A 72,089-nucleotide genomic window follows, 5' to 3' on the forward strand; every position below is an offset into this window, starting at 1 on the left:
TCATTCTTATTGGCCTTATGATACGGGCACATCACATTGATTGATATACGTTGTCCCTATGCTATGAATGTAAAGCAGGAGCAATATGGTCATTCAAGACAGCCATCCATTGTTATTCCCTGGCTTGTCCTACACAAACTAATGTGATGTGACAGTGTTTGCGGCACACTGGCAGCTTAATGTGGCACAGCCAGCCAGCTTCATAATCAATAAACTCAGGGCACTAACTCACTAATCGTCTAATGATCTTAAAACAAAACACACAAGCCATTTTTAACACTTTTTTTTTTTTACATTTATGTTGACAATACTACTATACACAAGAAAAGTTGCTACTGAAATTTTCCGTAGGACACAAAATAAACAAATATGATACAGATCACCTCGGCTGCTGCCCTGAGGTTTAAAAAGTTAAAATGAATGCAGTAATAGGAGAAAAATTGGATTTCTTAGTTCCCAATTTAACATAAAATCTACTGTTTCCTGATTTATAACTGAGATTACTACCAGAATCAGTGAAACAGGAGTTTTTAAAATTACAATTGTGTTACAACTAATAGACTAAACTCGTTAATGTTCAACTTCAATTCAAAACAACACCAAGGCGGTTTTCTATTTGCCACTTTCCCACAATCACACTGAACCTAGGAATTTCTAATGAATCTCATTGTACACAAACAGATAATAAGTTACTATTACATATGAGCATTTTTCTCTTTGCTCAAAAAGTGTAAATATTGTCCAAGAGTTGATACAGGCATGTAAACCAGTGGGGAATTCTTGTGTGGTCAAAGCACCAAGATGTACAGAAACACTCAAATCTAGCATGATCGCAGGTTAATGGGACTGATGACTGTGTTTTAGTGGGAGGTGCTCTCTTATTTCTTTTGGAGGTTTGTGGTTCTGCTCTTCTCTCTGGCCATCAACGATCGCCTCTTCCTGCTGGACAAGGCTCCCACAGGGCGGATCTTCATCTCGGTGAAGTCGAGGGACGTGAGGTGGCCCTTCCACGGTTCCCAGTTCACTCCCTGACAGCAGCACAGCAGATTGAGCGAGAGAGAGATTAAAATATAGAAGGAGAGACCAGACAAAAGGGGAAAGCAAAGCATGGTTAGGAGGAGAAGTTGGAGTTACAAGGGAGAGGGGGAAATAAGGGAGACAAGAAAAGGGTGAGAGACAGCGAGGAGAGAGATGGAGTCACAGAAGAGGCAGGCGGCATGACAAGACAAGCAGAATGACAAACACTAATAAATACCAGCCTCTGGCTTCATTTCATGTGAGTACAAACTTGTTTTGACTGTTATTGCATTTCGCCAACAAACATTGCAGGAGACATCTGCAGCGGCAATATTATGGGCGAAATCTCGACAAGAGCAGAGATCTCCCCTGGCATTTCCTTCAGTATCAGTCTCCCTTAGACATAATAACTGTTGTTGTTACCCTATCAACCTGGTAAAAAACACTTACGGTTTATAGCTGGTGTGAGAAATGTGTTTTCTTATCACTGCTGATGGATTCAGGCCATTTCTGCTTCACCTCAACAATCCAAAACAAAACAACTACAAGTGGGCTGGGGTGAAGTTGTCTTTGATTGCTGACTAGGGAACAGCCTCCGGTCAGCGCCCTTTTTTTTGTCTTTTTGTGAGTATGTTCAGAAATAACAATGATGATTCTTTTGAACATGATGGTTAGTTGTATTTGTTGTGTATTGTTTTAGCAGTGTCAAATTGTAACAGGAGAAGCAGTTAGCAGATGTTTACACAATGCAAAATAAATAGAAAAGAAAACAGCAAAACTCTTCCTAACTTTGTAACTAACCCTGAGTGTTGAAACCTTCAACAGCTGATCAAGAACGAAAATGTTATTTGCCACAGTGACATTTTGAGCTGAAGGGGATTCACAATAAACACTGTTTTGGGATCTGTTTGCATTATTATTCAAGATCAATATTATTCAAAGATCAATATTGTTTAGACAAAAAATCCACAGTATAGCTTAACTTAATGACGCAGATTTAAATGCTAGAACTTCACACAGAGTTGGAAAATAAAGCCATTTACTGGGAAGGATGGTGTGAGAGCATGATGTTTGTCAGTGCCACCTGTTGGTGTGAAGGCACACTACAACCAGAAGAGTTAACTTCAACACCTCGTCCTTGATGTTAAACCATCAAGACATTTCATGTTTGGTCAGAGTACAACAGTATGATTTAATACACTTAGGTGCATGTATGCCGATGTACGTTATGAAAATCTAGACAGAGAATTTAAATGGTAAATGGATAGCAGTTATACTGTAAGTGTAAGGTGCTGACCTTACCATTGTGAGCAACTGAGGTGTACTGTGGTGTCTTGCTCAAAGACACTTGTGGACAGGAGAAGCCAGGGATTGAACCATCAACCCTGCGAGTACTGGATGAACCTCTCTACTAGCTGACCCCCTTTTTCAAAAAAAATCTTATTGTTCTTTTTAACCCACATTAGCAGATTTAGAATAATGACAAAAAAACACATTTTGCATGCATGATCCAGTGCAGAGCTACCTCCCTCCTCACTCACCAAACTGTGCCTGGTGTCTCCCCATTTTCCATTGAGGTTGGCCAGGTGACAGTTTTTGTACCACCAGGCGCCACGGTGGGTCAGGGCACAGTTACCCAGTGCAATGTCGTTATCTGAGTCAACAGTAGTCCAGGGCCGGCCTTGGTGGTAGGTCATTGCATCACCTGGGGATCATCAACAATAATTAACAATAATAATTAGTAGAGTTTAAATGTTAAAAAAGGCTAAAGAACAGGCAGTATGCAGGTAACTTTCCTCTAGCCACAATATATTCACACACTTTTGCTGCTCACTCTTTTTTTTCTCCATGTGTTCCCTGATGGACGGAATTTAATAAAATGCCAAAAATAGAGAGATGCAGTATATGTTGTTTCAGCACACTGTGGTATGTGTAGACGCAGCGTCCCACTTGCTGTGCGTCTGTATCTGTCTGGCTTTAAAGCCCACTAAAACCCTGACTTCTTCAAATCCAGCCTTCCCTATATAACTACTGTCTACTGTATAACTGACAGAATATAAGTTTCTGAAACAAATATCCCACCTACTGTTGGTGTGTATTTGCTTTCTCAGCATCCCACAGAATGATGGGTGGGGTGCCTCCTGCTTGAAAACCCTGTATTCCCATCCCTGTTTGTCTCACTGCCATCCTTGCCCTCAATTCTTCTATAATGTGTATATATTTGTATAGTAGTGTCAGAGAGAAAATGTAAGCTCTGAAAGCTGCTCATGTTGTCTTCTCAGTGTCGGTTTATCGTATTGCTGGTAGTTTTGAAAAATATTTTAGGAGCAAAAGACCCACCTGCTGTCCCACTGTATTTGCCAATAGTGAGTTTGAACTTCTGCTTGACCGGTGCAATCTTAAAGTTGTCGTATACAGCATAGGCTCTCTCTGAGCCCAGGCCCAAGTCAAACCTCAGCTCAGTAGGAGTAGGAGTGTTGGTGAGCTCATATATCTTATCCAGACCTGAGGGAACAGAAGAAAGAAATATCCTTTACTGTTCATATGTACATGCTTCAATGTCGGCAGAAAACAGATCAATGGAGTGCTCACCAATCCAGAACTCGTCTGTCATGTTGCCAAATCCTGCTATGTACTGTTTCCAGCGTTTCATAAAGTCCAGCTTGCCAGTGGTACGTCGCTGGAGCACCTGAAGGCAGCGAGCACAGGATTTTCACTGACAGCTGTTACACAAATGTTTCAAACAATTTGCTTTGGGTTGTCGGTTACCATTTCCACCACTAAAATTTCAGTAGCAATAACTGTTAACTACTAGTGAATTGGTACTGCATTTCCTTAAAGTTGGGAGACTCAAAAGCAGATTATTTTAAAAAGCAAAATGAGCAGAGAGAGGAGGAGGCTGGTGGGGAGGGAAAGCCAACGAGAGGTTCCTACTCAGACGCACCCAGTGATGATGAAAGTGCAGGCAGGGAGAGATCGACTGAGCCAGTGAAGAAGAAAAAGTACTACTTTCAACCACAATGGCTAATGCAGTACCCATGGTTGCAGTACAACTGCAAAGCTATGCTGTGTGTGTATTGTAGGCAATGTGGCCCATCCATTGGAAGCAACTCTAAACTTGTTACCGGGTCAACACAATTTAAGCGTGAAACTTTGAAGTTCCACAACAACAGTAAGAAACACAAAACCTGCAGGGGCCGATGCATGACCCGAAACACTGAGCCCTTCCCGACTACTTTTCAGCAGTTAGATAAGAGTAATCGCTCAACGGAGGAGAATGAAATAGTCATCAAGTTCAACACTGCCTATAACATAGCGAAAGAGGAACTCCTGTTTACAAAATTCAAATCCCAGATCACACTGAGGAAGAAGAACAGGTTGAATGCGAATCTAACCTATGCCAACGACATGGCCTGTGCCCAGTTTATAGGAGTGATATCAGACAACCTCCAGGAAATTGCCTCCGCCAACCTACCTATCATTTATGATAGATGGTATTAATACCTGAAACCTTATTCAAAAGATATTTTATCCATGTGCACTCTATGCAGTTTATCAATAATTCGTACCAGCCAGCCGCCTCCATCAGTGTCCATGTCGCAGTAAACCTCTATTGGTTTGGAGCGGTCATTGTTAATATAGATGGTGTAGACACCACTCCTCTTATTGCCATTCTTCATGATCTGAACGCAGTCCATGGGGAAGGGGTTCAGGAGACCAACTGGGGAAGGGGATGTGACGACATTATTAATGTTTATTTAATACTCATGATATGACATGAACATGTAACATGACATAACCTGATAAATGTCAGACAAACTAACATAATAATATTAGAAATAGAAAAGAACATCATACACAATGGACCTGCAGAAGATAGCAGTGATTCAGTAGACAGTACAGTGTACAGACCTGTTTTGAAGATAGTCTCTACCACCTTGCTCCTCTTGTTCCCCCTGTAGGCAATGACGGTGACAATGTATGTCTTCCCCATCTCCAAACTGGATACAGCAAAACTGCTCTCGCTGGCTCCAAGCTGCTTTTCAACCGTCTGACCACAATAAATAACAACTGCAGTAAATCTTACTGAACACTCAGTAAATTATAAAGTAACGTAGTTCTCCCACATAATGTATGGTCTGTAATGTTGCCCTTGATCACATTCACTGTGTGAGTAATGATACTGTCTTGAACTTCAATTAGAGACAGCTATTAAATGGGCTCCTCATTCTTAGAAGATCTTAAAAGAATATCAAGTGAAAGATCACCTCATCCATGTGCTTAAAATTACTTCTGGTATTTTCATTTTATTTTTGACCAGAAGAGGGCAGTGTTCTACAGAGGTTAAATTGAACATGCACGTTTACTGCAGCCTCAGCTTATTTCAAACAGTGAAGAAACTGTTTTCCAAGTAGTATTTGCATGCTTGTAAAGACGAACACAGGACTTAAAGTTCAGCATTGTATAGTTCAATATTCCGATTTGGTGACAGCATACTCAAAGTAACTGCAGCTCTGTTTTTACCCAATGCAGAATAAAATAGTTTTTATAGTTTTTATATGATGGTGTGTTCATTGTAATTTAATGTAGCAGTTGTACAAAAATAAATGCTAATATACCCTGATACAGAACAGTTTATCTCTGTATTTACAAATTGTGAAACAAAGAGTTTAATACCTCAGTTGTGGCATTATCATACTGCAGTGTAAGAAAACTTGTGCTGCCTGGACAAAGTCTTTTTTCTGAACACAGATTTTTGGGGGCATCACTAATGTAAATGTACAATATATACAAGGTGTGCACACTCACACCTTGTATATATTCTTAGTATGTTAAGTCTAAATAAATATTACCAAAACTCTGAAGTTAACCTTTTTCCTGTTTGGGTGAGAAAATATGTGTGTCAAACCTCATGGCTAAGTACCTCCAGGTTGCCATCCTGATCTCTGTAGGTGAGGATGTACCCCTCAATGTCAGCAAGAGGAGGAATCCAGGTCAAAACGGTAGAGTCCACCGTCACATCTGCTGCCTTCAGGTCCTTAGGGGCATCAATGTCTGTGGATTGGAGTGTAAATCAGACAGAATTACAGCACAATAACATGGTGTCTACTGTATGTCCATTAATACATCTTATCAGCTCAGGCCTGGATTGGGTGAGCAGAGGATTTTGGTGCTGCTTTCACTTGAGTTTGTTCTCTAAAACTGGGGAAAATAATCACTTGTGAGTGACTCCAAAGAAGAATAGAGTCTCTTTAATTATACAGATATTTGAATGTTTTTGATAAATCATCCTTTTAATCTTCTCTGTATTATTTTTCACAAACCTTTCTCATACTCACAAGTGAATTAAGTGTTTCTCAGACACAGGCACATAACTTTGCGGTGCAGTATTCATGCCCTTTTATTCCATTTATCTACCTCAATGATAAGTGCAACATTAATGTATCTGACACTGTAGCTTTTCAGCCTCTCTGCACCTGAAGCGCAACACCAGAGATGACTACTATCCGCCTGCAGAGTTACAATCTGCCTCTGCAGATAAACTGGCAGTTATTCCTCTGCCTTATTTAAATGCTTTGGTGGTTTGACCCAAAACAGATGCTGAAATAATTTGTCTGACATGAAGACGCCTGCTGTAACAGTGGGAACCTTAACCTCCCATGGCTCAATAAATTAGAGGAAGTTTATGTCACCATGGCGTACAATATCAGCCCAAGCAATCTATTATTTATTCAAGTCAAGAGTCATACTTTCAGTCCTCTTCTGGTAAAAACACCACCTTCTGTTTATATTCATCCAATTGTCAGTTTTACTATCACTGAAAAAATTAAACCGCTTTTCTGGTAATTAAATTGTAATGGGAGAAAATAGTGTGAACAGTGACGAATTTAGTAGTACCGTTGGTATCATTAGTCTGTGAAATGCAGTGATGTTGGTTCAAGATAGTTTTATCTGACACATTAACGGTGCTTGTTACTTCGTCCAATAAAGTCACAAATGTTATAACACGTGCTTTTATGCGTCCCAGATGATATTTTTTGACACAAAGGCTTTCCTATCTGAACCCAGCACCGTGTTGGTCTGCAGCCTCTGATGGTTCCTAATGAGTTACGACAAGACAAGTTTATAATCCAAAACTCTGCCATTTGCTGCCTAATTGAAAAAGATCCAGCTTTCACTTAGAGCTCCCAGGTGATTTTACAGATCATCTGGCTCACACAAAGCTACCCCTGTTGTAACCCATTCACCGTGTGCTGCCGCTGCTATTTTTACCCCACACTAAGTTGCGAGACATACTCTGTGACCTGGCTTGGCCTGTGGGAAACATTTCCTGCCAGAGCAGGAGTTTAGAAAAAACAAGTTTTGACTTTGTAAGAAATTTACAGTTGAATAACTCAAAGGTGATATGGTGTATGAATAGATGGATTGTTGTTTTGTGTGTGCATAAATCAAAAGCATCATTATTATTAGATGAATAAATAAAGCAATTTCCAAGTTCACTTGGTTTGCAGGTGTCTACAAAATGTGGTAGATTATTATACTCAGATTGAATTACTGTTTTTACTCTATCAGCAGTTTTAAAGGTTATACTGATATATTCAAAAAGTGCACAAGTTACTGTATGTTTACCAAAGAGTCCAATAGGTCTCACACATGATGCAAGTACCACAGGTAACTCCCTGTCCCAACAAAACAACCCAGATGTATTCCCTGACCTCTGATACTTAACCCTTAAACCCTGTGAATACCAGTGTATCCAGTATTGTCACATAAAACAACATTAAAGAAGTAAAATACATCAATAATTGCAGGAATTCACAACCCAATTCAATGTTTTTCTACATAAATTAAAATCATGACATTTCTTATCAACTCTGTGGGGATGAAATTACTGTAGTTATTGTCCTCTACATCTGAAAGGCAGCGACTTTCATGCATCTGTACGTAATACTGTTACTGCTTCTGTAGAACCAATATTCCCTAAAACTAGGGCCACATGTAGCAGATCTTGACTTACCGCAAATTCTTATCAGCATTCTCAGACATTCTCAGACTAACCTGTTTGAGTTTGTGTATGCAAACAGGAACTTTTCATGCTTTGTGCTAAGATCACAACATTTTTTAAAACGGTGCCACAGCTGTGGTGCTTATGGGCCCTGCACAGCTTTTTGATGCCTTGTAAGAAAGATATTTAAAAAACAATCCAGAATCTGTCTGCACAACTTTTGTGTTCCTTTTGTTTGGTGTACCCAAATAAGTGTTCCTCCTCCAATTTCCAGCACTGCTTCAGACAATATAGTATATCTTAAAAAAAAAAAAAAATCCTGATTTCTGGATATCATCCAATTTTGTTTTTTAAAATGAATGGTTGATTTTAGCATTAACAAACTCATTCTCATAGTTGGCTCATATAAACATCAGATTAAGGCTTCCCTTAACTGGAGAAACCTAGTTTGGGATAGCATCCATCGACGTTTCCATATGTAAATGGCTGCTTTGCTTGCATGTACAAATATATTTGAAAAGAGAAATCTGACAAAATTACATTTTTTAGGTGTTAAACGATGAATTGCCATTTCAAGAGAAAGGGGAGCTTTATTATTACCAGAAAGAAAATCCAGAAAGAAAATCCTGCCTGTTCGTAGCGTATTAACCTGTCTCAGCTTGTGTTGAAATCTTCCTGGTGGCTTTGCTCCCCTTGATGGCCCAGATGTTGACAGTGTAGAGGACACCAGGCCTCAGGCCAGTCAGCCTGTAAGAGTTGCTGTCAGACCCGACTGGGATTTCCTCACTAGAGCCCTCAGAGGAGCTGTAGGTTAGGATGTAGCCATCACTGTCTGCCTGGACTGGATCCCATGACACACTGAAGCTGGACTCTGTTTCATCTCGGGCTAAGAGGTTAGCAGGAGCATCCAGTTCTAGAAGAAGATGTTAGTGGAAGTGGTTAATATATTACTGATGCAAACTATACGAACTACTGGTGCAAACTACAAGATGTAGTGTTTGATTTCTGACCCAAAGGTGAACAAATGAAATCTTTTGGCATGCATATGCTAAAAATATTAGTAATATCATAGTAATTATGAGGAGAAGAATGACGTTTGTATATCGTATCATAAAAATGAGATACCCTCTATATTGCATATATGAGATAAGATATATGTTAAAATCTTCCCAGTAGCTTTGTCCCACCGCACTGCCCAAATGCAGATGATATAAAGGACACAAGGACCCAGGCAGTAAGCTTGTAAGAGACAGCATGGGATCCAAGAGGTGTCTCTGTACGTGAGCTCTCATCAGAACTGTAGGTAAACTAGTGTCCACTGATTTTTGACAGCAGTTGTGTGTCTCAAGACACACTGATGATGGGCCAAGAGATTAGTTCTGCATATGGAGTCACGGTTAGAGCCCACTCCTGCAGCCAGGCCTGTGGCTGGGTGAACCTTGTAGCTCAGCCAGAAATGGTGGAAGTTCTGAGCCTATACCTCTTAGAAGAGTGGTTGTCATTGTGACACCCCAAGAACCTGGTGGTGTACAGTAGGAGTGAAGAAGGCTGTCAAACTGAGGCCTTCCACTGTCCTCTTCTGGTAAAAGGTGTCTTGTCCTATTCAGATAAGCAGGCAGCTGCTCCAAGGATCCAGGTAAATTGAGTTTTTACACATGAGTGTAGGAGAAAGACGAAACATTAGGGGAATTAGGTGTAGCAATGCAGACATTATATCAGATCATGCTAGTGAAGAGACAGTTGTGCCAAAGCTGTGAATTTCCAGAGTCAATCTTCAATCCATCCTTCATCTGTGGTCACAAACGTTGAGTAACACCGTACATGTAACTGAAATGATCATATTTTTGGATACAAGACATGAGGTTCCCCAACATGTTGGCTGACCTCAGTCTGCATGACAGACTGAAGTGTCTACTGTTATGAGAGGAAGTATGAATGGAGCAGCTGCTCTTCCAGAGTAGCAGGTAGAGGTGTTTTGGTCACTTGGAAAGAATGGGCCTGAGCCCTGAGTGCCTCCTTATGATCCAGGCATGACTGACTGAGGGGAGACTGCAGGACATGCTGGAGGGATTGCACCTCTGAGCTGGCATGGGACTGCTCAGGAAGAGCTGGAGTAAGTTATTGGGGTTAGGATAAAAGGATGTATGGGCTGCTTTGCTCGCCGTGACCCGCATAAGAAGTTGGCAAGTAGATGGATGAACTGATGATGAATACATACTCCTTTAAACAAACAAGCGGATTCTGATTAGTCTGTCATGTGAGAAACACATTTTTCTTTTGGGGTTTACAAGGGAGTTGTCTTGTCAAAATATGATGTATTAAACATAAACATGGACCGACAAAAGAATATGTGAGGTGATTATTTCAGTCAAGGCATGGCTTTAATTGGATTTAACAGAAGATGGTAGATTTGAGACCTGTCTCAGCTTGTGTTGAGATCTTCTTGCTGGCTTTGTTTCCTTTGATGGCCCAGATGTAGACAGTGTAGAGGACCCCAGGCCTCAAACTAGTCAGCATGTAAGAGGTGCTCTCACGCCCTACTGGAATCTCCCCACTAGAGCCCTCTGAAGAGCTGTAGGTTAGGATGTAGCCATCTATTTCGGACCGGGCTGGATCCCATGAGACGCTGAAGCTGGACTCTGTTTCATCTCGAGCTGACAGATTAGCAGGAGCATCCAGTTCTAGAGGGACATGTTAGTAGAGGATATTAATACACTACTGATGCAAATGCAAATGAGCTGTACCAGCTGTCTTCTTTCACCTTTGGCCAAGTACTTAGTAGGAGCATCTAGTCCTACATATAGAGTTGTGATTTTTGTAATAGACTAATTACACAATGGCTGAAAGTTACATCTAACAACCAGATGTTGGTCTGGTTACCATTTAGGAAAATATAAAGGTTTTGAAACTTACCTTTCTTTGAAATTGTCTTGTCAAAATGTTTTAAGGTGCCTAAACATACCAGTGCGTGTAAATGAGCATTAAACCCTAAATTTGGCATTAGTTGTTGAGATAATTTGAACAGAAAGTCTTAGATTTGTGACCTGTCTCAGCTTGTGTTGAGATCTTCCTACTGGCTTTGCTCTCCTTGATGGCCCAGATGTAGACAGTGTAGAGGACACCAGGCCTCAGGCCGGTCAGCATATATGAAGAACTGTCAGACCTAACTGGGATTTCCTCACTTGATCCCTCAGAGGAGCTGTAGGTTAGGGCGTAACCATCAATTTCTGCCTGGGTGTGATCCCATGACACCCTGAAGCTGGATTCTGTTTCATCTTGGGCCAAGGCGTTAATAGGAGCGTCCAGCTCTGCATGGGGAGTTATGGTTAGTACAGACTACTAAAGGACATCACTACATTCAGTGCAAACACAACAACAACTACACACAGTTGATCCAAATCAGTATAATGTAGTTACACATTGGTCACTGTGTAAGAGGTTAGAAACGTCAAACTTGGATCAAAGTGTTTGGAGGGGTTTGATGTTTTTTTATGGTCCTTTAATCAAAACTAGTCGGTTTCTCATCAAGAGGATGAAAACTGTTTAGAAACAATGAATAACTGTTGTTTAGCAAATGTTTAAATTATTTAATTATTACCTAAAAGAACCCTATGTGACATTTTATTCTGTTGAGGTTTTGAATCCAAGTTTGACATCATATTACATTGTTATGTAAGCAGGGGTACTATGCGGATACTATGTTAATTAAAGAACATGCAAACTACTATTGCAAACAAGATGATGGTGACAGAACACTGTTACAGTTAAAAAAAATCTGAACCACTGATGTTCTGTGATACAATATCACTGGTTCGGCTTCTAGATGTATTCTATATGTATCTTGTGTCTTTGCTGCTCTATTTCACTCTGAATATTTGTAATCTCCAAAAACAGGTAAGGAAGTGTCCACTGAAAAAAGCACAACCCTTTGATTTTATCACTGAATGTATACACAAAATGTATACATTAAATCATTTCACACATCTGTGAAATTATTTGCTCTTTCTCCACTGTCGTTCATCCTGACAAAATAATAATAATAATAATAATAATAATAATAATAATAATAATAATAATTGTTGCTCTTCACCATATCGCTCAGGTTATAGTTAATTGAGATCACAATTGATAACAACTCCAGCTAGCAAAGTGAGTTGATATTTGCATATGTGCACTCCCATTGGTTTATGTATGAGTGAGGTTATTGGAGCTAATGTCTGCTTCTCTCATCAAAAGGCACCAGTACAAATATGAAAACTGAACCTGAATGAAAATAAATTGAAAACGTGTATAAAAATAGAAAAAATTTGAAAAACACCTATATTCAGGTGGTTATTTGGGTTTAGCTTAGTCATTTCCTGTTTTATTTTGTATACTCGCCTCTCCTCATGTGTCTTGCAGTTTTACTTCCTGTCTTTGTGTGGTGTTCCCTCCACTTTTAAATATCTGCCCCACCCTGATTAGTTTCCCCTCTGCCTTGTCATCTCCCCTCACCTGAGTGTATATAATCTGTGTGCTTCCCTTGTTTCTTTGTCAGTTTGTCTTTGTTTTATGTCAAGCATCCCGGCCATTGTTTCCCATAGTGTTTCTTGGATTTATTCTGGACTCGGATTATTGTTTGCTCCCTTTGACTTGTTTGCTTTTGTTGGACTGCTTCCCTGGTTTTGACCACTGCCTGTCTGATATCTGTGCAAGCTTTTTTGTTCATCATTAAATCATTGAACTGCCTGCCTGCATTGTCTGCATTTGGGTCCAATCCTTTGCTTTCCCCTGCTACCCTGCTTGACAATACATAACAATGACTTCCTTTACTGTTGACTATGTAAATGTCCTAACAGTCTTTGGTCCCCGTGTTCAACTGAATATTTAAAGCAATTTGGATTTATGCCAATCAGAACTCAAAAGCGTTCTTCTGCTGCCTTTCTTCAGAGACATAAATGAAACAGACAGCAACAGCTGCTAAACTTCACAACAGCAAAGATTAAGAGACAGGAGAACACAGGAGAAACAAAATAGCTGCCTTTGTTGACAAAGTAAAATTGTCTCTTCTCAAACTTCTTTCAGACATTCAGCCCCAGGCTAAACTAAACTGCCTATAAATGAGGTGTCCAGCCTAATTATGTTAAAATTCAAGAGTTCAAGTTTCCCTCTTGTCAGTTAAGAGGGGTTAGAGTGCTAAGGGTAAAATGCGTACTGTGATGTTTTTTAATTCTTGTCACCACAAAAAAGACAAGTAAAATTGTGCAGAAAACTGACACACAGAAGATCAGAAGGAATTGATTGGTGCGTTGTACATGAGGGCTATTTGAGGTAAGAGTGTCTTGCACAAAGGAGCTTAAGAAAAAGAGACACTTAAAACACACTGCCTGGAAAAACTTGAAATATCTGAGAATCACAGGTCATTAAAAAAGTGTACAGAGGATAAAAACGTTTGTTTTTACATCTCACTTCAACTGTGTTCAAACAAAAGTGTTAGTAGTTTATCTCTTATGTCTTACTTTTGTGGAGTTCTTTGTTGACTTCATATCATACACCAGACCCTTTAAACTTATTTGTCCAGCATTTTACATAAAGTTCATCTGTCAAACTCTTTGGACGCACACAAAAGATCAAATATATCGACCACTCCTGTAATGAACTAGGGCCTCATTCAAAGTTTACCTGTTTCAGCTTCTGTTGAACTCTTCCTGCTGACTTTATCTCCCTTGAAAGCCCAGATGTAGACAGTGTGGAGAACTCCAGGCCTTAAGCCAATCAGCCTGTATGAGGTGCTGTCACGGCCTACTGGGATCTCGGCACTGGAGCCCTCAGCAGTGGTGTAGCTCAACATGTACCCCTCTATTTCTGCCTGGACTTGATCCCATGAAACTGTTGCAGTGTCCTCTGTTACTTCAGTCGTGGCCAGGTTGGTAGGAGCATCAATTTCTGAAGAAGAAGAGGTAAAAAAGATAAGATATGAGAAGCAAGCAAACAAATGAAAAATGTTGAGTTCTTGTTCTTCACTGATCTTTCCAGTACATCCACTTTGGCTGTAAAAACTCAGTTGAGCAAGAAGCATAATCTAACTGCACCCAGGGTACAAAAAGCAGGAGACATATCCCTGAAATATGGAATAGACTGCACATAAACAACACAAGCATGAACAAAAAAAAAAGAAGCAAAATATTTTTTTAATTAATATTAGACGGGGGCAATTAGGTAGTTAATTAGAAAAGCCGTACAACTGGCAACTGTACCTGTCAGTAGGAATGCTGGCAGGTGCAGTATAGGAGTAAGCAGCACAGGCTGTGAGGAACTAGTGGGAAGAATGAAGAGTTGGCAGCTTTCTTTAGACCCAACAAATCCTCATATCTAAATGACGAAGGTTGTGCAACAGTGCCTTCCATAATATGTCAGTATGTTTGGTTAAGTTTATGCAACCCTAACTACCTGGTTAAGTGTGTGAAAAGATCATGGTAATAGTTAAAAAGGGACAAATGTTGACTGTTGGCAGGAGACGAAATGTGAACTGCTATCTCTAGTGTCAGACACTTACCTCTCCCCTAAGAAGTTTTGCTGTACTTACACATTACTTCCTAATCTTGTTACAGATTTGGAGGGGTTTCAGTCAAACCCCCATAATAAAACAAAGTCCGCCAAATTCAACAATTAAATACATTGTTGGTCCATGCCCTTCAGACAGAAACATAGAAGCATTTTCTGATCTGAAGCCCCTATCGGCAGGGTGACATCATTTGTTTGTGTCTTCCAAAACTGTTACAAATCACTGTTGAAAAATAAATCAGTTTTTTGATGTGACATCGCTATGGTTAAGGTTTGGTTAGGTTTTGGCACAAAAACGACTTGGTTAGGTTTAGGGAAAGATCATGGTTTGGGCTAAATATGTACTAGGTGGGGTATACGATTCTAATCCAATACATGTCTTTTTGTCAAATTCAGCAAATAGCTCCTCACAGTCTAGCTAGCTGTCCGTTCTGTGCGTGTGCTGAAAAAAATTCTGGTGTTTGTACACAGCCCTGGCTCTTTAAATTGAAATAAACAAAGTGGCCCGGACCGGGCTACACAACACAATTCCAGCCATGATTTGTGTGTCAGGTAACGTTAAATGACTTGCCCGCACAAATTCAGCTTACTTTCTAGTTTGCTGTTGTTGTGATGTTTTGCTAGAGTAGCAGGAGAGTTGAGAGTATCGCTGTCTGGAGCCGGTTTGCCTCGTCCTCTCTGGCTGTTAGCTTTGCAGCGGCAACTGTAGCTACAGTTTGCTAATCCACAACCTAGCTAATGTTGCATTACTTGCTGTGTCGTTGTTTGCTCTATATCATGGTATTTGTCATGATATTGGATTTCTCCAGAATCGTATACCCCACCTTTAAGGTAAGCGAACCACTTGGTTTGGGATAAATGACAACTTTGTTAAGGTTAGGGGAACTTCGTCCTCATGGTTACAATAAGAAAAAAGTGGTTAAGGTTTGGGGATGATTGTGGTAATTTAAAAAAAACAAACAATATTGACTGTTGGTTGACAAACAGCGGCCTCTTGTTAAAGTCTGACGTTTTGTTGACCCATCCCTCCTCCCTCTGCGGACTTTGCTCTATAATAACATCACCTGCCTTCCTCCTTTGCTCCCGTCATAATTACTAAGACTGCTAGAGGGATTTGTCACTTGAACGTAAACATATGTTGGGCACTTGCTGAAAGGACTGATGCTGTTGTTTTACTTGGGAGGAGAGTCTCAACAGGAGGGTCTGAGTTTGGACTCACGCTTACAACAGCACTGTTGAGTGTGAAAAAAGCAAGTGAGGTGAGTAAAAAGCAGAACCAGCAACGGCAACACGTAGCAGGTAAGAGTAAGCTGTAGTCTGCAGCAGTGTTTGGCAAAAAGAAACTATAGAGCACTTTGAAGAAATGTCGCTGATTGTTGTTTTCAATCAGATCACAGAGAGTATATGTGGCATGCAGAAATATTCCAAAATATATGTACGCAAGCTTGTTATCCATATTTTGTTTTGTATGGACACTGAAGATGACAAATGAACCAAAGGAGAAATTGTACTCAAGCATTGTGAAGCTCTTCAAAAGAACATCACGAGCACGTACTAACCCAACCCATGGTCTTGTCCTGTTCACTGAGCTCCACAGGATAAGCTGCAGTGGGAAGAGGACACAGGAGCACAGCAGAACACAGAGGTCTCTATTTGTAAAATCAGTGGGCTTGAGGAATCACAGGAGACATATGGGAGACACAGGCTGAGCAGCTGGTGGGGCATGTGTATGGATGGGTGTTAGTCTCTGTAGAGGGAATCTTGATGCAAGTGAAGAGAGAGGGCAACAAAGAGAGGGAGGGAGACAGAAAATAAAAGAGTCACAGAGGCATAGTAAGAGAAACACAGAGGAAGTGAAGGGAAATGTAAAAGCAATCATCATTTAGGATTATCCTCTGGGACAGCGGCTCACTCGAGGTCATTGCGCAGTCTGCCATCATGAAAACTGATTGATGATGCATCCAGGAGAAGAAAGGAACTATGCAACTGTCTAACTCTATATCCCCTCTTTGTCTCTCCTCTCTTTTCCTGTTGTCACTTTTCCGTCCTTGTGGCTGCACTGCTTGACAGTCTGTCATAAGCTAAACCACAGAAAGAATTTATAATAGTTCCATTTTATTAGAGTTGAGTGTTTCCTCCGAGGCCTAAAAATGAGAGGTCATTCAGTACTCTAAGTACCTTAAGCACTACTGAGCACTACTAAGGGAGCCCAGAAAGTGTCTATCTACTCACCGTGTAGAAAAACGCCTTCATATACACATACACATTTACAAGATTGTACACATTCACACTGACACAGCACGTAGTAGATATCCATCTAAATGTTTGGTCCAGTGTCTTGAATACTATACTGGAGACTGTAAAAAGCGACATTAACTCTCAATACAACAAAATCAATAGCAGTTTGTATCACACGTGTACCAAATAATCTAACATCATCGTGTTTGTGACAAGATATATTATGGTCTGTTCATAACACACTGCATTTGTTTGCTAGTCTTAACCTTTGTTTTGTTGCTGAATGTTCACACAGACTGTGTACTTTTTACGATTGCACCTAATAATTTCACTATTTCACACCAGAACTGTGTGAGTATGACCAGGAAGCCATCAGGCCACAAGGCAGATTGTGTTTGCATCTTGTAATTTGGCAGCAACAGGGAAGAGGTTGTCACACATACTAGTAGTAATTTCATTTCAGTGGCACTAGCAGTGGCTTTAAAATTAGATTTATAAATTGTACATGTAATAGCCCAATAGCCAATTTGTTAAGTTTGCCAAGGCAAAACTCGCCCACTGCACTGTGCCATGTCCACATACGTTTAAGAGAAACAGTCTAATCACCATACAGTATAGCCTGCAACATCTATAGTGTTATTGTTTTCCTCTACATCCAGAAATACTGCATCCACCAGTGCTTTCTGTCTGTATGTCCCCAGTGAAGACAACACTGGACTGAAACAGGCCTGAAAACAGCAGAACATTTGTACCTCTTGAGAACACTTATAAATCTTAACCTTTTAATATAAACACTGCTTTGCTAGAGTCAGTCTGAAGAGGATGAACTCTGCTTTTTCTTAAATCATATATTACACTACATAACCCAAAGTGATCGGGCTACAGATGTCTTCTTAATTCAATAAAAGTAAATTCAATGAATGGGTTTCAAATTGATTTACAACAGCCAGACAGCCCAGATGAACTAGGAACGTTAAAAGCATTTGACAGTTTGAAGGAAAGTCTGCTACTGCTTTTTATCCCTCACTTCAAATTAACTTGGTATTTGGTTTGTAACCATCTGAATAAAGCTTGTATTCAATTATGCCTTGTTCTCCTTCAAAGCAAAGTTTTTTTGGTGTTATTTTGTTACCCTCTGTAGTTCCTTTTGCTCTTAGTTATAGCTACTGTCTTGGCTGTCTGATATATTCTATATGTTATTAGATCTTTTTTCCAAGAACTACTATTTTCTGATGTCGCCTTGCATTTGCTCAGAAGTTACAATGTATGATGGATGGAGTTTCTCCAGACGTTCTACCCTACTAGCTGCATAGCGACATTGGCTAACGGGCTGTAGAACATGAGCTGTGGCTTCGGCCATTTGGAAAACAGCTTATCCATTATGGGTGGCATGTTCAGCAGAGGCATCGACCACAAGGCGTACAGTAAGAGGCCGTCTTTCATCATTTACAGCCTCACTGTACAGTGGAAGCCATGTCTGCTGATGGAGATGATGTAAAATATGTGTCAATAGGTGCCACTGTTTTAGAGACTACGGTATGTCAGGCATGACATATGCTTTGTTGTGAAGTCCTCTGAGTACCAGTTTTTTTTTTCATGTTTGTCCAACAATCTATTTGTACTGTAAGCAGCTCATGATTCTTTATGACAGAACTGACTTTTTTATCAAAATTTCAGTTTTGATAAACACACCATTAGACCAACTGAGTTCTTTTTGTTTTTTCAAATTAAGCCTGTACTAATGCTGTCAAATCACCAGAAAGTATCAATATATTATTAATTAGATCTAATTATTAGATGTTATTCACACACAAAGAAAAGCCTGGCCTCAGTACAGCCTCACGCCAACTGTAAACTGTAACTGATGCAAAAAGCAAACTTTTGAGGATATGGTGCTGTGTTACAGCATAACTTAAGGCGCAAATGGCAGATCCTCCTCTAAACGCCACAACATTTGGAAAGCTCACACAGTATCTTTCCTGTACCTTAGGCTTGCTACAGACACATGCATGTACATTTATGTTCACCCGCATGTGAACAGGCCAATAGAGCTGTCTCGTACCACACCAATATAATGACCAGAAAGGAGGGGTTATCTTTATAAAATGTCCCTTCTCACAATTTCACATGTCATTTTTCTGGCATCTACTGTACAGAGCTGGCTCAGAAAACACTGATGGACAGCGTTTGCACAGACAGGGTACTCCCACTGGAGCACATGAGGTGCTATAGTGTGTCCAGATAACATAAAGACTAAACATTCAACTCCTCTACCAAAGCCAAGTCCATCTGCTTTTAGTTATAGGGGCCTTGGTGGTGACTTTATTGAATTTGAATCAGCAGCAGCAGCCGTGGTATGTTGTGTTTATACGACTTATAATCTTTTGGCAGGTTAGTGACTGTGAAACATCTGCTTCAAGTAGAGATTCCTTTGGTTCTGGTGTTTTCCTAAATGTTAACTGTCATCAAACTGATGGCAGTTAAAGGACGCAATACAGCCACCACAGCATCGCTGAGATAGGATGATTTATAAAGCCACACTGGATGCACATATGGAAGCCCAGCCATAAATATTAAATATAGTGCCATTCAATAACTACATACAGCATACAGTTCACTCCAGTCTTCACATTTAACAAGTTACAAGGCCATAGTGAATACCAACTTCATGTTCAGCACCATTCACAATGATGTCAATAAAGACATTTCGGTTTTGGCGCTACCTTTGTCGTCTTGAAGAAACAACATCCATAAATTCCCACAATGGTTCATTAATAAATGTGTCTATTTAGCTTTTATTTTAGTGGTGGGCAGGCAGGGCTCGAGACTCCCGTCGAGGGTCCCGTCGTCCTGGGGACGATAGAAAATGTGTTTGGGATGAACAGAGATCTTCCCCGAGACGCCTCCGGGATTTTTGTATGTGTGTATGTATGTATGTGTAACTATCGCTTAGCAAATGACAAACTGAACGAGTGCTGACTACAGCAGAGCGCATCTTCTCATGCTGTTACTATAGTTACCACTATATCACTGGCTGAATACTCAGCGCGAGACCCACAAAAAATATGAGGGTTCAGAAATGTTCCCGCGGCACCGGTCCATCTAACCCCTCAGTCACAAAGGGCTTGCTGCCAGGACCTCGCATATATGTTGCGCTGGTTACAGATCGAGCACATCATTTGATTCAAACAGTCTAGCCCGCTGCTTGCTACTAGCTAGCTAACTTTAGCCAGGCGCTACCCTGGCTGTGTGTGAGTATATATTTTCCCCTGATAATGCTACATTGTGAACAACAATCCGTGTTGAAATCGGCGGGAGGAGAGCTAGTTAGCTGTTAGCAGCCGGAGGACAGCAGAGTCCTGCGGTGTGTTTACAGCTAACGGAGCTAAACACTGGGTCCGCTCCATCTCAGTGCACCGGTGCACCACTTAACGGCGAGGGCCGGGAAAACTGTTTAAAGGGAGTGTAATCTGTCAGCCAGCTGCAGCAATCATGAAATTGTCAGCTGACAAAACAAACAACAATGTTGAACCTACAGGGCAACAGCTCTGGTAGCTTTCCTAGTTGACAAATATTTGCCAGCATGGCCAGTAATGTACACAATATGATTTTATGTAACCCTGAATGACATTCATCAGTTCTCTGTCTCATCAGTCTCTCTTGACTTGTACAGGTAACCAACATAGACATACAGCTAAACAGAGAAACAAATCTAGACAAAGGTGAACACAGATAGACACAGCTGTTGTGCAACAAGTAAGCGTAAACATTAAAATAAACTACAGCTGGACAAACAAACATACAGTATCTATATAGAAATATTATCAAATAACCTTTTTGTAACCTGTTTCTTTGAATGGAGAAAAATTTATTAATTCATTTATTTCCTCAACATTTAATGGTGTTTTTATTATGTCACTAACAACTAACAACTATGATACTAACAAAGTAAAGAAACAACATTTTGATTTTGGGACGGTTTACATTCACTTCGGGACGTTAAAACTGTTTTTCGGACGGTGGTGAAAAAAGTTAGTCTGAAGCCCTGGTGGCAAGTCAGGAAAGACTGAAAGAGAGTGAGGGACCACAACAAAATATGATAAAAAAACAAGCTAACAGTGAACTTTGAAAGAAATTGAGAAAGAGAAAAGTGGAAAAAGTGGAAGACGAATGGTAAAAATGAGGAGGAAATATAGAATAGTCTTTCTATAATGGAGCTTATATAATGGAAGGAGTCAGCTATATCCTCTATGGATCAAAGCTCAGTTTTATACCATTATTACCATTACCAACAGTAGCTACACAGTAATGCATTATGCACTGCTACATAATGTCACTGAAATTGCCTCTTTGTGAGTCATTTTTTTAATTCCCTGCTATTCTCTTGATTTCCCTATAAATATTTAGATTTCTCATTGTATCATTATTGTCTCTGTGTTCTCCTATTATTCCTGCTCATTTCCTGCTGTAATCATAGCACTTACTGACTTCTTTTTCTTTATTGTTGTTGCTGTTTTTTTGTGTATTTTCTACATTTCCTTCTTATGTCCCTTTTACGTCTCCCTGCGCATAACCACGCCGGCCCCAATGCAAACAGCATGTTCGTGTGATAATAGGCGAGTGCGCTCTGTTGCGCCATGCCAGTCATCATGAAACCAGCACATCCTTGCTGGCAGGTAGAGCTGAGGTCTATCCTCCTCAATCACCTCTAAGCCTTTTCATGAAACACCTAAAATGAAGGATTGTAGCTACTGGAGTGGAGACAAGCCACTGTCTGGTATAGATTAGCACATTAACACACACACACACACACACACACACACACACAGACACACACACACACGTAATTACCTCACAAGTAGGTGGCACACGCACACAGAAAGAAAGATTAGCACTGACAGGGTCCCTTGAGTGCCTGACTGGCTGCAAAAGAAGAGAGGTGAGTCTTGAAAGTACCTAGCTAACACTGATGACTAAAAAACATTAAATTGGCTGCCTCAGGGTCTAAAAAATGAAGAACCATCAACCCTTTGAACTGAGTAAGCTCTGAGGGTGGATGAAAGAAAAGGTGAAGGAGGAAAGAAAGTAATGGAAATGAGAGACAGAAAAGTAGAAAAAAACAAAGCACAAATGAGCAGAGTAATGGGAGTAACTGAATACCTGTTGTGCCATTGTGGATCATTTGTCAGTCACTTAAATAATAACTTTAAGGCAACTGAATGTCATGACCAGCTGTTAAAGTGAAACTGTAAAATTAATTCCTGCTCACGTCCTAAAACCAGTCCAGAACACGGTTAGACCAAATGTGTTGAACTCAATGCCACACCGCTAAAATCCAACATTACCAGATGGACTCTGTAAATCATGGACCTTCTCACCTCAACCATCAGGGAGCATCTTGTAGTTGTTACACCGTTCATATCATGTTTCCCCTTGGTGACCATTTTCACCACAGCCATTAAGACCTATCAAGATTATTAGGCTGTAAATTCCAGTCCTCCATCATTAACCCAAAATTGTGCTTCTAGCTGGCTGTATTCGTTATGCTATTATTATTGGCTTTGTGTGAAAGGTAATACCAGGTTGTATCATACAGCATGTCAGTATTGTACGTGACAGATTATGTGTTTTCCCTATTAGGATCTGACCACTGGTGAATTATAGGTGCCTTGACAAGAGCTAAGAGCTGTCTTTGATGCTGCACCCAATTCAAAACTAAGTGGAATATGGATATCCTCCTCCTGTTTCTTTAATGTGCTTCACTTCCACAAGTGGCTGATCTATCATTTAAGTGTCATCCAATTCAGACAGTCAGTATCAGCACAAACACAAGTCGCTGCAATTTCCGTCCAGCGGTAGTCCCTTTGAGGAAAATTGAGCCCATTTTGTGCTTGCTGATAATATATAGAATTTGCTAAAGCACTGGTCATGTGTTGACACTGACCTGTGGCACCAGTCACAGAGGAAGATTTTCCCTCAGTGGTTCCTTTGATGACCTGCACTGAGATCTGGTACTCTGTTCCAGGAAACAGACCTGCAGAAAGACAAATTTTTTAAAACTCTAAAATGGGAAATGGGATGCAATGAACTGCAGTGAATATAATATTCAATATCATTAGTTCCCTACTTGGAGGTCGAGACCCACCAAGAGGTCTAAAGAGGAAGTATTTCGGTTACACCATTATACAACATGTTTATTTTTTCTGATATTTCTTTTTTGTGAGATACTGGATACTTTCATCTTGTCAGGTGTAAAAATTCCATCAAACGTCAATTGCATTGGATGATCTAGTATTGAAAGGTAAATTATTGCAGAATTTTCAAATGCCCTTCATTTTAAGCCAAGCTCTGGTAACATCCAGTACCAGACACTGGTTAGCCAACCAGAGAGACTTTAAGATAAAGGCACACCATTCAGAAGTATACTCAGGGGCTTTGGGGGTTTCTACATGTATTTATGTCAACTGTGCAAACTTGTTCTGTCTGTTACAACACTTACCCACAATAGTATGTTTTGTGCGTGCCTCTTGGCTCCTCTGTATGTTCAGCTCCTCCTCCTGTCCTGCCGGGTCAGTGTGTGTGAGCCTGAAGTGATCCACCTCAGCTGGTGGGTTCTTCCAATCCACCTGGATAGAGACTTCTGTCTGGCCAAGAACTCGGATATCATCAATAGCTGAGACATCTGGGAAGGATACAAGTGGTGCACAACAAGTTGGAACTGGGACTACAGACATGACTCTTAAATTGGAAATCCTGCATTATAGCCCCTGTAATCACAAGCATCTGCCCTTCTCTGCTCCCCTGTCCTTGAGCTAGAAGATTAATCACTTGCATCCTGACAGGTGACCTTTCTGGGGAGGGGCCCATACAGGAATTTCCCTTTTGGCCATCAAGAAAATATCATAATCAAACATGATAATAGAATATTAGTATTTTGCTCTAAAAAAAAAAACGAATTATATGTACTATCACATACTGTAGATAATATCTTCAGTGAAATGTCAGGAAAACTGAACACTGAAGTTTCTGCATTTATTTAAAGCGAGGCTATGTAACTTTCGAAAGAAAAAATACCGCATTCTTCCTCTCACAAATGAAAAGTTTAATTCATAAGCAATAAAAAGCACCCTTGCTCATTCCAGTACACTCAGGGGTTTTGTTTATACATCCTTACTTGGTCTGGTATGACCACTAACTTGCTGTGTCTGATGTAAGCTAATGTTGGTAAACTTTACATAGATACATGCTGTATTACGTTAGAGAGTCAATTTGCTGACTTGATCAGTCTTCTTTTCCTGTGCTGCAGTCACACTAAATTTACCAATATTACACAACTGTTCAGCAAAAGTCACATAATAGCGCTTGAAAACCCATACCAGCGCAGAACGACTCTCAATTATTATCATGTTAGGGTACGAAGACGTTGTGAATGATATAAAATATTAATGTAATCATTGAGTGATTGCTAGTCTTACATGATTTAAAATTACTCCATCTCATTTAATAAAATTCTGAAATAAAATTATAATGTAACTGCATAGACAGTGTAAAAATGTGCTAGTTTAATTGTTTTTCTGTCATGTTTTGGCCAAAAATATGCACATATTTTAAGCACAAGTTAAGTGTTATAACACATAACCACTGGCTTAACCTATCGCTATGACACTGTGACTCAGTGGTACTATACATCCAGACAGGGGTATTTGCCAAAGATTAGAAGCACTAAAGTACTTTTTCACACATATGCCATTTCATAAATATATTAGATTATATTAGATAGGTACCATTTAGAATATTAGCATAGTGGGAGGGATGTCAGGATTTGCAGCATATGGTGAAAAAAGACCATCAAACCAAACAAACGATACCAAATGGAAAGGGTTAGCATTTTTTATGGCAGCAATTGTGTTTTTCTATGGGAAAAAGAACAACATTCACTTAAACCCTCTTTTGAAGTGGATCATCATTTGAAGTTGAAAACTATATAACCAGTGAAATGTCTCATGCTGTGTACTCCTCAGACAACCATAAGCCAGATGATGGCATGTTTTCTCTTGCCCATATGGGAATGCCATGCTCTGTGAGGTTTTCCTTTGCTAACCAGGCTAACCACGCATTACAGTCAAATTCAATCTCTCCCTCTGTCTGTCTCACTCACACCCACCAATCATGTCTAGTAATCTCTTTCTCTTCACATCTGTCTCTACCACATCTGTGAGCAAGTCCGAATTCCACTTAACACTTTCGTGGAGCCATTTCCTTGTAATTTAATGGTTAACAAACCAATGCTTAATGAAACACTTAGTAATGACAGGCTTCAGCTTGTTCATTGCGTTTTAGCATAGCATTTGCGTAAAAGACATACACCGTAGATTTAAATACAGGAAAAAAACTCTCCTCATCTTACACAAGTAACTGCAAGTGTCTTAGCATAAGTGGAACAGACTGTTCATTCATGATTAAACATGTGAACGCCCATGTCAAGAAGTGATATCGAAAAGTGTTATTGTTCAAATATGCAAAGTCAATATTCGAAATGTAGTGGGGACCCGTCACCTCAAGCTTGTCTATCCTCTTGCCGTGTACTTGCCTCTTTCCTGAAATCTAGATTCTTAATCTGCAACACCTCATTTCAGAGCTTGACATATTAGTGTTTTCATGCCTCAGCACACATGTACTTACTTTTGACCTCAACTTTGACCATTTAATCCACAGAAAATCTAACTAAATTCCCCAGCTCTGCGGGCCATACCTGGCCTCCCTGTCACATGAGTCTTTAATAGGTCACATCTGCCTTTTCTCTAAACCACTGACACATTTAAAGGCAACATGCTGCACCCAGCCCCATTCCACTTCACCAGTAATGGATCTTATTTTGCGTCATGCTCATTTAGGGAAGCACACATTTTAAGGCCTCATTGTTGTTTTTCAGTGCTGATCACAGTGGTCTGCACTCACCTGTGGTAGCTTTGATCTTGTCTGCTTTACTTTGGATTTCTTTGATGACGGCATACACCTGGACAATGTAGTTGACCCCAGGATTCAGACCTGTGATGAGGTAGGAGTTCTCGGTGTTGGGGACCCGAACCTAGGATACAGTGGGTTGAAACAAAGGTGTTTTAAAAATATGAAAAATATAATATTCTATGCTACATCCTTTATTTGATATACCTTGTGATATGACCAAAAAGAAACAAAAACCTACTTGCTCCAGGACACTCTCATCATCTTCGGGATGATATGTCAAAATGTAATACTCTGCCCCTCGAACTGACTCCCACTCGACCAGGAGAGAGATGTCGGTTGCCTGGACCAACCGCAGACCCTGAGGGCCCAGGACTGAGAGAGAAAAAGAGATGTAGACAGACAGAGAAAGACACAGAGAGACAAAATATAGTAGAGCAGTAATAGAGGTTATAGCACATTTTAATACAATGCTTTGTTACTTTAATTGACTGTTTCCCTCTGTCATTTTCTGTCTGTCAGTCTTTATGTCTTCCACCTTCACTTAATACAATTACTTAAAGGCCCTGAAAACCTATTTTCTCAGTAAAACTTTACTTAAAGTCCCCCTATTTATCATATGTAAACATGTAATAAATGGTTTATAACAGACAATAATGCAGTTGTAAGCAGATATAAGAACATTTTAAGTGTTTATGTATTTCTCAACAATTCTAACTTCTCCTATGAAGACACATTTTATGTTATCATAACTGTGTTTTTCTTATATTGTCATTGATTATTTGTTCGTACACCAGCCTCCACTTATGGGTGTCCACAGAGGACACCTGCTTGCCTGATCTGCTTGCAACTACATTAAAGTCTGTTATAAACCATTTATTACACCTTTATATACTGTCTAAACATGATAAATAAGGGGGGCTTAAATGAAAGTGGTGCCATTTTGTGTTCTTCTCACTGGTTTGAAGTAGGATGGTCTCATCGTAGAAAAGGTTTCAGTCTTAGTCATCTGGACGCTGTTTTCAGAATCAAGACGTTTCGGTTCCCACCCGGAAGTCATTCTCAATTGATGGATGGGAGCCGAAACGTCTTGATTCTGAAAACAGCGTCCAGATGACTACGACTGAAACCTTTTCTATGATGGAAAACTCCTGGACGAATGAGGGACTACACCGTCTAGGATGGTCTCAGTTGGAAAAGATGATTTAGCATCTCCGTGCACCAATCAGGATTTAACCACATTTGAGTTCATATGTGATGACCGGTATTTGATTATGTTGCCAGCACGGTCAATCAAATCTGATTAAACCTCACCCATGCAGTCTTGATGAGGCAGATTAGCTGTCATTAAACTCTTAAATAAATAATACCTGACAGTGTTTCCCCCAAACTTTGTTGCACCTTTTAATAATGAATATTAAAGTTATAGAAAAATATTTATGATTTGAAACCACAATTTCAGGGGCTTAAATGAAAAGCTATATGAATATTTACTACATTACTGCTGAACATTTTCCCATATGATTTGATAGATTTCTTAACAAGTCACTGGCACTCATTTCATCTCAATTCAGTTGAAATCACTTTGTACAGACTTGCTTGAGTTACTGTAGGTAATACAACTTAATAAACAATCTTTTAGTTTCTGGTCAAAGTTGCATTAATATTGTTATTTGGTAAGGCAGTGCAGACTTTTCAAATCAATCTATGCTCACACCTAAATAACCACAAAATGAGAATTAATTTTACGCAGTAAAAGTTATGTTATCTATTGAAATAACATATATGAAAATCAGGTTGCAAAACTCTTCTCCCATTTGTTCTTTGCTGCATTCCCTTCATAACGGTGGTGCAATAAAACAAAAATAGACACGGTGTTCATTGTGATTGAATACTTAACTCAAGCAAATTTCAAGTCTTTGAAGTTTATAGTGTACCAAATTGACAGACAGAAAACAATGGCTGCCTGGAAGATGAGAAAAACATATAACACTACTGTGTTAAAGTTGTATCGTTTAATAAACTTTTCTCATTTTTATTGCCCTTTCTTCTCTTCTACCTGTCTGTCCCTCTTACACCGTGTGACAGGTTCATGAACCAGGCAAAAGCAATGCATTATTTTGAACAATGAGGTTTCTTCCCAAACTTGAAAAAAAAAAAAAAGCTTTTCAGTGGTAATACAAGCCCAAAGAGCTTCAATGGAGACGATGGAAAAAATACGGCAGGGGGCGAATAAGAAGGTATATAACTTTGGGAGAGTACAATAACAAAACAGCAGCCAAAAGACAGAAGACAGCAAGTCAGCAGTGTTAGGGAGTGAGGCTTTCCACAAACAAGAAGAACGTTCTGTGGGTACGATGGAGGGACATAAATGGTAGATGGTGGTGCATTTAGAGAAGTACAGCACAGTACATACAGACGTAAGCATATTTCAAGGGGAAAAAGTGAAACGGGTGGTGAAGGAGTCCGCCATAACTTTGGCAGGGAAGGAATTTACATCAGGTTCAGATGCTGTTCCACAAGGCAAAGTCAGGAAGCTTAATGTTTTTTTTCTCAAATAGTAGCAATCCTTTTCCATCCAGTAGCAGTTAATAATCCCCTGTTGCTACTCTAGGCACGACTATCAACAATCTTTGCCTTCGAATAGTATTTCAGAAAAGCTGGGGTGAATACATTAATATTAAGAATGGAAACAGTGGATACTAGTAGTGATTTTTGTCTTCTCTGATTGAAAATGAGCAAAATACAATTTGAAGAAGAAAAATATGACTGAAACAACATGTTTGGACTTCTTAAGAAGACTATAAATCTGCAGCGAGTGAGCACTAAGGAAGTGTCAGTGTTAATATTGTTCAGGAGAAATGAAATGGGAATTCAATCAACTTCTTTTTCGTTGTTCCTCTGTGTCCTATTATCTTTTATAGGTTTCCCATCCGTATTTAAATATTTTAAAATTAGACATGTGAATCAAGTCTCCGAGCCAATTCACTTACACACAGAGACCAAATACGGTTTTGAATCGAGGACAAAATTCAAAGGTTACATTATGTTGAATGTAATCTCTTTAAATGTGTCTATAAATAAAAGGAAACATTTTTGAGACAGTCAAAGAAGCTATGAAAAGAACTGCAAATCCATAGCATCTGCATTGTGTTGACATAGATCTAAAGAATTTACTGTGTTCACTTTTAATAATCTCACCCGCAGTACATCGAGATTACCTTATTACGTATGGTTGCTAAACGTTACTTTTTTTTACTATAATCTGATAGATAGACAAGAGTTCAGGCTACAAAAATATTTTCATTATTAAGGCACCACTGATCATCTAAACCACATGGCATCTGCCTTTGATAGTGGAGATTAAAAAAAGACCCATGCAGCAGATTGACATCCATCATCCAGGTGCTGAAATGGCAAGTAGCCACATAAAACAAAGAATGTCTGGACTGTTTTGCTTTTGTGCTCTTCTTCTCCCGGTGCTTATTACCACTATTATTACTAACACCTAAAATCAACACAATGTATTTTATTTCCTTACCTCCCACTTTCCCTTCCTCCCAGACTTTTCCTCTGACACAGTGCCACTGTTGGTGTTGGACTCCATTCAACAGCACCTACACATGAAGCTGCAGATCTGTCTCTAGCTATTCGCTGCCTTTGCAGCGCAAAACACAGGTTGAAGAAACTAAATCGCTATCAAGGGTTTGACATAGCTGACCTGCTACTGTGAAGTCTGAACCATTTACGCTCTTATTCTAGTTTCTAAAACTGTGGTTCAGGACCTGAAATTGAATGTGGAGCTTATTTTTGGGGATCCACTCGTAGCAAATGTTAAAATTCCCTGCTTTAAAGTATGTGCTGTGTACTCTGGGTTAAATGTTGGGGAAGAAATGCCATAGAAAAGTATAGACAGATGTTTCCATATATAGAATATTATTTTAAAGCTTCTTCTGCAGTCCAAGAGACAGACACTTTGAAAAAGCAAAATTGTGTGCCTTTCACCTGCAGCCAAATCTTCAAGACCTTTTTAGAAATGACTGTCACAGTGTGAACTCAGTGAATTAAACTGTCCATGCCTGGCTGCTGCTTCTCACCTTTCTGCTTGCCTGGCCTTAAATTGCCATAAAATGCAATTTTGAACTCTGCTCCTGAAGCAGTACAGTAATAGAGGTTTGGTGAGCAGTGCATTTATCAGGAAAGGTGATGATTCTACGAGGTCAAAGCTAGATGGAGCCCCAAAAGACTGATGGATGTTCTTAATATTCCTGTGGTATTACAGTTGTGACCTGATGTCATAAGTTCTCTAGAGGTCATAGTTGTCAGTGGTCATGGGTCAGCTGCTATATCTGAAATAACTGTTGGAGAGATGCTTTGAATTCCACAGAAGTAGGTCACTATGGCCATCTTGATAACTGCCATAACTTTAGGTTTAGTCAGAGACACTTACATCACTGAACTGACCATTTATTGCAAATAGTTAAATTTGGCAGAAAAGACTGCTCTTTGAGGGAGCTCTCAGTTGGTCATAATCATTATATCTTAGAAAAGTCAACAGTATCAAAAGGCTCAAAACTTAAGAATGAGTGTGTTGAGGAGGTGGAGAAAGCAGCAACAGCAAGTGTTATTAGTACAGTAGCCGGTTTTATTCTGGATTCAGTTTCTACTCAGCAAAATGAAACGGATCCACAAAACGAATATTTTTATCTCTCCTTGGTCTTTTTTGTTTGCAAAGAGCAATGTGCAAAACATTTAGGCTAGATAGTGCAGCAGACCTCATTTTTAACTAACGTAACTTTCACAGTTTAAAATGACAAAAATCACCAGTGGCAGATTATCTCAGCTGTTGCTACTGTAATTGCCATTAATTCCTAGTGGCTTAACTCTGTTGACTGTGCTCTACAAACCGGTGTCTGAACTCAATCAAAGGTTGTTTATGAGCGAAAATAAACACCATTCTGTAACATCACCACTATGACCGTGAGTGGATTGTGTGTTTTTGTAGTCCAACAACACAAAACGAGGTGGTGACTCTTCACTAAAGAAATGATCTAGCTGATCGAGTCACATCAATTTCAGAAGAGTCTCCTAGTTTAACTTGCCTCTAAATCATATCAACATTTTAAGCTTATCATCTTAAGTTTTTTTAATTGGTCTGCACCTCCAGTATTTGGAGCTAATAGCTCATTAAAAATAAGGTGTAAAGATAAGTAGGCTACAGCTGTTTTTCAATGTGTGAAAAATGTTATCAACATTTCATATCTTTCGCTGTTCACCTCCTTATCAGGTTACATGTACAGGTTGTGAAAATTAATTGGACTACTACTCAAAGCTGTAGTGTTTCTGCAGATCTTAGAACTGTAGTTATTCACAACTTTAGTTACTTGCAAATGGTAAAAGGTAAACCTAATTGGCCCTGCAGCATTAATTAAACAGATGATAGCAGCTAAGCTGGTACAAGCACAAATGGATTGCTGTAAGACCCAAGAATACATTCAGGTAGATTATAAAAGTTTTTACTAAATAATATAGGAAGGAAATTTATATGAAGGTGAGCTGGGCTTTTGGGGCAAGTGTTGTATTTTTAATGGTTCCAGAGCTCCTAGTAGCGTCTGTGTTTTCCATGAGATAGTAGTTAATATTCACAGCTTAATGCCAGCAGAGCCATAGAGGTGACAAAGTAAAAAGGTGAAATGTAAATGTTAATTCTCATGAGAAACACAGATCAAACTAAATACAAGCCTGGGCCATAAATAGTTTTTATGCTGCACCTCAGATAAATAATTTACCCATAAAACGATCATGGTGGAATATGCTTACTCAGACACCATTCATCTCTACAGGACACATCGGAAATGTTGCTGGTAGTTAGGATATGAACTGCCCAAAGGAAGAAAACATGTATGAATGATATGTCTACAGGGGTCAAATAGACTGGAAAATATGCTGGTAATTTTTCTTTATGAATTTCTCATCAAAATTGTCAAACTGTCTGACCATCAAAGGTAACAACAATGTAGATTTAGTCCACTTTAAGGCCCTGTTACACCAACTTAAGAAATGACAGATTTCATGGTGAAATCAATTCATTTCAATAGAGAGGCGAAGTCCCTGCCCTTCCGCTGGACCACCATGAGACCTTATTTCGGAAAAAATATCTACGGTAATCGATAGCGAGAGACAAATAATTTTTTGATAATAATGTTTACAACAGCAAATATATATATATAATTATATAATCTCAATAATAAGAGGTGAGGTTTAGAAAGAATAAAGAATTCAGACATCATTCAGTATCAGTCCTTCCTCCTGTCCTCTGTCCTCCTCCCTCTGCTGCTGCTGCAGGTGAGTTACCGCTGGTAGAGAGGAGGAGAGGCTGGTTTGTCTCAGAAGAATTTGTAAAATTTTAAGAATCATGGCAAACTAAGATAAACAGTCAGACTACATACAGACAGTTTTCATTTTAGTTGTTTGTAACAGTTCGCTATTAGCCGAGCTAGCTCGCTGTGCTTGTGTAAAACATGTGAGAGACTGCAGACAGAACAGATTAAAATGTTGCTTTACATGTTCACGTTTATGCTTGTTGAACAGATGTATTGATAACATATTGCTTTTTACTCACAGAGGTTTTATTGCACTTACTTACAGTAACGAGAGTAGTTGTTGTCAACTCGAGTAATCTCCACCGCAGCCTCTTTGATCTGCTGACCGCTGTGCTTCTTGTGTGTGGAGGAGCTCAGCCTGACACAGACAGCAGAGAGGCTGCAGCGAGCGTGATAATACTACGGTCTTTAATGATTTAGCCCCAGGGCCCGTTTAATACTAGGCTTTGGAACCCATCCCTACTCGCGAGTGCCCAATCTGTATGTGCAACTCATAACAGAGATGAGAAGGAACTGAGATGCTTCACTCCTTAGCTACTTCCACCATTAACTCTGGAAAAATACATGTGTTTAATTATTTTTTATCGGGCAAGTGAGTTGCTAGCTTTACTTGCCCCGGGCAATCGGGCAATCCTTATTGTTGAGCCGTGTCAAGAAAGTTGCAGTTTGTCGTAAAACTGTTGAAGTATAAGACTGCGAAAATACATAATTAGAAAGACCATTCCATAGAGGACTACACACCTGAAAGTCGCGCAAGTGGGGTCATGAATTTTTCTCTCCACAAGCTACCCAAAGCCGCTGAAGCTATGATGCCTATGTGTTTCGTACATGGATGTATAAAGTAATGGATTTAGTAACACGAGCTACGGGTCTTGCTTGTTCTTCCGCTTCCCACCTGATAAAAGGACCAGGAGTCGCTGGATAAAACCCATCAGGTAAGCTAGCATTACAAGGGATATCATATTGTGCGAGCAAGAGATGTAGTTCACCAAGCAGTTTCACACAAAACTAAATGGTGCTACGACAAACCTACGACAAAGTGCGACTTTCTTGACATGCAAAATTATCTTTTAAATTGACAAACATCATATGTGTAATTCATGGCACAACTCAAACGGGATAAAAAAATTATTTGTCTCTCACTATTGACTGCCATACATATTTTTTCGTGATGTGTCGGTCGCGAATGAGTTGGCTATGAACTGGCTCATTTAAGTGAATGATGGGCCTGCCTGAGAGCTGATTTCGCACCCCCCTCAGCGGCAAAAGAAATGACACGACAACAAACAAATAACACTTTTGAACAGAGCAGAAATATTTTTTGTTTCATATTATATCATAGAAATTAAACTGAAATATACTGTATGTGTCTGTATAGAGTTGTGTAATTATTTATTAAGCATACTATTTCATTAGTAGAGTTATTTTTGTTATACAACTGGAGATAGTTATTCTTGACATATCCTACTTTTTAACCATCAAAATGACTGAATATTTTAATGTATTGCAGATGAAGAATCTTGCATATTTATTTCTTGCAACAAATAAGAACGTAATTTAGGCAGTGACCAGCAGAAGTGGTACTAAATGAAGAGCCTTTTGGGAGCCGAAAGAGCCAGCTCTCCGAAAGGAATAGGGCCATAAGATCCGGCTCCCTTCAAACTGCTGTAATTCTCATCATTAATATGTTTTCTGATATAAGGTACCATGGGGGACACCGGAAGGGGAGGGACTTCGCCTCTCTATGCAGTTTGCTTTGGTGAACTTTGACCAGGGATGACTCTGACACATTATTGTCCCGTTAGCTTGTTGTTCCCCTTTAATAACTCTTAATTGAATGAAATGATTACAATCTTGATAACAAAATGCCTGAGGGGAGTTAATGGCACAATAATGTTACAGATACAATATAAGATAACTGCTAGCTAACAGATGTTCCCGTCTTGCTAGCGTATTAGCCGTTAACATTAGCTCACCAGTTATAGTACTGTAAGGTTAACTTAGCTCAGGGACAGCTTATGTTAGATGTTTCGGAGATAAAGTCAGAGAGGCCAGATTGAGGCGGTTTGGACATGTTCAGAGGAGAGACTGTGAATATATTGGTAGAAGGATGCTGAGGTTGGAGCTGCCAGGCAGGAGGTCTAGAGGAAGACCAAAGAGGAGATTTATGGATGTAGTGAGAGAGGACATGAAGTTAATTGGTGTGAGTGAAGAGGATGCAGAGGACAGGGTTAGATGGAGGCACATGATTCGCTGTGGCGACCCCTGAAAGGGAACAGCCGAAAGGAAAAGAAGAAGAAGAAGAAAGTTAACTTAGTTCACTAAGACTCTAGCACCACCTATTTCATGAGTTACTATACATACAATGAAAAAAATCCATAGAGTTCGTGTTGTTAAGCATTTGAAGAGTTTACCTAATGAACAGTCTTCCCCATAAAAGCCTTCCTCACAGATGCACTGGCCATCCACACACTGGCCATTACCAATGCAGTCATTGGGACACTTCTGGACGCTGCAAACCTCACCGGTGAAGTGAGGGAAACACACACATTTTCCGTCCACGCAGTGTCCCTTGTCGTTGCAGTTGTCTGGACACATCAGCTGGCTGCAGTCGTCTCCTGTGTAGCCCTGATGGCACACACACTTCCCATCCACACATCGGCCATTATCATTGCACTCGTTAGGGCAGGAGGACACTGAGCAATCTAGGCCTTCCCATCCAGGGTTGCAGAGGCAGCTGCAGGTGTCGTGTTGGTAGGTACCATGGCCACTACAGCTCGTGTCCACTCCTTGAGAAAGATAACGGTGAAAATGTGTAATTAGGTGGTGGGTAGGTAAATTATTTTTAGGTATTGGATAGAATTGTAGATCTCTTCACTTACTCTTACTTACTCACTGATTATATTCCTTCTACATATGCATACTAAATAATAAATGACTCATAGAAAAGAAACATACAGTTTTCAGGATGTAAGATTGTTTGCAGCTTCCTCCCTACTGCAAACTCCTCTTTTCACTTGTTTACCCTGTTTACCTTATCAATTGTTGGTCAAGAGTTGACTTCCCAGCTCAGCCTCCCAACTATATTAGGTTGTGACACAGCTTACCTGCAGCACCACCTTTTCCACAACATCCCTGAGTACACTGGGTCTTTAGGTAGTTGACTTCTTCCTCCAGGCCGTTGACTCTGTACAAGAGTGACTTGAAGCTTTCAGACTCCTCACAGTCACACTTTGGTGTCTGCAGCCTGATATTGTGTTTGAAGATGATGTCGTTCCCTCCACTTGTAGTGGTCTCTGTCTGTAGACCTACAAAATATGACAAAAATTCAACTTTTTCATTTCTACATGTACTGTAATCAGTCACAATGCTCACACACAATGATACAGAAAATTAGTATAATATTAGTATATATCTAAATAAGCATTACATGCTGTTTAAAAAATGAAGAGGCCAAAAAGATACCAAAACAAGGGTGAGCCATAACTTTTACAGTAATGTCAGCATCCAGTATGTGAGGTAAAATATGTAATACTGTAAATATGTCAATACCAAACTACATTCCTTTATTATAATAACCTTCACAGTGACATACATTCAATTAAATTATATATTTCTGTTTTGAAAAATCTTGTTTTTATCATCTTTCAAAAACAGTTAATTTATCAGCTTCTCTTCTGGTTATATACATAATTTCACTCAGCTTTCTGCATACACATACTCATAATCAACTCATATTCCTTCTCTTGTCTGTAATTATTCTCAGTTGTGGTCTTTCTCACTCTAATTTTTATTTTTTTTTATGACCTGTTTCATCCTGGGTAGGTAGACGCTCAAGTTTACAACTGGAGCTCCCCGGGATGTCGATTTTATAGACATGGCTGAAGGTGACTCCCTGCTCTGGGGCTGAGGGGTCTGGGTGGTTGTCGGCAGAGCTGAAGGGTAACATGGTGCAGAGTAGGGCCAACAGGCGCAGGGCCCTCCCCAGGAGTCTGATGGTCATGGCTAGAGGACATAGAAGATAAGAGCAGATAATTGCTAATTTTTCTGAACCTTCACACTATTTCTTTTTCTGAAACAGACATCCAGTTCACACAGGATACCCAAAATGTTGACTGCTGCTTTTAAGCTGATTTGTGGAGCCATCAGAAAGCATGAGGCTGTTTTCAAGTGTAACTATAGAATGCAATAAATTATATATGTCTAAAGAACACCATTTATGGAACCCCTTTGTAATATCTTTTTTTTTAAATTTGGACAGCGTTTGTGAGCATGTGGAGCACTGACTGGGAGATAAAAACTGTGATAATTGAATGTAATGTTTCCATGAAATGGTAAAAACGAAAGAAGGGTAATTTGTGGTTTTAACAGCAGTTATTGTTCAAGGATAGAAAACAAAAACACAAAAGTAGTAGCTATTATATTATTATACCCATTGCAGTGCCAGTGTGCTATGGTACATCATGTACTTGTTAATTTGCTCTTCGAGACTTAGATGAGAAGCTTGATACCTCTGCCATGTTTGTACGGATAAAAAAAAAAATAGATACAACATGTTAATGTTTGAGCTTTAAAGGTTCTGATTGGTGTATATTTTTTACTTTTGGGAGAGCCAGGTATGGTGTTTCCCCCCCGTTTCCAGTCTTTATGCTAAGATAGGCTAATAGCCTCCTGACTCCAGCTCTGTGCTTAATGCATAGACATGAGAGTGGTGCCAATCTTGTTGTCCAACTCTCAGGAAGATTTCCTCTCTAAAGAAACAGCTTATTTACAGAAAAAAACAAAAACTAAATTGTGGTTGAAGGTAAGCTAAGGCAAGGCAAAAAAAAAAACCCATTCACCTCATAAGCATATTTTCCAAAAGAGTATTCACTTAAATAAAGTTGTTTTTACCTTACACAATAGAAACATCAATAAGAACAAAACTAAACTCCTCACTGCTGACTGTTGGGCACCTTCAATTCACTTCCAAGATTCTCACACAGAGTGGCATGAGAAAATGCTTCATGTGGAGAGGAAATATATATTCCATCTGTTTTTTAGTGTGAGTTTCTACATTTTGTAGAGATTGTATCTTTGGCATGAACTATGTGTAACAGACTACCAAAACTGTAGATGTTTGTCGTCATGGCTGAATGGACTTGAGTCTCCAGATTGAAAGAGGGTCACGTTGTACTTTCCATTGTCAGTGTTTTATAGAGAACTGAAGACAGAAATATTATCTTGGGAATGCATAAGTTACGTTACATTCAGTGGGGCACGCTGCTGTATATTTAATCTCAGGAGCCATTATGTCACTGTGGTGTGTGTGCGTGAGTTAGGCTCTCATTCCACAGTATGGCAGCAGAAAGTGAGCAGTCATCACTTTGCCAGAGATCCTTTTGCTCCAAACCATAAATTGTGCTAAGTCAGGCGTTTCAGAGCTTCAGAGAGCGCAGAAAGTTATCCTCAGTGATGATGTCATTGTGTCTAATGACAGTGATGTCATGTGAACTTAAAACCTTGCAACGGTTTTCCCAGGGAACCAAATTACATGCTTCAAAACTGTGGGCCTGTTTTAACCTTCAGTAGGTCTTTTTTTGGACTTTGGTCTGAATTTAACATTCTGGTGTAAAAGTTTGAATTGCGGCAGAAAGAACTGCACTGAGCTTGTGTGGTCTATGGAAACACAAAACCTCTAGAGTAACTTAAAGCTCAGTAATGAAGTGTTGGGGGCACTGTTGTGATGTTTAACAACTGGAAAACTGCATAGCAATATATACAGTAGCATACATGCTTAAATAAATAAAATAAATATGTTGGATTTGTTTGAAATCATACAGAATTATTCAATGGAATATGCATGCACTGCAAAATTGTTATAATACTGCGCATACTCTAGGTAACCATAGAATAGAAGGGAGAAGGGAGAAGAGACAGGAACATGTTATTCCAGTCTTTATTAGTAGGACATTGTGATGAAAGAAAAAATCCCTTCCTCGTTGATTCTTATTTTGAGCAAAGAATGTTTCAGTGAGAACTATAAAAGTTGAATATAATATTTGTATTTGTGTAATTTTTTGAATGTATTCTGATGTTTGCTAACTGGGTGCAACTTTGAGGAGGACCTAACCAATTGGAAACCCTTGTAATCAAAACATTTGCTTGTTGAGCATCAAAGACTGAAACAGATGGAAAAGTAGAACATGTGCAGAGAGCAAAACAGATCCCAAAACTCCCACTGGACACTGTTTTAGCATTGGCCAGAACATTAAAATGTCAACAAGTGAACCTAAAACCTGCCAATCCTCCAGCCACCATAATGATACTATTATCAGATTAACAGAGATTCTGAGCAGGAATCCTAAGTAAGTGAGAATACCTGACCTTTTGAGCGGTATGAATGATTTTACATTTTTTCAAGGTGGAAAGCTACTACTATTGGACACAATTTGTTTTCAGTAAAATAAACTTTGGCTTATGAATCTTCACTCTGATAATTTACACAGGATGTAACTCAAGTAGTTCTGTGATTCAAAATTCTCCAGTCCTTCTTTAGGGAGACAAATAGACGTGTAATTACCATGACCTGTTTCTAACTAGTCCAAGTTCAATACGGCTGACCTGGTTTGGTTATTTTAGCTGTGTATTTGATTGCTGCTGGTCAAAAGCTTGAGGTCGGAGACTGGTGCCTGTGCAAGAAATCAAAGCTATGACATCACTGGGAAATTGCTTTTTTGACCCTATGTGGTCGCCAAAACTTTAGTGGGTGTTTTGTCAAAGGCCAAGACTTTGGAGGGCAAACCAGAGATGAGGTAAAAGAGACATTAAGAGAAGGAGATGCAGAGAGACAAGTGGAAAGTAAGGGAAATAGAAATAAAAAAACTGAAGAGTGAAAGAGATGAAGTGAGTGAGAGAGAGTGAATAGGTGATGAGGAGGGAATGATGGAGAGAGTGTGTTTGAATCAGTGACAGTCTAGCAGTTAGCCACATTATAGACAGTTTACTATAGTCATGTGGAATGGCACTGAGCATTGGCGCGCAGAGATGCTTAACAAGCATGTTTATAGCTCCCTGTCAAGGTTTTATTTGATGCTCGCCATTTTCAGGCCCTTTTCTTATTTCTCTTGGAGGAGATAGCACTGTGACCTTCCAAGCATAGCAGAGGGCCGCTACTGACTGCTAAGAATGTACCGGTGTGGGAAGGAGAGACAGATGGAGGGATTAATGGAGAGAGGAAATGGGGAATAGAAAGGGAAGTAGGGCAGTCACATTTGTGAATTAATGGCGGTGAGGTGGATGGATTGATGGAGAGATGGATGGATGAACAGATGCTTGAATGTATGAGTGGATGGATGGATGATGGATGAAAAATGGATGGAAAATGGATGTATGCGTAGATAGATGGTTGGAAGGATGATAAATAAATCAATGAATGGGTGGATGGATGGAGAGTTAATTGAATCAGTAGGTCAATGAATAAATGGAGAAATATATAGATGCATAAATAGATGAATGGATTAATGAATGAAGAGATTGACTGATGAATGTGTAGATAGATGGATGAATGTATATCTGAATGGATGGATGGATGGGTTAATGGATATATGAATAAATACATAGATGGATATATGGATTAATTGGTTAATTGATTAATGGCTGATGGATGGATTAATTTATAGATAGACTGATGGGTGGATGGATGGATTAAGGGATGTTGAATGAATGGATTGATGGATGGATTAATTGGTTAATGCCTGATGTATTAAAGGAAGGATGGATTGATAGAAGGATGAATGGATATATGGATTAATGGGTTAATGGCTGAGGGATGGATGGATGGATGGATTAGAAGAAGGATGGATTGATGGATTAATTGGTTAATGGCTGATGGATGGATTAATTTATAGATAGATGAATAGACTGATGGGTGGATGGATGGATCGAGGGATGTTGACTGAATGGATAAATGGATGGATTAGAGGAATTATGGATGGATGGATGGATTAAGGGATGATGGATGGAGGAATTTATAGATAGATAGATAGATAGATAGATAGATAGATAGATAGATAGATAGATAGATAGATAGATAGATAGATAGAGGTATATGCTCCAGTATAGTATGTACAGTCTACTTGGAGATGTACAGTGGGGCAAAAAAGTATTTAGTCAGCCACCAATTGTGCAAGTTCTCCCACTTAAAAAGATGAGAGAGGCCTGTAATTTTCATTATAGGTACACTTCAACTATGAGAGTCAGAATGGGGGGAAAAAATCCAGGAAATCACATTGTAAGATTTTTAATGAATTAATTGGTCAATTCCTTGGTAAAATAAGTATTTGGTCACCTACAAACAAGCAAGATTTCTGGCTCTCACAGACTTGTAACTTCTTCTTTAAGAGGCTCCTCTGTCCTCCACTCGTTACCTGTATTAATGGCACCTGTTTGAACTCGTTATCAGTATAAAAGACACCTGTCCACAACCTTCACACTCAAAACTCCACTATGGCCAAGACCAAAGAGCTGTCAAAGGACACCAGAAACAAAATGGTAGACCTGCACCAGGCTGGGAAGACTGAATCTGAAATAGGTAAGCAGCTTGGTGTGAAGAAATCAACTGTGGGAGCAAGTATTAGAAAATGGAAAACATACAAGACCACTAATAATCTCCCTTGATCTGGGGCTCCACACAAGATCTCACCCCGTGGGGTCAAAATGATCACAAGAACGGTGAGCAAAAATCCCAGAACCACACTTGAACCACCAACTTGTTGTGTTTGGAGGAGAAAGAATGCTGTATTGCATCTAAAGAACACCATACCTACTGTGAAGCATGGGGGTGGAAACATCATGCTTTGGGGCTGTTTTTCTGCAAAGGGACCAGGGCGACTGATCCATGTAAAGGAAAGAATGAATGGGGCCATGTATCGTGAGATTTTGAGTGAAAACCTCCTTCCATCAGCAAGGGCAGTGAAGATGAAACGTGGCTTGGGTCTTTCAGCATGACAATGATCCCAAACACACCGCCCGGGCAACGAAGGAGTGGCTTCGTAAGAAGTACTTTTTTGCCCCACTGTATATTCAAGTAGTTAAAAGATTAATGGAGCAGATGGTGGTTACAGTGAAATGACAGGTAAGATAAGGTAGCACTGAATGAAATACTGGATGTATGCAGCATTAAGTGGCTGTCATGACACAAAGCAGAACAGAAAGTTTTCGCCCGATTTTTTTCCATCCATCCATCCATCCATCCATCTTCTTCCGCTTATCCGGGGCCGGGTCGCGGGGCAGCAGTCTAAGCAGGGACTCCCAGACTTCCTTCGCCCCAGACACTTCCTCCAGCTCCTCCCGGGGATCCGAGGCGTTCCCAGGCCAGCCGAGAGACATAGTCCCTCCAGCGTGTCCTGGGTCTTCCCGGGGCCGCCTCGGTGGGACATGCCCAGAACACCTCCCGAGGGAGGCGTCCAGGAGGCATCCGGATCAGATGCCCTAGCCACCTCAGCTGGCTCCTCTCGACGTGGAGGAGCAGCGGCTCTACTCGAGCTCCCCCCGTGTGACTGAGCTCCTCACCCTATCTCTAAGGGAGCGCCCAGCCACTCGGGCGGAGGAAGCCCATTTCGGCCGCTTGTATCCGCGATCTTGTCCTTTCGGTCACTACCCAAAGCTCATGACCATAGGTGAGGGCAGGAGCGTAGATTGACCGTAAATCGAGAGCTTTGTCTTTCGACTCAGCTCCTTCTTTACCACAACGGTCCGATACAGCGCCCGCATCACTGCAGACGCTGCACCGATCCGCCTGTCAATCTCACGCTCCATCCGTCCCTCACTCGTGAACAAGACCCCGAGATACTTAAACTCCTCCACTTGGGGCAAGGACTCCCCACCCACGCGAAGAGAGCAAACCACCTTTTTCCGGTCAAGAACCATGGCCTCAGATTTGGAAGAGCTGATTCTCATCCCAGCTGCTTCACACTCGGCTGCAAACCGTCCCAGTGCATGCTGCAGGTCCTGGTTTGAAGAAGCCATCAGAACGACATCATCTGCAAACAGCAGAGATGAGATCCTGTGGTTCCCAAACCGGACACCCTCCCGCCCCTGACTGCGCCTAGAAATTCTGTCCATATAAATTATGAACAGAACCGGTGACAAAGGGCAGCCCTGGCGGAGTCCAACATGCACCGGGAACAGGTCTGACTTACTGCCGGCAATGCGAACACAGCTCCTGCTCCGGTTATACAGGGACCGGACAGCCCTTAGCAAAGGGCCCCGGACCCCATACTCCCAGAGCACTCCCCACAAAGCGCCCGGGGCACACGGTCGAATGCCTTCTCCAGATCCACAAAGCACATGTGGACTGGTTGGGCAAACTCCCATGAACCCTCGAGCACCCGATGGAGAGTATAGAGCTGGTCCAGTGTTCCACGACCGGGACGAAAACCACTCTGCTCCTCCTGAATCCGAGGTTCGACTATCGGACGAATTCTCCTCTCCAGTACCCTGGAATAGACCTTACCGGGGAGGCTGAGAAGTGTGATCCCTCTGTGATTGGAACACACCCTCCGGTCCCCCTTCTTATACAGAGGGACCACCACCCCGGTCTGCCAGTCCAGAGGCACTGTCCCCCTCCTTGAACCGCCACCTTAACGTGGTGGAGGGGTTTGAGTACCCGAATGACCCTGGGAGCTATGTTGCCTGGGGCTGTATGCCCCTGGTAGGGTCACCCATGGCAAACAGGTCCAGGGTGACGGGTCAGACCAAGAGCGGTTCAGAAGACCCTTATGGATTATTTAAAATCAAGGCCAGTTACGTCGCCCGGATTGGCGCTACCGGGCCCCACCCTGGAGCCAGGCCTGGGGTGGGTGTCCGACGGCGAGCGCCTGGTGGGCGGGCCTTTCCCCACGGGCCCGGCCGGGCACAGCCCGAAGGAGCGACGTGGGGCCGTCCTCCCGTGGACCCACCACCCGCAGGAGGATCCGTAAGGGGCCGGTGCAGAGAGATCTGGGCGGCAGTCGAAGGCAGGGGCCGCGACCAGATCTCCGGACACAGAAACTGGCTCTAGGGACATGGAATGTCACCGCTGGGGGAAGGAGCCTGAGCTTGTGCGGGAGGTTGAGCGTTACCGGCTAGATATAGTCGGCCTCGCCTCCACGCACAGCCTGGGCTCTGGAACCCGTCTCCTCGAGAGGGGCTGGACGCTCCATTTCTCTGGCGTTGCCGGCGGGGAGAGGCGGCGGGCTGGTGTGGGCCTGCTCATAGCCCCACAGCTCAGCCGCCACGTGTTGGAGTTTACCCCAGCGAGCGAGAGGGTCGCGTCCCTCCGCCTCCGGGTGGGGACAGGTCTCTCACTGTTGTGGCGCCTCACGGGCCAAACAGCAGTGCAGAGTACCAGGCCTTCTTGGAGTCCCTGGGAGGGGTACTAGACAGTGCACCACCCGGGGACTCCGTTGTTCTACTGGGGACTTCAACGCCCACGTGGGCAACGACAGTGACACCTGGAGAGGGGTAATCGGAAGGAGCGGCCCCTGATCTGAACCCGAGCGGTGTTCAGTTGTTGGACTTCTGTGCTAGTTACAGTTTGTCCATAACTAACACCATGTTCAAGCACAAGGGTGTCCATCAGTGCACGTGGCACCAGGACACCTAGGCGGAGGTCGATGATCGACTTTGTTGTCGTATCATCTGACCTCCGCCGCGTGTCTTGGACACTCGGGTGAAGAGAGGGGCGGAGCTGTCAACCGATCACCACCTGGTGGTGAGTTGGATCCGCTGGCGGGGAGGAAGCCGGACAGACTTGGCAGGCCCAAGCGTATCGTGAGGGTCTGCTGGGAACGTCTGGCGGAGCCCTCTGTCAGCAGGGTCTACAACTCACACCTCCGGAGAGCTTCTCCCAGATCCCGGGGAGGTTGGGGACATTGAGTCCGAGTGGACCATGTTTTCCACCTCCATTGTCGATGCGGCGGCTCGTAGCTGTGGTCGCAAGGTTTCTGGTGCCTGTCGCGGCGGCAATCCCGAACACGGTGGTGGGCGCCGGAAGTAAGGGATGCCGTCAGGCTGAAGAAGGAGTCCTATCGGGCCTTGTTGGCTCGTGGGACTCCCGAGGCAGCTGACAGGTACCGGCAGGCTAAGCGTGCTGCAGCCCGTGCGGTCACAGAGGCAAAAACTCAGGACTGGGAGAGGTTCGGAGAGGCCATGGAGGAGGACTATCGGTCGGCCTCAAAGAAATTCTGGCAAACCGTCCGACGGCTCAGGAGGGGGAAGCAGTGCTTCACCAACACCTTGTACGGTGCGGGTGGAGAGCTGTTGACCTCGACTGGGGATGTTGTCGGACGGTGGAAGGAATACTTTGAGGATCTCCTCAATCCTCCCGATTTTTTTTTTTTTTTTTTTTTTTTTTTTTGAGAAGCAGATGTCAATTGTGCAGATGTTGAATTCTGGTTTGGCATCAGAGTCCAGCACATTCATAATCTAAAGGCTGCTGACTGTCATTAGTCATTCCAAGTCAAGCAGGATTAAGCAGGAAAACAGAATGGCTTCAATCCAGTTGATGCTCTCACTCTGCATATGGCCCATCCAGATAGCATTTCAACCTGTCTTTCAAACCCTCAAGTAAAATGTCCATAAACAGTTAAAAATTCCTTCCTGACAATAACTTCTCTATGTCAAAGTAGCACTATGTCAATGGGCCTGTAAAATGTTTGACTACATATGTGTGTTCACTCTTTCGTATGGGAGAAAGAAGTGCATAGGACACCCATGTGTGTAGAGTATGTAACAGCAGGTAACAGCAGCAGTTTAATCACCTAGAGACAATACTGTCGGGATCCAGACATCTTTCACTGAAGGCTTCTTGACAAGCTGTAGGGATGCCTGTGTGTGTTTCTAAAAATCTCTGTATGCTCTCAGAGCTTTGGAAACAGTGGCAGAAGACTTGGTCAGTCTGTGCACATTTGCCCTATCCTCTCTAGAGAGCCATTAAACCTCAGACAAAAGGCTGACTGTTTCGCCAGGTTTCAACTCAAGACAAATCTCACTGGACCAAACCTACAAGCCTGAGGATGAGAAGAAGAGAGGATTTAAAAAGAGGAGCAGCAGGGTTGTGCCTTTATGTGCGGTTGCAAACTTGTGGACGTTTCTTTCCCTTCCTCTTTTCCTTCCTTCGCAGCAGCTTGCAGACAGAACAGGGAAACTAAAATGAATAAAACAAAGCTGAAAGCAATTATCGTCTGAGAGCAGAGCTCATATCTTCATGATTCTGTCTGCCTCCTGCTGCCATACAAACCACAAGTAGACCTCGATAAGGACCTTGCTTCATCAGAACCATAGAGGCTCCATTCCCCTTAGTGGGACTGTCAGATAAAAACCTAACCAACTGAAAAGAAAGAAAAATAACACAACCCGAGCATTAATGAAACAGTTCTAGGCAGAAATACGTTTTTAGAAATAATAAAAACGTATTTTGAGTAGCTTTCATGTGCCCAGGGGTGATTTTCAATCAGTGAAAGTACGTGAAAAAACTGGAGTTGTGAGGTTTCCATGAAAGCAGTCATGTTATGCAATATGAACACTTTATAAGCCACCCACTCAGGGTTGTGTGTATCTTTCTTTCTTTCTCTCTCTCTCTCTTTCTCCCTCTCTCTATCATTTTGCATGGCTGAGGGCCCACATCTGCAGTTCATTTTGCGAGGGCTTCTGTGTATTCCCTGAGCCAGCACAGTAGCATTAAAGGTAAATCTACTGGATCGACAGCCCTGTGAGAATATCTATCACCCCAGCACATAGTTATTATAAATATTTATGTTATTACCATAGAGGAAAATTAGCGCTGGCAGCTTTGTTGACAGACAATATAGGATTTTCTACAATACAATGTGGATATTAACTGGATATGCAAATCGTGAATAATACCTCAGATACATTATTGCAGAAATCAAAGGCTGTGACAGCTGCTGTGAAAATAATTGTTGATTTATGCAATATTGTCGGAACATTTAAAAATATTCAAACTAGATTTAAAATGGATCCAAATTTCCAATTGTTTTCATAGAGTCTCTAACTAAAAAACTTTTAAAAATATCTTTTGTATTTGTAATTTTTTTATTACAATACATGATGCATTCAGCAACATACTACAAAAACAATATTAGTGGTGGAGGAAGTATTTGGATAATTTACTAAGTAAATTATAAAAGTAAAAGTAAAGTAAAAGTAGCAATACCACAAAGTAAACATACTTACAAGTAAAAGTTGTGCGTTCAAAATGTTACTGAAGTAAAAGTACCCATTATGCAGAATGACCCCTGTCAGTGTAATATGATATGATTTTTTTAATGCATTACCAGGTAGTGGTGCTTTAATGTTGTAGTTGCTTGAGGTGGAGATTTAAACTGTTTTATATTGTTGGGTAGTTAAATGCATGCAAAATGGTTTTGGTAACTAGTAGCTATAGCTGTTAAATAAATGCAGTGGAATAAAAAGTACAATATTTCCCTTCTGAAAGGTAGTGGAATAGAAGTATAAAGTAGAAGGTAATAGAAATACTCAAGTAAAGTAAAAGTACCTCAAATTTATACTTAACTACAGTATTTGAGTAAATGTACCTAGTTACTTTATACCACTGAACAATATACAATGTTTTTAATGTTTTTTGTGAATGCAGAAAAACATGCCACACTTAACAACTGTATACTGAGCACCAACACTTTACAACAATGCTCATATAACTTCATGCAGTGTGTCAAACCCTGTCATATCAATATTTATCACTGACCAAGATTTCCACAACATTCTTACAGACAAAGTGCTGCCATGCAAACCCAAACTAATATAAGAACAGCTTCAGTCCTGTCACACAAGATAAATTCCAGGTGTCAAGTTAAACTCGCAGAGTTTAGATGGATGGAGAGAAAGACAAGCTGAGAGAGAGCGAAGAACCAGCTGAGATGGAATTTGCAGTGTGAAAAAGATGGATTGATGGATAGAGAAAGAGTGCCAAAAGGGAAGAAAACACATAATTGGTCCCCTTGGGATTGTGTAGAAATAAACAAGAGCACTCTCTGAGCACAACAGAATAAACAACTTTGAATTAACAACTGTCGTCAAAGGTTTTTTTCTTACGAGAGTCAACCAAAAATTACTTCCATTTAGCCTACATATTTAGAAATGTCACAAAATAAATTACTTCAAATCTTACATTGAACTGAACAAAGCCTACCAATACAACTTCTGAAATCGTCAGACACCCACAGGTTAATTGGACTGATAATGGACAGTAAACTAAATCCTTCAATACAAAAAAGACATAGAACGCAGTGCAAATTAATTTCCATGCTTAAATCACTGAGAAAAATGACAAAATTGCCTTACCCTTGAGGGTTTTCTTTAACTTTCTTTCTCTCGTTTCTCTGAAGGACTAAACGTCACCAAGCCTCTCCCTCTGCCACCTGTTGACAGGCCCGGGCCAATGATTCAAAGACCTCTAAACTGCCAGTGACTTTTGCTCTCTCCCTCCCTCTTCAATTGTTAAAGTCATTCCCAAATGCCTACAGGCCAATGGGCAGTTAGTTTGGGCGTGTCTCCTCTCCTCCTCTCCTCAAGTGATTGAATGAAAAGGGAGAGGGAGAAGAGGAGAGAGATAATGGGCAGCATTTACTACTCTTTTCCCCTGAGCGAATCACTCTCTACCTGAACACCTTGCTTCTTCATTGTCTCAACACTTTCTTCATTTTTTAATAACTTTTTTTTTCTCCCTGTATGTGTTTGGTTACAGTAGCAGAGGAGGTTGAAATGAATGTCTTTAATAGCGGGAGTAGGGTCTTAAACGCCACAGTAACTGGATAAAGGTTGGATTCAAGCGGGCGAGATTGAAGCCAAGACAAATGCAGAGTCTGCTTAGGACAGAAGGAATCAGTTTTACTTTTTAAAAGTAAAAGTGTACACAAGAATACACAAAACATCTTAAAAGAAAGGGCAAATTTGGATTCAAATGAATACACCAGTGGCAAACAGATCGTATTAAAGATGGCAACAAAAAAAGAGCACATATACTGGATTAAAACGTTCTGGGGGTATGGGTTCTTGAAAATGGTGATAATAATCACAAGTGCCCTTTGGAACATTTAATGTTAGTCAGATGATTGGCAGTTAGACACCAAAAAGTCTTGACTTGATTTGACATTTATGTATTATTCTCTGCCAAATGTTTCTCAGGTTATTTGTGTGAAAACAGGCCACCGCTCAGCACGCTGTGAAGACACATAGCAGGCTAACTCCTTCAAGCTGACAGAAAAACCACAAGTGTCACAATCAAAAACTTTTACTAACATTATGACCATTTTAAAGCATGCAATGAAAAAAAATCTTTCAGTTTGGTTTACAATAAATTTTGAAATCATGCAGGCAACTAAGTGCATGCATACAAACAGGGAATGAACACACACATCAGCATCTACCACCATGACCATTACCAAAGACCCCAGGTGTCAAGGTTGGCAATACTTTACGCTGACAGCGGCTGTTTGTCTCTAAATATATAAGAAAGGTTTCGAATTTCTGTGGGAACACAGAGGACAGTGGGATTGTTCATGTGAAACTGGAGCTGAAGCTTGGGGGCAGATGTGGTTGTTTCTACAGAACAAATGCTGCCTGAACTTTTATTTATACTCTTTGTCATGTTGGGCAACTATAGGTTTTTAGTCCATCTGTCATTTCCCCCAATATACTGATAAGATGCTTGGCACCATTTCATAGCACACAGGAAGGCAATTAGCAAGATATGAACATCATAGACAGTCTATCATGAACACTGAGATGTAGCAATGAACTTGTATAGCAGCTGAGATGCTGGATATAGTAAATCATCACAGATAATAAAGGCAAACAATTTGAAAGAAATGGTAAAGGACTTAGGAAGTAATAGACAGTTTTTTTTCAGAATCTACAGGCCATAAATGCAAATTAATGCAAACTGATTTACTTAAAAAGACACTTTGAAAAATATTCTTGCTGGCCTGTCTTGAAAGACATAATCATAATTATTTAAACCTGCATTGATGAATTATTTGGCCACTTGGGGGCAGGGCAACACCGTGTAAACAGCAGTTGACAAAACAATTTCACAACAAGGTCCATTAGAGATTGTTTTGTGCCAAACTGCTGTTTACAAGATCGAGAAAGAAAGTTCAATCATAACTTCTAAGCCAACATGGACAAGAAGCCTTGTTAATGTTAATTCCATTCACACCTGGGCCGCTCACTATACTGAGGAAGAGTGTGTGATATGATCGAAAGCTCCAGAAGAGCTACTAATTGAAATTATGGGGAGATTGTTTTAGCGCAGGGTTATTTTGGCATATTTAGGCAAAATACAGTATAATGAATCTGCCACATGTAGTGTGCTGCGTGTACTTGATGGGTACTTAAAGGTGACAGGCTACCTACACAGTGTATAGATAGTGGGAAGTCAATAAGGTCCAACTACTTAAGACACCTCAAGGAGAGACAGACTCTCACTGATACTGAGTACTGGGTATTTTCATCTCGAATTTACTGAGCTGCATTGGTTATTATCTCTTCAACACTGACAATACAGTTTGGTACTAAATTTCCTTGGTAAACTGAGACAAGTATTTTACACTGACGAGCTTTAAGAGAGCAAAAAAATTAATTGCGACCAACAGAACGGCCCTCCTCTGGAATCCTCAGAGAACGACAACATGGATCTCCACCAGGAACAAAGAGCTAGGGCCTACAAGCCATCAACCAATGGATTAGGGCCCTTCATTAGCTCAAGAGACAGCTTAAGAGCTGTGAAAGTTTGGCAACTATATATGATACACTGAAGGCAGAGGAAAATGGCTGCAAGCAAAAAATATAACTCCCTTCAAAACGAAGTGACGGCGTTTCGTAACAAAGTCAAAGGTCATATCACTTTGAAAAGTATAGACGTATGAAAGCATCTCACGCTCTGCAACAAAAGTTTCAAGAGTTTAAGATCTTAGTAGATCACGAAACCTTGAACGACAGGATTAATACATTGAAAGCAGCAAGTGAAGCTGCGAGACAAGAGCATGTTGAGCTCCAAAAAGAAATTCAGGACCTGCAGGAAAAACTCCAAAATGAAACAGCTTTGGAAGAAATGTCTGCTGCAAAGAAAAAGGAGGCTGAGGCAATGAGCCAGCAAAATGACGCCATGCAAGAGGAAATCCTGCTGCTCAAAGAGAGGCATCAACAAGTCAAAGCTTTGGATGAATCCTACAATGTCGCAAAAGCCAAGAGAGAGGCGATTAGCCAGCAGAATGACGCTTTGCGACATGAGATTCAGGAGACCTACAAAGAGCTCCAGAAGGAAAAAGCTTTGCATAAAATGAACGATGCAATGTCGCATGTCAAAAGAGGACATGAGCCGTCGAAATGACGCCCTGCGGCAGGAACTACAGGGTCTCAACAAAGAGTACGAATATGTAAAGATCTGGGGTGACCTGTGCAGGGAAAGGATGGACCGCATGGGCGATTTGAAGAGAGAAAACAACAGTTTGCAACAGCAAATCAAGGTCATCACCAGACAGCTCCAGATTCGAAAAACTTTAAAAGACAAATATGAAGAACTGGAAGCTGCGGAGAAAGTCCTGCTGGCACAAAGTAAAGTCCTAATTAAAACACATTCTGAGATCTACAAGAAGCTTCTGAATGAAGAAGACTGGAGGTACAAGTATGACGTGTTAAAGGAGCAGACAGACGCCTTAAAGCAAAAAAATAACTGTGAGTGACTGAAGAAATTCAGATTTTCAACGAGAACCTTGGAAATCTCAGCGCTTTTAAGGCAAATTATAAGTCAGTGAAGGCAGAGGAAAAAATTCTAAACAACCAAAACAACACTCTGCAAAAAGAAGTTCAGGAGCTGGAGAAGAAGCGGTCAAAGGAACAAGCTTTGGAGGAGAAGATTAATGTGACAGAAGCAGAGAATGAAGCCCTGAGCCAAGAAAACTGTGCTCTGCAACTCAAGGTTCAGAAGCTCCACAACATACTCCAGGGTGAAAAGGTTTTGGCCATCATTTATGATTCCTTGAAAGTGCAGAGAGACACCATGAGCCGACAAAAAGACGCTGTTCGTAAAGAACTCCAGAAGCTTCATAAAAAACTGAACAAAGAAAAAGCTCTTGAGGGGAAGTGTACAGCGATGAAGGTGAAGAAAGAGTACATCAGCAGACAACATGATGCCCTAAAAGAAGAAATCAGCTTCTGAAGATCTTTAGAAAGCTGAAATGGGGCTCCAGGTCTGTATCAGGGACACACAGTATGAAAATCTGACCTCATACAAGAAGATGAGGGTTCGATTCCCGAGCCTAACCGTTCTGTGTGGAGTCTGATTTTCTTACAGTGATGGCGTGGGTTTACTCCGGGTGCTCCGGTTTCCTCCCACACCCAAAAATGTTCTTAATTTGACTAATCTTTAATAAAAAGTTCAGAAATAAACAGTTGAGTTTCCATTTTGATATTTTTACTTTAACAGCTCAAGATACACACTTAACATTGTTTCATCATCTTGATACTTTGTGACTTTTCCGAGTTTTATTAGAATTTCTTATGATATGAAACATGATTTTTAAAGGATGACATGTTTCAGACACCCGCTACAGAAAATGCAATGGATTTTCATATGCTTTACGTCTATGATTGGTGTTGAATTGGTATTTGTTCATGCATAGCCCGTTTAACATATTAAATATTTCTTTGTTTGGTGCAATAATAATGTTGGAGCAATAATGGAGCAACATTATCATTAATTTGAGTCGTGTTTCTGTCTACCTGGTGAATGTAAGTCCAATATTCACTTTCCTTTTAGCTCTGTTTTCTTCCGAGGGAAATATTGGCTCTTAGCAGCAGCTGTAAATGCTCCCCTATGTTGACTAGCCAGTTAAGCTAACTTTGTCCGTCTGCCGTGTGGTGCTGGGCAGGTTGTATATAGTGAGTTTACCAGAGCTTTTTTGCTGAAAACAGTTTCCTGCTGCATCTGGAAACAATGCTCATGAGAGCTGTAAGATGGAACCAAAAGAAGTTGCGGGCAGTAAAACGAAAACAGTGAGCTAAAAAAACGATCCCTAGATCTGAGGGGAACAGCACAGTTGGGTGAAAGGTTTCTGAGCGTTTCGTCACTACTAATACACACCTTTCACATTACACATGGTCATTTAATTCACTGTCAACATGAAAATCTTTACTAGAGCTGCTTTAAGGTGTGGTCAAAATATCTTGTGAGTATTGAGGATGCAGTGGTAATGATGGGTAAGTCATGGATGGAATATGTGTTTTTTTAAACAGCATATTTGTCAGCTTTTAGAAGAAAGCAAAAAGAACAAGGATTATATTGTTGGCACTGAGAGGCAACATAACTCTTGAAAGACAATATCTGTCATTCTGCAGCAGTGTGTACAGTGTTTTTAGAAGCAAACTGCTCCTTGGATTAGGGACAGAGATGAATGAATCACCGGATGCTCCATAATGACACAGTCATTACAGAGAGTTTACACTTCCTCTGAAAGTTAACATGTATTTGAAACATCAGTGCATGTAATGTTCATCCTCAGATTCGGTCCTGCAGCTGAGCTTTCTACCCATTTTACTAATTTCCATTATCAGAAACTAGGACACTTTCAATTATACTCTGCCGAAAGAACAAAGACTACAAAGATTAATTAAGTTGCCTTGAATTTAATTTTATCATGTTGAAAGATTCTTTTTAACAAGCACAAAGCTCTTCAGTCTTTGTCGTTAGAAAGAGGAATCTGGAGTTGTATTAATTAACTTTGACAGAGTGGAGGGTAAAATCACCTGGAGTCAGATTTAATGGAAGAAAGAGAAGAAGACTGATGTGATATCCCCATTAACAGGTTAACTCGGTGACTAAATACATTTTCCCTCACTATATTTGTTATACTTAAGAAATAAATGACTGAAGACTATTGTATGGCATTGCATAAAAAAACTGGTCCATACACCTGAGACCAACTTTTAATGGGAGTTATACTGGTAGGCAGCAAGAGTTTGCATGTCCAGTATGTGTGTATGTTGGAATCATGGTCAGCATGCCTTTTTGCCAGTACTTGTCCTCACTTGTCCTTCATGTCCGTGTGTGAGCGTAGAGATGTGAGCCAACTGTTATTTGCTTATCTGAGATCAGCTTCAAATGTTTGGACCCAATTACTGGTCAAACCGATTCCAAACCAGCACAGCGGAATGCAGTAACACACACACACACACACACACACACACACACACACACACACACACACACACACACACACACACACACACACACACACACACACACACAGACCAATCACTCAAATAGCAAAGTTGTCAATAAGTTTGTCACAAATGTCAACAAGCATTAAGATTCTATTTCAGCTGACAACCCGTCCACAAGTACTTTTACTAATTTTGGGAACATTAGGAACATCAAAAGATCTTTTTGCTTTGGCTCTTTGTGGTTTGGTTGTAAATATCGACAAATCTACACCTTGAAAAACAGCCTTCCTTCCTTGCTGTGTAATTACAACTTCCTGCATTCTTTCAATTAGTCAGTTGCTGTAGTTTAGTAGTTACTTTACATGAAATTGTAAAAATAAGAATGTTTTCATAGAGAGAGAGTGTAGTGGGTCTTAAATCCTCGCTCACTTCATTCATGCTAAATCATTCTAGCATCTATCAATCCATTCATCTCGTCTTCCTTGTTTGAACTTAACAAATGTGTTGTCATTCCAAACAAAACAAAGCAAATCCTCAGCTTCAGTGAATATAAAGAATACACAGAATATCAAATCGGCACATTGAACTCCATTCGTGCACTCGTTTGTTGCCAGGACATGCTCTGTGGGAGGTGATGACATTTACATCGCTTCATGGGACAATGAGAAAATATTTCATGCATGTCACTGTACTTTCAGGGAAATGTGACTGTTTTCCATTGTAAGTGCTTGTTGGTTTCGGCCCAATGCTGGGAAACGTATCCCACACTAGCAGCAGATGTAACAGAACTCTTCACAGCAGGGTGACTTTTATATTATGTTTCCTTTAATGTGATGCATGTCTGTACTTTGGTTCCTTTTTCTGAAAAAAAGACAATCTCTGAACTCTTATTAAAAGTGCCCACACACCTCTGAATTTCCAAGTTATCTTTGTTCTTTTTCTGCCAGACAAGAAGCTGACTGTAAATTTAAAACTGCTGAATGAATGAGTTTTTTTACAACATCAAAATGCAAACAAATGACAATGCTAAAAGGTCTACACAGTTACTGTATAGCTGTCTAATCCCATTGATTTAGCCTCTACTTAATAAGCAGGTGCTGATTTCAACTTTCTTCATCTGTTATTTTACTGTCTTTAGCTGTCTTGATGTCCTCATCAAAGCAAAGTAACTCAGCTTATGGGACCGCGGTGGATCTGATTCCTGTGAGGGAGTCTTCCTCTCCCCTGTGATGCTTTGAAGGACCTTAGTCCTTGACCATGTATCAGCAACCTCTCTTACTCTATGTGATGGATAAGGCTGCCTTATTTCATTATTACACACTTGTTGTCACATGCTGGATGGAAACAAATAATCTCCAAATAAATGAACTCTTCCAGAAATAAAACTAGATACTGAGAGATTTACAATGCACACATTTAGAAAAATGTCAGTGAATTACTGATACAATAACAACAATATATTGTTATAATACATTTCCTTGTTTTGTGTTCTCTTGATGACAGTGGAAAATATTGTCTGAGACACCACATCTATTTTTCAATTAGGTTAGATTCTGGTTAGTAGGGTTGGTCATGGCATGTCGTTTACATTTTTCTCATGCTCTTTAAACATCATTATCAGGGTAGAAATATTTTTGTTGTAAGTGGAAGGACGTCCCTCACCATGTTTTTGTATTTATTGGCTAATCAGTGACCTCATTAAATACAAAGCCCTGCTGGATGTACACCAAAACCTTTAGTAGGCCGTAAACTGCAGATTTCTTCTACTATGTAAACAAACTTTTATAAATGCTTTTATGAACTTTTTCCTTGGTCACATATTAGAATCAGACTTCAGTTTAACTAATCATAGATGTTGTCTTTGGGCATTGCTGCTAGTTGATTGCTATGCTAGAGATTTAGAAGCATCACGCAAAGCTGAGTTAAGACGTGGTGGTAGGACAGCAATAGTTACAGTGTTGCTCATTTAAGCTGAAAAGCATTGTCAAAATCGGGGGTGGGGGGATGCGGAGTAATATACGATCAAAAGTGGCCGACAGGTTATGCATTTGTTATTTTCATTCAAATTAACTATTATATTACTTATTTTACGGGCGGCCAGTGGGAGGGGCAGCAATTATACCCCAAAGATTCATCATGTATAATAAATCCAACTCAACATAGTTATGTCAGACTTGTTAATACTCTCAAATTATGCAGTGTTTCTGTTGTTATTATTATTATTATTATTATTATTATTATTATTATTATTATTATTATTAGCTTAGCATAAAGACTGTGGGAAACAGCTTGCCTAGCTCTGTTTATAGGTACTGTAACAAAATCCACCTATCAGTATCTCAAAAGCTCACTAATTAACTAAATTATATTTCGTTTGGTTAATTCATATAAAAACAGAAGCATATAAACGATAAGTTGTTGTTTTACGAGAGGTTATGTGCTGGACTATTTCTTTTCCGAGAGCAGTAACTTTGTGTTACATGAGGTTGCCAGACCAGTCTTGCCTCCAGTCTTTATGCTACGCTAAGCTAACGGTCTCCAGGCTGTAGCTTCATATTTGACAGCTACATATGAGAGTGGTATCAATATTCTCATCTAACTCTAAGAAAGAGAACAAACGCATTTCCTAAAATGTCATTATTCTATTAAAGTTTAAAAATTGGCACTGTAATGTTTTAATCAAAGGTTAGCACCCATCATGAACACAGCCTGTACATTAGCCTGTATCTGACAGACACTCCACTTAAGAGTGTCGGAGGCTGCTGACCACATTAGTGTAAATATGTTTTGATGGCATCAGCCATTTATAACTACTGCATGTCTATCAGTGCTCAGACAGCTACTTTCAGTAACTTAAACCTGAACCTCCAATGGATCCTTTCAAGTAAATATACAAAAAGCACATTAACTCTACTCTTTGAACCATATGGTATATTTAACCACATACAGGCTAAGTGCGGTAAGGGGAACTGAAACATCACTGATAGCATGTTTCCTTGTGGATCTGGAAACTGTTGATTGAGAGGGCCTATCTTTGATCTGAAGGGGAGCTACACTATGAGGGGTTGTGTGCGAAATGGGAACTGACGGGTCCAAATAACACCCGCAGATATCTAACACATGAAATACGTTAAAAGACTGACAAAATGTCTGGCTTGTCTTAGGTTTATTAGGCTAGATCAACACAGCCAACTCAAAGCTGACAATTTTCCATTATTGTGGTAAAAAGTTGATTTTTCCATCCCCGTCTAAACATTCAAAAATAGGGACAAAATGTTTTCTCATTGTTTACGTGGAAATGACAAGATCAGATCAAAGGAAGTTGGGCCAAAGCTGGCATCAATGCTACATTCTGCTTGTTTATACTGAAATGTCTTGGAGGCTGTTTTTATTTTTACCAGTCTAAACTGAAAGTGTGTGACTTTGGTGGAAAGCAGATCAGATTAGAGGATGGTAGATAAAGTCATTTAAGGGAAAAGAAACTAATGCCATATGGAGGTTTGGTGAATGTGTTCCTTTCAAAGCCCCTTGTTGTGTGTTCAGCTTTCTTTGATGCCTACCACATTGTGCTCATACAAACAAACTTGGGGGCACACATAAGCACTCACATACACAAACATATAATATGCTGTATATGTTCATAAACTAATAAATTATAAGCTGTTTGCCTGTCTCCAATTATCTTTAATGCACACCACAGAGTTTTATGTTTTTTTATCAACCGCACAGTATAGCAAAGGCAACATATGTGCAGCAATTGTTCGGCTATGTCGTGATTATCTGCTAATGTTCAACTGCTGTGAGCAATCAACACACCCGGCTTTCAGATTGTTCTCAAATATTATTTTTAATGTGGTTTCTGTTTTGCTAGACGGCAAATGGTAAAGACCAACAAAAATGATCTGACAATGATATGTAACAATGGTTGTGGTCTTGACTCAGACCTGTGACGTCATAAGTACAGTGCTTCAGGTCACAAAAACTGGGAGCTGTTTATCACAGTGTGAATACATTTGTTGTCTCAATTTTTCACAAAAAAGCAAACTACAGTAAAAATTAACGCACTTAATTAGGCACTTATGTACACTACAATTCACAAAATAAGATGAATCTGCCATCAGAATGATAATTAATGAGTCCTTATTCATGTGCATGGAGTCAGTGAAGCATATTTGCAAATGAGTTAATTGGAATAGACAAGGCAAGTCAAGCAGCAGTCTGACTGATGAGTTGGTGTCAACAGCTGTTACAGAGCTTCGTGCATGGGCTGATGTGGATAGCAGTCCTCAGGGTCTGTGGAGACCTGATCCCTGGTCCACCGGCTGACATAACCCAACACTGCTTTTTGATCTTAGGGACTCGCCATTGGTTTCTTTTTGCCTCAGAGAGGAGAAACGAGGTGAGAATTAAAAAAAGAGACAAGTTCAAGCAGGTAAAGTTGCATCACTTCCTGCCAACATTTGTGGCTGATGCTCATTTTACAGCGTCAATGGACCAAAGAGTTATGGAAAAGACAGTGTAGTGTAGATCTGGGACTGCTTCCATAGAATTAACTATCCATGGACTTTGGCCAGATCTCCACAAGAATAAGAATAAATAAGAAACAAAATCCTGTATAACTCATTATGCATTTGTGACAAATACGTGTACTGAAATTCAAATCTTTTGTACATTATTCAGAAAATAAAAATTACCTGATTTCAGCTGGCAGTAAAATCAAAGTTAAGATAGCCTTTGACTGACCCAGTTACAGTGACATTGACAAATAACACACCATTCATGTCATTTTGTTCTTTCATAGGGAGTTCTAAATAACTAATTCCCTGTCTGTATTAATGGAGTTTGAACACAAACATGGAAAAAGTTAGGTCATATGAATCAACATTTTCTCAAGGAAATTATTTCAGCTTTGTAAAACGGCACCAGGAGTTACCCTTAACCTGATTCTTTTGGGTCCAGAAGATTTATTTTCAAAGGCTGCAGACTACAGTTCCTAGAGCATTGGTGGTCCAGTAACTAAGTATAATCACAGATGTGTCTGTAACCCCCCCCCCTCTCTGTTTCTTTCTTTTTCTCGACCCTCCAAAGTAATTGGACTCATTTGAATTCAAATCTCATCATCTCAAAAGTACTGCTGTTCTTCTTCTTGACAATGACATCAACACCTAACCATAAAACCAAACAATTACAGTTTTGGCTCTGAAATGGGCAAAAACAGTAGTGGGACAAAGCACAAACCAGCTAATGTTATTCTTAAGAAGGTTATGCATCAAATATTTTATTCACACAAACAGTGGAATCTTGAATCTGAGAGGAAGACTTGTTGGTTTCATAAAATCCTCCCCTCAGTGGACCATAAGTGAATGCAGCATATCTGCAGATAGGACTCATCATTTTTGCTTGACCCAAAAGTAGACCCAAGTATTACAATATTGTGGTTGATAATATTAAGTAGGTAATCTATCTGCCAGGACAAGAAAATGATAAAACAGATGCTATGAGACAATCATGCGTACAACTGATGCCCACACTGTCCCCCTTTAAGAATTTAACGTGTTTGATGGGCACAATTTTCCAAATATTAAAAATGAATAGATTTTTGGAAACATCATATACTATAAATGAAAGCTTTACAAGTCAGACAAATTTATCAAATGGTTTCATTATTGCAGTCTGGGACAAGAGAAAATGTAGTTGCATAGAATTACATATCTATGCATATACTTCATATTCTTATATCCATACAACCCACAGGCTTTGCTGTTATGAAACCCTTATAACCGCAATAGAAATGTTTGATTGTAAGTTTTGACTATGCAATGTTGCATATGTGAAGATCAGACTAAAAGAAACATGTTTCACCTGACACTGAAAAAATGTGTCATGCATTGCTGTAAGTATGTACATTCAGTACATATATTAATTACTCATTGTCGTTTTACAATTTTAGTTTTTCATATATATTAAAACACATGACATGTTAAGAAATGATACGTTATAATTCTAAATTTACTTTAGAATTAAAACATTATTAATTATAACATATATGTATATATATATATATATATATATATATATATATATATATATATATATATATATATATATATATATATATATATATATATATATATTTAACCACAAAAACAAATTTGTTTTGTATACAAATTTTTATTAATTTGTAAACTGCTGACACATCAGGTGTAACAAGTCCATTTCCAGGACAGACCATGTCCTTTGCACACTTTATAAACATGACTTTGGCCACATTTATTGAGGTAAAGAGGATTTCCTTTGAAAGCTGTGATAGGTCTGTATTTGTGTGTGATTCATTGCCTTTAAAGATGTGTATGAACTTGGGATGAGCCATAAATTTGCTCTCTTTCTCTTTCTCTCCTGGGGGAATGCTAGACATTCCTGAGCTCTGGAAAGCAGAGCCCTCTGAGTCATTCAGGTCATGGCCTCTCGCTAAATGAGCTGTATCAGCTTCAAATGGACACTGGTTACTAAGAGGAGAAGTAGTTCCTATGCCGACGTGTCAGTGAAGGCATCATAATGGCCAAAGACCTGCTGAAGTAGCAGTTCTAAAAATCTATCAGGACACATATAGACTCTTTTTAAATTAATAACAGAGGTTTCAATGTAATATAAAACAAAACACTGCAGAGCTAAATGTTAACAGTATTTGTTTTGATAGTGTGTTTAGTTATAAAGTGCTGGAAGGCCTAGAACATATTTTTCTCCCTAATTTTGCTGTCTCTCCCAAGGCGCACTTGAAAAGTTTTTAAGTACACTTGCAGGACTGCACGAGTTTTCCATGATCAAAAATCCAGTCTGAATGGTGTGCTTTGTCAATGATTTATTAAAGCACCTTTAAATACTGTAACATGTGCTTGGTTCTTTTCATTTGGCAAAAAAGTTTGTCCAGTTGAAGGCTTGAAAACTGTGGCTCCGCTTGTGAAGTTTATGACATCTCGAGGAGAAAGAGTTATTTATTTTACCCAGCGAGAGAAATACAGGAAATGTCTCACTGTTACATTTCTCTGTGCACCAGGTACTGTATGTGTTTGATTATGGTTTCATAGAAAGAGTGGAATATTTAAAATTAAGTGTAACCACTTCACCACATTTGTATAGACTGGGGTTTCAAGACATAACACTTTCGTGACATTAAGTAACTATAGTGTGTTTGGTGTAGATAAAAATAGGCAAACACTAAACTAAAGTAAAGAAATATTTACATATGTCTAAATATATATAAGAATAACACTTTTTGTATGTTTGCATGAGAAGAATCTCTCAACTTAAAATTGGCTCATTCACAGTATTTAATAGTTTATCTGTCAGTAAGGTGCCACTGTTCTTGTTTCATCATCTTGTTTTTAGAATTTTCTAGAAAGGGCATTATTAGTATAAAGCCCCTCTGTCTGATTTAACATTCACCATTTAAACATTAACACAATAAAATAATTTGCCCCAACCAGCAGATAAAAAAAGGGAAGAAAAATGTGTCTTAATATGTAGCCTGTGTGGATAATATCTGGATAGTCATCATTTTACATTTATGAAAATATACAAACGTGATTGTCTTAGAAATTATGACTTGGTTAAATAGTTTTTATAATACCTGGATCATTGCCAGGCCATACAGCAGAGATTGGGTAATCCAAAGAGGCATAACACCTCTGTTTCCTGTCCCAAATTCCATCCCATTATGGCCCCATATAATATTAGATTATGATATAGAAATATAAGGAACATTTTGTTTTGGCAGCTGGTGATGACTACACTCAAAACTGGTTTCAAATATTTGAACTACCAGAGGAACACATGCTGACATTTGATGCTATACTCTGACCATGGTCTTGAACAGACTCAGCTGGGTTCACATTCTCTCCAAGATGCCAAAGTTAAGCTTTGTTCAATTTTATTAATATATATTTCACTACTATTTTGCTCCTGACTGGTACAGTCTGATTATTTGGGCTGTGTATGATTTACGTTCACAGGACGGTCATGTTGTACACAGTTAGGTGGAAAGAGGGAAAGCCCACCCACTTAGAAACACAACAGCTTGTTTATATTTATTTATATTTATACATTTATTTGTATCTATAAAGATGTCATCCTGGTCAGAGGTGGCAGACACGGTCATGTTTACCCTGGAATTGAGACTTGTTTCTGTTGACATATGCGTGTCTTTCATTAATACAGTAGTCATATAATAAAGCAATGAATATGCCACTTTCCCATTCTCCTTCTGAAACCCAAATTGTGTCCGGATCACACACCCACATGGATAGAACACATACCGTCCTGTCACATTTTCATCTCCATGTAGTATGTTGTCTAATGTTTGAGGATCCTTGTTTACTAGAACAATCGTCTTTAGAGTGGGATGAAAGAATGCCTAAACTATTTCAGCAGAAGTTAGAGTTGATGAACACCAGAAAGGCTAGCAGGTTGGAGACGGCTATCTGTCTGGTACTTATTAGTGGAACCAGAGAGCTTTCCTTCAGTTTGAATGTGTCACATGCAGGGCATGAGCCTAACTTTCAGAGCTTTATAAGGACTCTACATCTCCTTAACAGGGCATCAGTACCCACTGAAGGATATGAGTCATAAACTATGTACAATATGTAGTCACAATAAAAATCTATGTTTGATTGGGTAGTGAAGGTCAGCCTAAAATACGCATAATCACAAGTACATGATATATACCTTGTGTGAAAAAAACATGTGTATGTTGCATATGGATGCAGACGGGCCATCCCCGTACCTGAGCATTATTAGATGAGAATAAGATTACTATACATAGCACTTCATGTGTTTCATGTGGTTACAAATTCTAGATGGTGCTTCAATACTAAAGTGAAACCAGTGCAGCCAATAGTCTCAGCCTCAGTTACATCCTTTTGACCATGTTCACTGCACTGCTGTCATTTTTATGGATGAGGCCACTTGTCTGCTGTGTCACTGAGTAATCTTAACTTATCTCAGTGACAGATCAGTTTTATATTGCATGGCTTTGTTCCCAAATCTCCCAAGTCTTTGCTATGATCCAGCCTGAGGTCTTGATCCCCTCTAAGGCATGAAACTCCACTGTTGTTAAGACACCTGTCTACATGACACCTTTATATTCAATTGCTCCTTTGATGCCAGCTAACAAGAGACTGCATTGTTATTCTACTGTCGTTTGTATTATCCGCTCGTAATGTTTAAAAGTCCAGGCATCAAAAATCCTTCTCACCATTGGTTCCTTAACACAAAGCACTCAGGGGTACACTCAACAGCTCAAATGTTTCCAATTGCCATTGTCATTGAATTTGGTATGAGCCGCAAAAAGCCTCATACACCCGTTCTTTACACTGTCAAACAGTGAGGCTGCAGAGTTGTTCATGTTGAGTAACTAGGCATAGATGCCTTGTTCAAAGAAACATTGGTGACAAAGGACGTTGCCACATACAAAATACTTTTCCAGTTGCTTATGTTAATTGCTTCTACCACATGTTCTCATTGTTTTCATATTTTGTCTTTATTTTGTCTGATGCAGTTGACCAGCATGATTATCATCCATAAATTTGCTACTGGTACTCTATCACTATAACAAATTTCCCTGTGAAATTACATTAAACTACTGACAGCTGTGGTCACCAGTATTATACTGTTATCTCTACAGTGTCACTACTGTAATTTACATTAGCAGTTTATTACTGTAAAATGTATTACAGTATTCTACAGTACAATGTGAGGTTAACAGTGTAATACGTAGCTAGTCATTGCTAGTGTTGCTATTGTAATCTACATTAACAGTCTCTAACTGTATTATAGTAAACTACTGAAATGTTTCCCTCGTATTCATAATAATAAAAACTCTGTAAATTGCAGGCATATGCTGTAAATAACAATGTGTGTTATATTTTCTCAGTATGATGTTACTGACCTTTTTGTTTGTTTCTAGGAGGGAGGATAAAGAATGAATATATTATGTTGATGGTTGCGTGTGGCTTCTGTCCATAAACCCCCCCTGCATTATGCTGTCAAATTTTACAGGAGCCTACTGTTTGTTCTTGTTTTTGTCTCGAAAAAGCATCAAACATTTACAGTATTTCCCCATATTTAGGAAGAACAGTGCATTACTGTTCTACTGAATTGCTACTACTGATTACTGAATTTGGCTGTATTGTTACAGCAATTTATTACAGTGTTTGACTGATCACCCTTACATTATTTAATCAGAAAGAGCCTCATTGTTTACTCCAGTCAAGGTGTTTAAGGTCAGATAAAAGAGTGTGTAAACTCCTCCAACAGAAAGGTATTTTTGCCAACCAACACAAAGATTTATTCTTGCTGGCAGCCTGGCATTTATCATAAATTTTCCAATATATGGAAACGTAGAAGGTCACCTTTCAGATCCTCTCAAGTCTTTGACATCTGTATGCTATGGAGGTAAAAGAAATTACAAGGGGAATGATTTTGCCTTCCTGGTGATCTTGGAACAGCCACCTCAGGGGTTTGAACTATAAGCCAAAATCAACTGCATTTTAACTATGATATACTGCTGCTGTCAAATGACAATGCTGTATTTTCCAAATCTCAAAAACTGAACAAAAACAGTTTTTCCTGGTTGACAACCATGTAATTTTACAATTACAGTGATTGAAAAGATTTGTTGCCTACTAACCCAGAAAATAAAAGACAGTTTAATGTTTTGACCTCAAGTTATGTTTGTTTATGCAACAAAGAAAAGATACTTTAGTACTCAATTTTAGTGGTTGTGGTGTTGTTATAATGACTTGCTATATATATCCAATGTCAGGTTTAGAAATACCACTATCTGTAAGCTAGATTAATGCACTTTGTCTGCTGTCATTTTTAATTTAATTCACTGCTCAGAAGCCTGTACGGATTTTACAGCCTGCTTCATAATGTTGCTCTTTATAGAGGAAGCACTGCCTGCAGTTTGTCATGTGTTAATTTTTTTCCAAGAACGCATCCCATCAAAGCCTCCAAAATAATGAGGATTGTTTAAAAAAACTTAAATGGAATCTGCGGCTATTGTTAAAGCCTTTTTCTACAAAAACTTTTTAAGACAGTGCCCTGCTGAACCATATGTTGAAAGAAGACCAAAATGCACCTTTTTTATATATGTACTTTTATATATGTGTTCTATGTGTTCTAAAACACAAGCGTTTCATTGTTAGTGGTGTCAGGGGAGAATAGATGGGTCTGGGTTTCAGAAGATTTAAGAACAGGATTTCAGTCAGACATAAGGTTTAGATTCATATCGAAGAGGGACCCCACTCCTTTGGTGGGTGGTGAGAAAGAGAGCACGAGCTAATACTTAAAGAACAACACTGCCACCTGTTGGTTTTCAGTAGTACCACAAGTCCCAACCTTGTATTGACTCCTGTAAATCAAGTCAAAACTGCAAAAGGGGTACGCCATCACTGTTGTTACCAAATCTAGTCTTGCAAACAAATGTCTCTGAATAAACTAGTTTGTCCTACATAATGTATTAGGAGCATATACCTGCAGCATAATCTCTGCAAAGGGGATATTTAACTTCTTCATTATCAATTACCTGAAATGTCAAACTCTACAAAATCTAAATAATCACAACCTTTACAGAATTGTTAGCTAGAGAAATCATATTCTTTCAAAAACAGTTTTCTAGCATATGTATCCATGTTTGTATTCATATAATGTAAATCCCTTTGAGCATTGTGTCAGAATTTATATAAAATGTCATGACTGCTGTAATAAAATGTCCCATTAAATCAAAAGCACTTGGCTGTGTCAATGTGGCACTTACTGTAAACTTTTTTTTTCTTTAAATGGCAGCTTAAAGAATTTGTCAGAATATTTAATTGGTTTGGCATGTACTTTCTTTTTGCTTTTTTATTCTAATAAGCTGATCGTAACTTTGATTGGAAATGATGGATGGGATTGATCCACACAATTTACAGATTTGCATCAATTGCTTCCATTTATCATTTCACACTCCTGATCGATAGGTGGCGATATTTGGTGTTGTATCATCCTCCCTCGGTGGTTTTGCATAGCAAGTCGTTTAATATGGCGGCCCGCAGGATAGCATGTTTAGGGTTAAATGCCCTTTATTCCACTGTCTGCGCCCCAAAGCAGGTAATGTACTTATTATAACGTTGTATTTTGTGGTTTGAGTGCTTTCATTAAGATTACATCGTATATATATGACAGAAGGATAGAGAAAGCAACGTTAGCTAGTGGTTTTTAATATCTTTCTGACGTTAGCTTTGTAGCTAATGCTAGTTAGCCTGCTAAGTGACAAACGTCTTTTATATTGTTGCTAAGTAACTGCCTGGCTATTCACCGTAATGGCTAATAGCCAGAGAATTGTCTGATTGGCTCGGGTTTAAATTGAAATGTTTCCCACGGGTCTGTCTGTGGCAGCTTATATAAGATTTTAAGACATTTCTGAAGCTAACGGTGTCTTTAAATGCATTAGCCTCAGGAATGTCAGTCTGTGTTTGCATCAATCATCAAATCGTTTAAACACACTTTTATTACTGCATTACTTACAATGAACTACCCCCTCCCCCTGATCTGAATTTGGACAGTACAATTATCCCCAGACAGCACAGAGGAGTTTGTAATAAAAATAAACATTGCCATCCAATGGTCATTATAGTATGATTATGTAGATGAACTGTATAGCTTACTGCATGAGCTCCATGCTTCTCTTTCCCATACTACAAAAATACATGAACTAATGGCAATAGAATCGAGTTTATTTGTCTATTTAAAAGACATGTTTCCTCCTATAACTTCTCTCAATAAGCTGCCTACAAATTACAGGTTCTTCTCAATCCAAAATTATGTCTCCATCAGTATTGGTTATATTTGATAGCTACATAGAGTAGAAACTGATGCTGATGATGAGTGACGAGGTGATGTTGAGTGAGTCCCAAAGACCATGCTGACTCTGTACTTGTCCATAGCACATAACAGTGCGGATTAATCAAAATGATCATGAATACCCCTATGTAAATCTATGTCTACATGTCACTGACCAGTGTTTTCAATGTACTATCTGCAAAAAGGCTTTAACAACAGCCTGTAACATTAGGCTCAAATCTTGGAAGAAACTCAGTTTGAGTCATTCACACTGTGTGTGCTACCCAGGGGCATAATATTAGCTGTCAATCAATAACAACTGCTGGACCTTTGTGTGCAGGCCCTGAGGAGCTGCTGGGGGGCGATGGAGCAGGTGAGGGGTTATTACGTTGACTGGAGGATGCTGAGGGACCTCAAGAGAAGACAGATGGCCTTTGACTATGCTGATGAGAGGCTACGGATCAATGCACTGAGGAAGAACACCATCCTACCCAAAGAGCTTCAGGTACAATGCAACATGTCAACTTTTAATCAGTGTGTTGTAGAACTAAGCAAATCAATTTATCAGATTTGACCGGAATCGAATTGTGATGTTATCATGTTGCTCTTCCGTAAATTTCTGTTGTCCTAAGTAATGATTCAGAGCAAGCTGTAATTAAAAATTAGATATTGAAGTTTTTGTTTCACAGATATGAAGAGGTTGGTCTCATGTAATGCACAACAGTGGAACACAGGTCATTGTTTTGAACATGACTTTGATTACTCTATACTCATTTTTGGGATATTTTGTTGCCAAAGCAGTATGAAATCCCACTTAATCTTTATTATGGTTGGTCAGCTGATAAAATGGAGTCTGCATCTTTGTGCACATCTCTAAATAGCTGAACGTTTTCCAGTTGTAGAAAATCTTCTGAAACAGTGAGCAGAGTATAAGAGGACATTTTTCATGTTGTAAGTGCAGTAGACAACACAAGTTACTCAGAGTATTCGGTAAAGCTGTCACAGTTGTACATATTTTGTGATCATTACGGGAGGTGATTATTGAAAACACCCAAGGTGATTCCAAATTGTTTAAAAAACAAATAAAATCTGTGCAGGAGGTGGCAGATAAAGAAATTGCAGCATTACCAAGGGACAGCTGCCCTGTGAGAATACGCAACAGGTGTGTGATGACCTCCAGACCTCGGGGAGTGAAGCGGAGGTGGCGACTCAGCCGGATTGTCTTCCGTCATTTAGCTGACCACAACCAGATGTCTGGAATTCTGAGGGCAAGGTGGTGACTGGTGGATCCATTGGACTCTGCAGTCAGATTGGATGATGAAAAATCAGAAGAGCAGGACATCAGCATTCAATACAGACTTGTTTTGGCCTTTTAGTGTCTGGAGTCTTCAGAGATATTGACTTTAATGAAGCAGTTCTGCCACCACCCACAAAAAAGCCTGTAAAGTGTTAATGTTTAAAGTTAATCCACTGAGATTACTGTAGCATATCTTCAGTATGTTGTATATGCTAAAGAGGACATGAATTTATCCTTTCTGTAGATGATGTTTGTCCAGGTCAGTAAGTTGCTTGTTTTCTTATGGCTCTTCTAAATGTGATAAAACAACAAAAATACTCCTCAGCAAAGCAAATGTCCATGTAATTTACTGTATTCACAAATGGATGAATAAATATTGTTGTACATTACTACCCTTTTTCACATGTGTCTTGGTTTGTTGTAGAATGCAGAAGTCGATACAGAGACAAGCAATGTTTTATAGTGTTATTAGTAATAATTTGGTCAAGGAAAACCATATTTCCATCCACCATCAGATGTTAGTTACCTTTTAAAAAAAAAAAAAGTGTTGATTGGACAAGGAATCGCCTAAAATGAAAGCTGTGTCTTGCAATAATGCAATATTTTATTCTAGGTGTAGACAATAAAGTATTTTATTCCATTTCAAAGACTTTCCTTTCAAATATAATGTGGTTGTATATGGTTGGTTCAAGAGGTTGGTTTTATTTCAGAAAATAAATGCTTCAAAATGACTCAAAGAATTGTATCTATTATATTGAGAAAACCCATATCAAGTTGAGCTGTTACCTACTGGAGTCCTAAACTGCCTAAAATACAGGATGGTGTTTTCATATTTAATGTAATCATTAGCCTTAATTTAAATAAAATATAGTTTTAACAATATATACATCAAATATATTTGCCCATACTCAACATACATAGTGTAAATAGAATAAAAATAGTTATAAAAGTGGTGCAAAGTAATTGGTGAATGGCAGCAAAACTCTGCATCCATCCAAGTTGTGTTACAATGTTTAGACTGAAAGGCATAATAAAAAATAAAGTCGTGTAATTCACTGAAACAATTTCTTTTAATTTTTCATATATTATATGGCTATCAACACTTCGGTCCAGTAGGTGGCTGTAGTGGATCTATAGGTTGGCTGGCTAACCGCCTATAATCAAGAAGAAGAAGAAAAAAAAAAAAAAAAAAAAAAAAAAAAAAAAGAGAGAGAGAGAGAAAAACCCGTTGCTGAGTGAAAGTACTCTGAGGAGGAAAGACAACTCAAACACATTTTTGAAGATAGCATAACTGATAACCATAAACCCTAAATGGATCTAACCGAACAGGTAGACAGCATTTTCTTATTCGGTTTAGTATACACTGACAAGGCAGAACTATGGTTTGTATGGTATTAGCTAGCTGTATTTAACTAACGCTAACGTTACATGATTTCACCAAAATCAACGTTAGGAGCCACCGCGAACCCGGTGTTCCGGCAGCGTGGTGTGTTATTTTTATCTGTAGTTTCAAGAAGTGTGTAATACAATTTTTAACCAAACTTGAACGTGTATTTGACAAAGATGATTACAGTGCCTATTCATGTCTGGCGGCATATGTCAGTAGCTAGCTAGCAGTAACTTAAGCTAACCTTGACCGGAGTTTTCTAGAACATTCTAGCAACGTAATGTTAACATAACTAAAAGTTAATGTTAGCTAACATCGAAGCTCATTATTTGGCACCATGGCATCGAAGTAAAAGTGGAGAGAGTTAAGCTAATGGTTAGCTTAAATTCTAGACAACGAGAGCAAAGAGTGTAACTTATCGGGTAACTAAGCGTAGGGGACGATCTATGTCCCATCCATCTGTATTAGTTAGTTGGCATCTTATGACTAAGTTACCAACTAACGTTACCTTAACTTCCCTCACAAGGCAAAACTAAAAATATCACTATAAATAACGAATATTTACCCTGATAGGTGCTATTGTGAATGGTGCCAGACACTTATTCTTAAGCACTGTAAGCAATGTCGGTGTGATAAACGTTTGAGTACAATTTTACATTTCCAGTTACAGGGTGCATTAGTTAAGACACTGGGCAAAAAGAGAAAAATACAATAAATATTATAGTGGGGCTGGAACTTACACTGCAAATCAATCGTTTTTGTTAACAAAATGATTATTTTAGCCAATACAGTATCAAAAACGATTACTTAATGTTCCTCAGAGGTTACCCCAAACTGGGGTCATATAATTGATGTTAAGTACTCTAGATACAATGACGTGAAATTCAAGCAACACTTCCTGCAACCTTTGTGAAGCAAATGTTTAGTATTTTTAACTTGAGATATGACATGTCAGTGACTAATACATTAGTCTAAATTAATGTTCTGTCGGTCAACTAATGGAGAAACTAATATTTCAGCTCTGGACTGCAGACTGAGTTGAAATTAGCTGTTTTTTGTGTGATACATTATCTAAATAAGATGTTTTGTCTATAAACGGTCTAATTCAGGGATGTGCATTTCTCAGCAGTCTCATTCTTTCCTTACTACAGATCAGCCAGTTGGAGGCAGATTTGCTGGAGCTGGGGTCACTCTTGGAGAAGGCAGAGAGGAAAAGAGTGCAGGAGCTGCTAAAGCAGGAGCAGAAGAAGGTGGAGAAGGAGCTTGCAGTCAAACGACAACAGAAGGAGCTACAAGCCAGGAGAGAGGCAGACCCATCTGCTGCCTCTAAAGCAACATACACAGTCAAGATCACCAACTATGGTATGGTGCCATTTTTAGTAAGACTGCCAGTAATTTGTGAGAGAGTGCACCTTTTGAAAATTGTTCACACTCTTGCATCTTCTATGCAGCGTGGGACCAGTCCGAGAAATTTGTCAAAATTTACCTTACATTGAAGGATGTGCACAAAATTCCATCAGAAAATGTGGAGGTCAACTTTACAGAAGGGTAAGGTGATAATCAACATATACTGTATATATACACACAGTCTTTATTGTCACGTGTTACTAACCATGCAATTGTACTTTCTCACTCTCTCTCTTGCAGGTCATTTTCTGTCTTGGTAAAAGAACTCGATGGGAAAAACCATCAGATGACAGTCCTCAATCTGTTATATCCAATCGATGAAAAGGACAGCTATAAAAAGGTGAATAAAGCCTATTCATCAGTTAAAGGACTAGACTGTGTTTTTGATAGAAGGTGGCATGAGTTATTTGCTAGTAGTTCATAGATAAACTGAGGCAGTGAGTTGAACTTCCTATCAGTCAAAATTGTAATCAGGAAATGGGCCTAATTAATGAAACTATTTAAGCCATAACACGACATTTTAAATACATTTCTCAAGCTTGTTTTGTTACACCTCTTTACATCTTGGAAACATTTTGTTTTCAAAGATTGATAGTGTATTATCACACACTAGAACCTGTTCTGGGTGGATGATGTTTTCTGTTGTGAATGGTTTAACTACATTAAGCAGTTTGTGATCATTACAGGGCATAAAGTAGACTCCAAAACAATCTTGCAGTAGCAATCCTTGATTTACCACAGTGATTTATCAAGTGCTTATGGCTATGGTTCTGTTCAACAATTGCTAAATGTTTCTTACAGATACAGTAGCAACAAAGAAACATGGGCATCTAGTTGTCCCTTTTCTTGCCAACTGACTTGCATTTTACCCTTTGGTTCAATCTGCTAACTTCTGGAGAAAATAGAGCAGCAGAGTCTTGTTGGCTTATCGAAAGGCCTGTAACAATCTTTCCTCCCTTCAACAGATAAAAACAGACATGGTCCTGGTCATGTGCAAGAAGCAGACAACAAAGAAGTGGGAGTGCCTAACAAAGGTGGAAAAGCAGTCTAAAGAGAAAGAGTAAGTACAAAAAAATAAGGAATAGTGATTTATTTTAGTTCAAGTAATTTGCACAAAGCAGGGATTTTAAGTCACATAAGGCCACTGCATGCTTTAAATTAATTAATTAATTGGTTACAAGTTATGTGCAACATATATAATGATGCATATGATTAGTACCGCTACTACTGCAGACGCCAATGTGTTGTCAGTAGCTAATGACACATTGGCTTGAGCAGTTAGCAAATTAGCATAATGACCATTATTTTCTAACTATTTGAAACCTTCTTCCCCCATTATCTTTATTGAAAGTGTAAAGTGTAGATAAACAGAATTATGACAGTGTAATTTTTTTTTATAATATCACCCACTATTTGAAACCTTGCCAGTATTCTCATACACCTCTGGCCAGTCACTCCAAACAGCACTCTGAGATATGCAGTCGCCTGCACATTAAAGTGCAGTACCATATCTGTGTGCCAGGTGTTTACAATGCATCCTGGGTGCATGCATACAGGATGAGAATGAGAAGCCCACTATTCTGATGGACACGTACAAACTGTTATCCTATTGTCCCTCAACAGTAAACCCAATGTAGATGCCAATGCAGACCCCAGCGACGGCCTGATGAGCATGTTGAAGAAGATTTACTCAGATGGAGATGATGAGATGAAGAGAACCATAAACAAAGCCTGGTCTGAGTC

General features: G+C 39.7%; 2 protein-coding genes across 9 annotated transcripts in view; one reads left to right on the top strand and one right to left on the bottom strand.

The window, feature by feature from the left end:
* Positions 1-270: 270 nt before the first annotated feature.
* Positions 271-47,653, bottom strand: tnn (tenascin N). 6 transcript variants are annotated; one of them, XM_044219040.1, is made up of 19 exons: positions 47,497-47,653; positions 35,959-36,156; positions 35,259-35,459; positions 34,566-34,940; positions 26,010-26,143; positions 25,763-25,892; positions 23,304-23,486; positions 22,749-22,838; positions 13,685-13,948; positions 11,068-11,331; positions 10,441-10,704; positions 8,673-8,936; positions 5,942-6,072; positions 4,930-5,068; positions 4,587-4,738; positions 3,610-3,706; positions 3,358-3,522; positions 2,559-2,722; positions 271-1,028 (listed from the first exon to the last, which is right to left on the bottom strand). In XM_044219040.1, exons 2-19 carry the CDS (start codon positions 36,152-36,154, stop codon positions 879-881), a joined length of 3,363 nt encoding a protein of 1,120 aa, XP_044074975.1. In that variant the 5' UTR covers positions 36,155-36,156; positions 47,497-47,653; the 3' UTR covers positions 271-878. The 6 variants fall into 6 exon arrangements, with proteins under 6 accessions (XP_044074975.1, XP_044074977.1, XP_044074979.1 ...); XM_044219042.1 differs by lacking the exon at positions 11,068-11,331; XM_044219044.1 differs by lacking the exon at positions 10,441-10,704.
* Positions 47,654-65,375: 17,722 nt separating this feature from the next.
* The window catches only part of LOC122886602 (28S ribosomal protein S14, mitochondrial-like), a 7,787-nt gene continuing 1,073 nt past the window's right edge, over positions 65,376-72,089 (top strand). The window contains exons 1-7 of one of the 3 annotated variants that reach the window (XM_044218989.1): positions 65,376-65,523; positions 66,596-66,760; positions 70,091-70,301; positions 70,391-70,487; positions 70,587-70,686; positions 71,312-71,406; positions 71,970-72,089. The exon at positions 71,970-72,089 is cut by the window's right edge and continues 1,073 nt beyond it. In XM_044218989.1, coding sequence (XP_044074924.1) covers positions 65,455-65,523; positions 66,596-66,760; positions 70,091-70,301; positions 70,391-70,487; positions 70,587-70,686; positions 71,312-71,406; positions 71,970-72,089 — 857 coding nt within the window. In that variant the 5' untranslated portion in view covers positions 65,376-65,454. Of the gene's footprint in view, positions 65,524-66,595; positions 66,761-67,352; positions 67,942-68,720; positions 68,882-70,090; positions 70,302-70,390; positions 70,488-70,586; positions 70,687-71,311; positions 71,407-71,969 lie in introns of those variants that run through there. The other 2 variants (XM_044218990.1, XM_044218991.1) reach the window with 2 other exon arrangements.

This window comes from Siniperca chuatsi, linkage group LG13 (genome assembly GCF_020085105.1).
Source record: "Siniperca chuatsi isolate FFG_IHB_CAS linkage group LG13, ASM2008510v1, whole genome shotgun sequence".
Lineage (NCBI taxonomy): Eukaryota > Metazoa > Chordata > Actinopteri > Centrarchiformes > Sinipercidae > Siniperca > Siniperca chuatsi.

Excerpts from the sequence above, each read along its gene's own strand:
- tnn (XM_044219040.1), bottom strand. The coding sequence starts at position 36,154 with ATGACCATCAGACTCCTGGGGAGGGCCCTGCGCCTGTTGGCCCTACTC. Across the intron at positions 34,941-35,258 it reads TGGAAAAGGTGGTGCTGCAG|GAGTGGACACGAGCTGTAGT; the intron begins GTAAGCTGTGTC and ends ATCTTTCTCAAG. Across the intron at positions 25,893-26,009 it reads ATGAGAGTGTCCTGGAGCAA|GTTCGGGTCCCCAACACCGA; the intron begins GTAGGTTTTTGT and ends ACTGTATCCTAG.